The sequence below is a fragment of the Sphaeramia orbicularis genome, unplaced genomic scaffold (genome assembly GCF_902148855.1).
Source record: "Sphaeramia orbicularis unplaced genomic scaffold, fSphaOr1.1, whole genome shotgun sequence".
Taxonomy (NCBI): Eukaryota; Metazoa; Chordata; class Actinopteri; order Kurtiformes; family Apogonidae; genus Sphaeramia; species Sphaeramia orbicularis.
Window position 1 is genome coordinate 21,683 of NW_021941684.1, and position 72,089 is coordinate 93,771.

The following is a 72,089-nucleotide window of genomic DNA, read 5'->3' on the forward strand; positions in this document are numbered from 1 at the left end:
TGATGTATTTAGTGTTCACATACTCCTAACACAACATTTTCAGTGAGCCTCCAAAGATTAGTGAAAATGACCAAAAAGGCTGGCGCTGGCTACCAACTCACTGGAAAATACTCTGGCGGGGAAAGAGTTAAGTGGCTCACATACCACACCGGCCCTTTCCAACTGTCTATACACTCCTTGGTGAGTTTTCTTGCTGCTCCTCTTGCAACCATTTCATGCACCTGAGCTGTGTAGGCCGCCCGCCACTTGGGATCCCTTCTGACCTATCTTTCTGTCCTCAGAAAGGTAGCTTCCATTGCACTCCTGTTATTAGGAAGAGAAGTCGGGTTTTCAATCCAGAGATATTTTGAGTCCCAATGAGGAGCTTTGCTGTGGGCATCTGCTTTTACATAGGTGAGGCCTTGCTTTATGATTCAAGCTCCCTCTCCTCATTCAACGTCATCTCCTTTGCCCCTGGTTGACAACTACTGCAGCAACATCCACCACACTTTGGGTCACAGGTTGCTCCAATGCTATCCCATCTCCACCATTCCAGAAACTCTCTGCTTGTAACTGCAGTCTCAGCCTGTCTCTTTCCTCTCTTAAGATCTCTTCATATTTCACCGCAGCCGTCCTCATCGAGCAGGCGAAGTGTTTTTCTGATCGATATGTTGTCATTTCCTCTTCCTCAAAGAGATCCGGATGAGCTCCTCCTTCAGTTTTTCCCAGTTGGCCATCCCACAAGACCAGGGGCGTCATGTATAAAGACTTGCGTGGATTTCATACTGAAACCTGGTGTATGCCCAAATCCAGAAAAGTCGGAATGCACAAAAAAATCCAGATGTATAAAACTGAGCGTACGCCCGAATCCAAGTACATTTCCTTTATACATCCCAATCAGCGTGGAATTGAGCGCATATGTTGGAGTACCTGACTCCTCCCTCTCCACGCCCACATTTAAATATGCAAATCAGTATAAACAGGGTCTGCAGGTGGGATTCCCTCTGGGATTCCCCTGTCTGCAGGATCAGATGATGACGTCAAGGTGGACGCGAAGCTGAGGTTGAAACAGGCAGAAGAAGAACTTAGACGAACTGAGACTGTTTGAGCAGAAAGTTGACGATATTGTGGGTGACACTTTTCTCACAGGGCTGACGCGGATCACCCCCTAGGTAAATACAGATTTAGAATTAGTGTAACTCACACCTTAGTTTATTCTACGGGTCATACAACAGTCTGATCACAGCCAAACTAGATAAAGGTTCATGCGTAATCATGTCAGGAAATCAAAGAGGAAATCAAAGACTTTGACTCCTGTTTAATCACTCAAATTATTATTTTCCAACATTCAGAGAGCAGACGGTCAGACCCAGGATCATCCTCCTGTCACAGAGGCTTCCTGTTGACTCCCCTGCGTTAGCCGGTCCTCCGGTCTGCCACAGCCCACTGCTGATGACCGTCCGACCGGTGTCCAGAACACCGGCATGGGTCCGTGCTGACCCGAGTCACAAGAGGACATCGTGAGGACATTCGGCGGAGTCAATGAGCGACTGGGCCGACTAATAAATGTTCTCACAAACATGAAGACTACATTAAATGCATTTATGAACCAATGAATTTGGTGTCCTTGTCTCTTTATATGGTTGTTGCTTAATGTCCTCCCGGGCAGGAATGGCACTGATGGATACAGGGTCTGGTTGGTTCTGGTTCTGGTGGTGGATGTGCTGCTCTGACAGCAGGATGACGTGTCGGTGTGTTCATTGTTCTTCTGTGTATCTCCGATGTGCCCATCAATCGGAGGAATGACCTTTTTCACATTAGTAACAGTTTCCCAGTGTCTCCTCTAAGTGTCTCCAATGGTTCCAAAGCACTAGAAATGTGCGTACGCCAGCTATGGACTTGGCGTGAAGGACCGCACATTTCCATGGTCACTTCATTCTTTATACATCTGAACGTGAGCGTGGAAAAGGGCGTACGCCAGGTTTTTGTGCGCACGCACGCTTTATACATGAGGCCCCAGGTCCCCAATGATCTTCACTTTTTGTGGGGCAAGTCTACCTTCACGGTGGCTAATAAGCAGTTCAATGCTCTCTGGTCTCTTCAAGTCCTCCAGCTCAACTTCTGGGAAGAATTTCTTCAACTGTTCAGGTTTGACGGCTCTGTGGACTTTGGCTATTTCATCTAGCCCATAGCAGATGAGTCTGTGGGCTCGTAATGTCCTTCTAGGTGTCTTGACTAGGGATGGGGATCGTTAAGAATTTAACGATTCAGATTCCATTATCGATATTGCTTATCGATCCGATTCCTTATCGATTCTCTTATCAATTTTCATTGGGTGAGGGAATAAAAGAGTACAAACGAGTGTGTTTGCATTAACTGTCTTTTATATTTCCATCTCTGCACAGAAAATATAACATATACAGTATGTACAAATAATAACAGATGACGCTGGGCCGGTTCGGGGGGACGTACAGTGAAAGTTAAACTATAGACGTTTTGCTAATTCCTCTATTGCTGCATTTCTACTACGTGGAACCGGTTTGAGTCAGCTCAGCTTGTCTCCTGTTGTTGTGCACCTCATTTCCTTTCCCTTCTTACCTTCGGAAACTTGTATTTGAGGAGTTACGACGTTTGCTGCCCACACCAGAACGGCCCGGCATTCACTCTGCTGCTACATTCACAAACACCGCTAAGTAGAGTATCAAATACGTGACATTCCTGTAAATGAATCACATGCTTTTGAAGACATGGAAGCTTTGCAAGTGTTCCAAGTAAGTGGACCTGGTGTCATCTTTTTAGACCGTTTCTGCCTCAACGCCATGTTGGCCATGTTCTGACCAAAACAATGCAGCGTACATATGACGTCATCGTGCATGCAAACGAAGGCGGAATCAATAAGCAGAATCGTTAAGCAGGCAGGCAAATGAGTTCAAGGAATCGAGCTTCTGGGAACCGGTTCTCAAAAAGAACCGGTCTCGATTCCCATCCCTAGTCTTGACCCTCACCCTGAGTAGATATTGCATGATGGTGACCTTCATAGCCATTCCTCCTACTCCCTGGACAACTAAAGTAACTTTCTCACTCCTCAACTTAAGTCTTTCAGTGTCTCTGTGAGTGATGTAATTGGTGTCCGATGCTAAGTCGATCAGGGTTCCAACTTTCTGACCTGCATTAGCAGTGACTTCTAGCAGCATCATAATAACTGGTAGCTCTTCCAATCCATTTTCCGCCACCAGTCCCAGCTGTTCCTTCTTTGCAGTTTGTTGTTGCAGTCATGTTAGTAAAAGTCTGTATGCATTTTTCTGCCATTTCTGGAGAGAGTTCGGCCATAGATTTTTCCTGTTCCTCCATAAACTTAGGCTTTTTCCTGCTTTCTTTTCCACTTTTGTCTTCCTCTCCTCTTCTGGATTCCCCCTTGGACAGAGAAAGTAATGGTGATTTGAAGAGCTCCCCTTTCTACAGTCTATTTCTGCACAGGTAGGTTCTGATACATTCATCCTCCTCTCCATAACATCCCAAGCACTTTTTACATGCTCCCAGCTTCCTCACAGCACTTAATTTCTCCGCTAGTTTCAATTCCTTGAACCGCTTACAGAAGAAAACTTTCTCTCTATGCCTATCATCTCCACAGACAACACATCCTTCTTTCCATGTGAAACATGTGAAAGCAGGTTTTCTTTCGAATTTCCTCTCTTGCTTCTCGGGCTTCTCAGTTACTCCAAGCTGTTCCAATTTCTCCAGAATTTCCTCTTGTGTTTTTAGGAAGTTGAGGAGGCTATCGAAATGATTGTCTCTTGTGACATTATTGTGGGGGTTTACCATAAATACAAGCCAGTCTTTTTTTACAACATCTGGTAACTTGCTTTCAATTGACTTGGTCGCCAGTGGATTCTTGATGGCGGCTCCTGTATCCCCGAGCTCGGTGAGGTCTGCCAGAGCTTTCTCAACAGTTTGGACTAAATCAATTACCTTCCTTGGCTGGTTTGCTCTTAGAGGAGGAATTTTCTCAAGTTCTTTGATTATTTCCAGGTCAATTGTAGATTTATTTCCAAACCTGTTTTCCAATACATGGAACATGTCTTGAGCAGTGTTGTAAGTCGACAGGTGGAGGTCTTTGGAGATTTTTTCATCCACGCTGCCCAAAAGTTGCATTTTTTTCACTTCCACTGAACTGGTGGGTTCTCCCTGCTTTTGCAGGCTCTCCCAGTCTCTTTTCCATCGGTGAAACTCCCTTTTGCAACCATAAAATTTGGGCAGACTAGTTGGCTTTATCCTCACAATGGGTGCTGTGTATGGAACTGGCATGGCAGGCGAGGCTGGTGTGGCTATTCTTTGTGCTCCAGCAAACTCTGCCCTTCTTGTTTCAAGCTTGTTCTTGGTCAATTTACGGTCCTTCACTTTGGCCTCCAGACCAGATCTCTCCTGGGCTGGAATCCACAGCTCCCAAGCCACTAGGCTTTTAGTAGCTTCTTGGACCAGCCATGTCAAGAAGGTCATCTGTACTTCATAGCCATCTTGGTTTACAGCAGTGATTGGCATTGCAGCAGCATCATCACAACTTTTCTCTGCCTCCCGGATTGATGTTTCCAGCTCATCCTGCCCATAGCATGACCATAAGTTGGACTGAACCAGTTTTCTGACTTCATCCAATTTTGATTGACAGTCATGAATTGTTTTCTCCAGGTCAACCTCCTGTTGCTTGTCCAGCTCTGCCTCTTTACCTGCATCCTCAAGATCTGCCATTAAACCAGCCTTGTAGTCATCATTTGCTTCACAGAGCTTCCTTGCTTCACAGGCAAGCTTTTTGAACTCCTCTTGTAGTTCACTTTTAGCCATGCCTTGTGCTGATCAGGTGAGATAATTAACAGCCTTGGTGAAAGCACTTTTAATCAAGGTTCTTTCCTTCTTCAGTTGGCTCGCTGTCTTCCCAAAAGCTTCCTCCGCCATTTTGTGAAGATTCTCAGCTTATAATGGAGTCCAGTTACTTTCTGTTCTGCGTTGGCAGCCTCCAGATTGTTACTCAGGCCTTTAATCCTTTGTCTTCTGCCATGCAATGGTTTTCCAACTGGTTTTCAACTGTCAAGTTACGCAGTTTCTATATTGTTCAGCTACTGCCCAAACTTGAAAAAGGCCTGGCAAACCATGAAAGATGAAATGGCTCAATTCCTCTTCCTTTAAGTTTTTAAGCGGAAAAATTGGTTGAAAACCTTTAAACAATACAGAAATATACAAACATCACAAATCATCAAATCATTTTTACACAGAACAATGTCACATGCTTTTAAATTGTTTTTAGACATTTCAAAGTCCTTCATTAAACAAATATTTTAACTTTAACTTAACTTTTTTTGAAGTAACATTATTCACATAGTCTCATTATAACTTAACATTTTCAAGTACCTTTTACTCAACCATTTTAACTTAAAGTTTTAAAAGTACCCTATTATTCAAAGTATGTTAACATTAATTTACCCTTTTAAGGTGCAGAACTGTCAAACACACATTCTTCATTAACATGATTTAAACAAAAATACTGTTACAACCCAAAGGGTGGAACATATTTACAAATGACACCGGGAGTCAAAGAGTATAATTCAAAAAAAAAAAACTTTATTTATTTGCATTTAGTTGTTTGTTCTTCTGCTATTCACTTCAGTTGTTTTTAATTATGCAGAATCCAAAAACCCCTTTTTAAAACCCCCGTGCCCAAAGTAACAAAGAAAAAGACCAGAGTGGACCGGCAAACTAAACATAAGGACGGTGCGCTGGACAGGCCAACCCTGTACAGGGCCGTAGGAGCTGCCAGCGCACCGCTACCCTATCAAATAAAGCAAACTTCAAAAATAAGCCCTAACGAAAGGAAAAGCGAAAACAGGACGTCCGGATCCACCTGGTCAAACAAAAGGATAAGCTAACAAAAAGCTAACAAAAACCCCACTGGCGTGGAGCAACCTGCGTGGAGGAGTGGAGCGGGTGCGCGCCTCAATGTGCGCGCTCCGGACGCCGGCATCATTGGAGGAGGTGGAGAGAGCAGGAGGGGAGAGAGAGCGAGAGCCCAGCACTGGTCCAATTTATAATCTCAGCCGGCGGGAAAACCAATTGGCCATCTATTAAAGAAACTTACTAAATACATAATATTTTCAAAAATGTTATCAAGGCAAAAAAAAATAACAGAGAGCAATATTCACCCAAAAGTCAAGTAAGAATTATAACAAAAAACCCACAAAAGACAAAAGGGGAAAAATAGCAGTGCATCAGAACATAACAAATACTGCAGTCCATTCCTACCAGTAGTCTTTCATGGTTTGTCCAAGCTGAACAGTCAGCTGTTTCTCCTTCAGTGTCTGTGGCCAGACTGAAGCAATGTCCTCTTCCTCACACTCTGCAGCAGGTGTTTTCAATCCAGCTCATCAGCTGGAGTCAGACTAGAGAGGAAGCTCACTGCTTCTCTCCTCCTATAGGTGGCAGGTTTTGGCTGATGCTGAATAACTGACAGATCTTGACTCAACACGCACATCTCCTTAAAATGTCCAAAAATATTATTTTACTACCACTACTTTGTGGTGCCATAACATGAGGTATGGGTGTTCATGAGAAATTCAGATGTGTCCTTATTTTCTACCACTTACCAGTTGGTACAATTACCAGTTGAAGCGCATGTTCTGGAATCAGAACATCCGCTTCAACTGGTAGCAACAATGTCAGGTGGCTGTGAGTTTTTACTCAAATTTTGCTTTTTTTCATTGTATGTCTATGTTATTTTTATACTGTGTGTGAGTGTGTATTTTTGTGTATGTGTGTGTTTTATCAACCAAGCTCTACAGTTGGTACAGCTGTCTTCACATCCAATATAACATCAGCTCTCTTAGTATTCCAGAAAGTTTTTACAGTGTCAACACAGTTGTTGTCTTGGATGTCTGCAAAGTAGTTTTCATTGATCATCCTCATATTCATAAATCTGAAAAGCAGTTTGACTTTGGTGTAGTTGTTCCCAGAGAGCAATATGTTTGACGCCATTAGGAAGTCACCCAACTGACTCCCAAATTTCAAAGTTGGTTGTGAAGACCACCGCCAAACAACATGACCTTGAGAACAGTACTGAAAAAGGTACAGGACAGACAACATATGGAATATTTAAATATGAGAGATAAGAAAGACCAATTACCCAATCAAAAAAATATTTCCATGTGTTGACAAAACAAGACTTACCCATTCAGTAATGTCAGCTGTGACACAGGATTTCACACAAATGTCAAAAGGGCCTCGTGCCTCACACTGTTTGTTGACGCTGCGGTCCTTTGCTTTACACATGTCAACTGGTACTGTGACATGATCACAAAGCTGTTTCAGACAGTGATGGTAGGCTATAGAAGCAGGCCTGCCAATAATATCCTCCTCAACTTCAACTCTCATGTCATATTTGTGTAGGTGACTTTTTTTCTTTTTTTGTGGAGGGGGTGGTGACTCTTCCACCTGCTCTGGCTCACAGTAATCTTCCTCAAATTGTTCCTGATCGGTGTCATCTCCTGCATCATGGACAGTGTCTTCCTGTGTAAATAGAATTAATTATGAGATTTATTATTATCATTATTTATTGAACTAATATATAATAACTATTTTGACATGTTGTTGCAAAGAATGGATAATTAACATACCGCACACAAATACGAGGTAGGTAATGAGGATCGTCACTATCATCATACTCTGACTCCTCCTCTACAGTCTCATCCTCTTCAAATGACAATACTAATTGTGTCTCCATTTGTGTTTGCCAGGTGGGGTCGTTTTCCTCCTCGTCATAATCGATGCTGGTGAAAAATGCAGAAAAACAGATGGAGTGTCATGAAATCACTTAACTTCACTCAGATATTGTTCTGTAAAACAAGAAAGTAGTCACAACCCTAACATTCCTATTAGTAAAAAGCTAGAATACAACACTTACAGAAGTATAGCCTATTAAGCTCCTCAATGACTGGACATTGGGCACATTGCATTTGCTTCATTACAAACTCTGCATTCAGGACCCATCATTGCAAACTTTGTGTCCTGTTATCATGGCCTTTCACAGCCATAATCAATGTAAGTTCAAGAACTCTATTTAAGAAAAAACTTACATGGAGTTTGTAATATCATTGAAGTTGTCCTCTGTGATGCCAAACAATGTTGGATCTTTTGAGGTAACGCTGAATTCACAAAGAAATTAAAACACTGATTTTGACATCAGCATTTTGACAAGTGAATAAAGAGCTTAATTTCTTTAAAAATATTGCTACTTTTAAAACATTGTAAATTCTAAATTATGTGCCACTGTACCTTGCATGTAGTGGGAGAACAGAGGTCTCCTCAGGAGAACAACTGGATAACTCTTCTTAATAAATGGACATTTCTGACTACATAAAACTAAAATCTAAAACAGAGTTGTCCAATCCTGGTCCTCGAGAGTTACTATCCTCCATCCATCCATTATCCACCGCTTATCCGGGGCCGGGTCGTGGGGGCAACAGTCTAAGCAGGGATGCCCAGACTCCCCTCTCCCCAGACTCCTCCTCCAGCTCTTCCGGGGGGACCCCGAGGCGTTCCCAGGCCAGCCGAGAGACATAGTCTCTCCAACGTGTCCTGGGTCTTCCCCAAGGTCTCCTCCCGGTGGGACATGCCTGGAACACCTCCCCAGGGAGGCGTCCAGGAGGCATCCGAAACAGATGCCCGAGCCACCTCAGCTGGCCCCTCTCGACGCGGAGGAGCAGCAGCTCTACTCCGAGCTCCTCCCTGGTGACTGAGTTCCTCACCCTATCCCTAAGGGTGCTCCCAGCCACCCTGCGGAGGAAACTCATTTCAACTGCTTGTATCCGGGATCTTGTCCTTTCGGTCATGACCCAAAGCTCATGACCATAGGTGAGGGTAGGAACGTAGATTGACCGGTAAATCAAGAGCTTCACCTCTTGGCTCAGCTCCTTCTTCACCACAACCGACCGGTACAGCGACTGCATCACTGCAGACGCTGCACCGATCCGTCTGTCAATCTCACGCGCCATCCTTCCCTCACTCGTGAACAAGACCCCAAGATACTTAAACTCCTCCACTTGGGGCAAAGACTCCCCACCGACCCGGAGAGGGCAGACCACCTTTTTCCGGTCGAGAACCATGGCCTCGGATTTGGAGGTGCTGATCTTCATCCCGCTCACTTCACACTCGGCTGCAAACCGCTCCAGGGCACGTTGAAGGTCCAGGTTCGATGAAGCCAACCGGACAATGTCATCTGCAAAAAGCAGAGACGAAATCCTGTGGTCCCCAAACCGGACCCCCTCCGGCCCCTGGCTGTGCCTAGAAATTCTGTCCATAAAAATAATGAACAGAACCAGTGACAAAGGGCAGCCCTGCCGGAGTCCCACATGCACCTGGAACAGGTCTGACTTACTACCGGCAATGCGAACCAGGCTCCTGCTTCGGTCATACAAGGACCGGACTGCCCTTAGCAAAGGGCCCCGGACCCCATACTCCCGAAGTACCCCCCACAGGATACCATGAGGGACACGGTCAAACGCCTTCTCCAGATCCACAAAGCACATGTGGACTGGTTGGGCGAACTCCCACGAACCCTCGAGTACCCGATGGAGAGTATAGAGCTGGTCCAGCGTTCCGCGACCGGGACGAAAACCGCATTGTTCCTCCTGGATCCGAGGTTCGACTATCGGTCCTCTTCCAGCACACCTGACAGTCATTATCAGACTTCTGCAGAGCTTTGATGATAGGCTTATCATTGGAATCAGATGTGTTGGAAGAGGGATACATCTAAAACATGCAGGATAGTAGCTCTAAAGGACCAGGGTTGGACATCTCTGATATTAAACAAGTGTCCACACAGCATGTATGATTAAAGGTCATTTTTTGTGTTCTAAAAACAATTTTATATTTAAATTTTCTGATGAGGGGCAGGGGAAGGTGTAACTAGAACCTGATTAAAATTTTCCACTGTAATTTCAAATGAAAAAACGTATGATAAATGTTGATGAGCATCAACAATAACAAAAGAAAATTGTGTTTTTCTACTGTTATATATAAAGGTGTGCTGACCGTTCAGAGAGTCTGCAATGGTTGACAATGATGGTGGAGGAGGCTTTGTAAATCCAGGTCTTACTGGAGTAGAAAATGTTTTCTCATAGCTGTAAATCACACACACACACACACACACATACACACACACACACACACGCACACACACACACACAGATTACAAGGACGGATTATCACAATGTAAAGTGCATTACTGGTAAACAACACTACTTCCCAAGGATGATAAAAAGACACAAGCATAAACAGATCAGGTATAATTAACACAGATGTCAGCTAGCCACCATTATCTATTAGCCGGAGAAGTCCTCTAGCAATATGCTGAACTAGCTGTGGTTACTGTTTGACCAACACAGTCACACACAACGCCAGAGTTGCATTTGAAAACAGGGTTAATGACCACTTCATAATAAACACTACTGCTGCTATAAGCACTCACGCTAACACAAACACAGGTAACACTGTCTATAATGCTGCCGCTAAATCTAAAGCTAATGCTACACGCTAGGTTTGTTTACACTAACACTGACGCTAATCTTCATTGCACAAATAACATTACAGAATTATTGTAACTGATAGCATCTGGATGCTGCGTTATCACATGTAATGTTTGTTCTATGATTAGTCCAAAGTAAAGTACCTGTCCAGCAGAAACTCTGTGATCATCTCATCACTTTTCAGCTCCAGATGAGGCTGTTTTAGCCTCCGCCATCGCTCGAAAGCAGACCCGATGTTTATGCGTGTCTTGCCTCTTGCAGCATCGAGAATCCTCTTTTGTGCAGCTTTTTCTGCTTTAGTCTTTTTGAGCATCTTCTTCTCTGTTGTAGGCAGCTACTGCAGCGGAGAATCGCGGCTGGCATTGACCGCAGTGAGCAGCTGGGGGTGGAAGTGACTGGACAACAGAGGTGCGCAAGCAAGCGGTATAAGCAGAAGACAGTTGACGGGGGACACGGCTACAGATGACAGACAGGAAGCTCGGCCAATCATTTTATTCAGTCCGAATTAAATGATTGGTCAGACTTTTATCAGGAGTATTGAGGTTTTGCACAAACGTCACATGATCACGTGGTTTTCTGTTTACGATGCCATATTGGTAGGCAAGCTTTCCTTGGATCATACAATGTGTTAAACGATGGACTTGCTAAACTCCTGTGTGCCGTTTATTACTTAGCTTTCACCAAGTTTAGGTTAGGCATAAAGACTGCTCGGTTCCATTGGTGGCAGCAGTGGTTCTGTTCTGCTGACCGCTGTTTATAGTTATTACCGCGGTTACCGTAGCTTCTCAGTATAGTTAGTCTGTATGCCTGTTGCGCTTAGCAACATGGAAAAAAAGAATTGTCATCATGTGGTACGGTGATGAAGACCCCTTTAAACCCACCAGGAGGGCTTCCCCTGACCTATCACCCTTTAGAGAGAGAGTGATTGTGGATCTACCTGCTCCCTTTGCCGGCGATGGCAGCCAGAGTTTCCTCAGCTGGAAGTGGCAGTCGGAGCTACGGCGGGCGACACCGATGAGTTCAGCGGGGAGCTGGTGACAATACTCCCCCACAGGGCCAGACTGAGACTCATTTTCAGCCCTGGAGTTTCATACCTCAGACCGGCCCACTTTAGATTATGACCAATTATTATTAAAGTCATGTAATTATAACCTTACATGTTAGGTCTACACACTGTTCTGCAAAGCCTGAGACAAACAGAGCAGTAGAGAGACTGATTTTTTTCACAGTAAGTCAGCCACTTGCGGTTTGTTCCAACTTTGCTATTAAAAAACTTTTGGTATAGTGATATTAGGAGTTTGACGAGGATGATAAGAAAAAAATGTCTGTATATCCTGTGACTGAGGGTGAGCAAAGTAATCAAAGCTAACAACAGACTCGTCTTCATCTATCTCATTTTGGACTAGTGGTTCAGGGTTGTGCTGCTGAGCTGCTCCTCTGTCATCAGTAGACTCTGCTCTCCCTTTCACACTTCCTCCAATTTCTCTAGACTCGCCTGCACCTGGATCACAGTAAAAAATAATATCTACAGACATTTTGACTTACTTAACCAATTCAGATATTTACATTGGCAAAATATGCAGGCTTATTTAATATTACTTTATGCTATTGCCTTTCAGTTGTGGGCTTTGTGTATTTACTGTCTCACTTTTAATGATAAAAAATAAAATAGGTCAGGACTATCGTTTGGGTATAGAAAGTGGTTTTACTGGAACTAATGCTTGCTTGTTCACACAGTCTGTTCCAACAGCTCACCTTTTCCTTCCATCCTGACAGGAACAATCCCCTCATCACTACTGGCTCCTGGCTCTGCTTCTGACACTAAATCACATTTTAAAAATGGTCATAATTCTCAGCACAAATCTTCTATTTTCAAAGCCTTGGTGTCAGTTTCATTCATGTAGTGCTGAATCATGGAGCATCTCATAGCACCTTTCATACTGAACAGGCCTACACCACACTCTTCATTGGAGCCTATTTATTCTAATAATATTCACTCTATGAGCAGTCCTACCTGCCCACTCTGGACTTGTGGGCTCATGGCTGGTGCTGGATCTTCTTTCTGACTCTGAGGAGCTACAAGACAAAGTTTCCCAGTTATGTGGTGTCACATCATACTATTATTTAAATTGCATAACATTATGTTACACGCCACAATGCCACACAATTCATTGACTCGATAATTAACTAGCTTTAAAGGTGGTTTACCCGTTTCATCGTCCTCATTAGTTGTTTCCAACCGGGAGGTCGTTTTATACTGTATTTATGCATCATACCAGGTGTTTATTTGGAAACTACCCTGTTGAGCAGAGGGACACTTTGAAGGCTTCTTACGCAATCTTTTATTCTGAAAATACGGACGTCTACGTTTTATTTCTTGCGTATTTCCGTTTCCGCTTACTTCCTGACAGTTGCGAGGATGCCGGAGGTGTGATTAGCAGTAGCTAGATGTGTTAGATTCATATTTATGAAAAGCCATGGAAGACAAGGTACAGATACAAGACGCGATTAAAGTCCAAGGTGAAGTGGTTCGGAAACTGAAGTCAGAGAAGGCGAGCAAGGAGCAGGTCAGTCCCAGTGCTGCTGCAATGTGATCAGAGGGCAGGTTAAGCATGTGCTGAATAGCATGGTGGTGTTTAACACTCGGTTTGCTAACTGAGCAGCCATACGTTTGAAACTTGATTCATACGAATAGGAAAAACCCAGACCACATTGGCTTTTCTGTTTTATGATCAGCCTTTAATATCGATGCATCGTGTCCACAGCTGACTTGGACCGTCTCATTCTGGAGTCTCATCGTTTAGTCACGTATTCACAGTCTATAACTTGAATGGTTGCATATTTTAGTAAAACGCCCAGAATGAAAATGTCTTCTGCTTGTTTAAACACAGATATATTCTAATCACTTGATATTGCGTGACGTACAAGTGACAGTAAAGAGTCAGACAACGTAAGAAGGTACCCAATTTAAGCAATGTTCGGAGAAGTTCTGTAAACGACGTACCGTTTTAGTCCGTGCGTGTCATTCACTGTAAATCCTTCTATTACCTCAGCCACCGGTGAGTCAGGACTCAGGAAGAAGGAAATGTTTTTCCCTATCGTCAATTTCATATTAGAGCTTCACTGGCTAAAATGCTAATACACCTTTAGTGCCGTCCGCTAACGGTACACGACCGAGCCCGTTAGCTAACACTAACGTAAGCTAGCTTGTGACAGTGGGTTGACAGAAAAGTTGTCCAACGCATTAAAACCAACCTACATGTTTCATATGTAAAACGACCATTTGGACAACTGACACAATGCTTGTTGAGTTTTGTCTTTGTCTTGCTATAATGTGCAAGACAGCTGACGCAATAGTTGGTCTGGTTAACGCAGACGGGCGTTCGTGGGCATTTAGTGTGGACTGTCTTTATTAGTCTGTTCTTTTTCCAATTGGATGTCTGCTTTATTGTACTCCTTGTTAGATCACAAATACTAATGGGGATTTAACCAGATATTTCAGGGTTATCCACAGATTTGTAAAATGATGGATTACACTATTGATTGATTGATTGTCACTGAAGTCCACATTCACATATAAATCGAACCGGAAGCCTGTTGGACAAACACACTCATTACATCCAGTGGAAAAAAACAAAACAAAAAACAGAATCTTTTATCTGCAGCACATGGAAAATGTGTGCTCTTTTGTGCGTTTTGAATATGATCATTCAGTATGACCCCTTATATACTGCCTGTTGAGCTAATGATTTGAGCAGAAGTGCAGTGTCTGTCTACACTCCTGGCAAACAAATGAGGTAACCTCTTTTTATCATATTTTGGGCATGGGGCTGGGCAATGTGCCTGAAAGTCTGACAGTCTTCATATCAGTCAATATTTATAATTTTTTCAATGTAAAGGGTGATATTTAGTCCTGAGTGAAAGCTAATGGTTATATCGGAACATAAACACTTACCAACCAGTGGAAAATTAAAAAAGTCTGAGGTAGAGTATGCAGAACCAGAATGCTTCAGAATAGTCATTTCAGTCCATCGTGTCTCTTAACATCTCTCTTTTCTTTTAGTATGTAAGCCTAATGTGAAAACGGGACTAGGCAGTGTGTCAGATCAGTCGCAAATCAGATTTTTATGAATTAGGTTATCATATCAAATAGTTTATTCCAGCTCAAAGGCTGATCTTTGGTCCTGAATGAATAAGCCAGATGGTTACTTATGGTGTTAAAACATTTGTAAAATATGTAACAACTGATAAGAATATACAAGTCACAAAGATGTTTTGACTTTAGATGAGCACTGATTATGTGATTTACTGCTCATCTTTTCATTTTCTGTTTTTGGTGTACCCAAATGTGAAAACTGGGAAGTTCATATTCACCAAGACAAATGACATAAAGGGAAGTTAATTGTGATTTAAGCTCCAGTTTTATGGTTGGAACCTGACAATGATTACCAAACAGCTGAACATTTCACAAATGTACATTCAAAGCTAATGATGAGATGTTTGTTCAACAATAATCAATATAAATCAATACATACACAAGTAATTGGGTTTGTTTTAACTGAGAACAAATGAAAGGTGTATACTGTGATAAATATATTATTACCAGATAAAAATATATCATAATTATATTTCACCTCCCAGCCGTATATGAAACAAAGTTTCAAACATGCTTGCAAAGATGCATAACCTGCATTTTTGTGTTTTATTGTCACATATTTAGCCTCTGTTCAGTCAAAGACCAGTCCCACAAAACATGATGAATAAAGGTTACATAATTGCATCCAGGATTGTGTCTGTGTTGATGTGTGTGTGGGCTGTGATAGGTGGGCTGCTTTGATTGACTTGATACATCTCATGTTCTATCCTCCATGCTGTGATGATGATGATGATTCGTCATGCCCCGCCCACCAGTAGTGCTAGGGTTGCTTACCACTTTTCTCCTGTTCTTCCTGCCTGACCCTGAATGACCTCCACCTGCCTCAATCTTCATCGCCTTCATCTACCTCACTCGGCCTGCTTGGATTCTACTATACCACTCCTCTTCACCTCCTTGTTCAACATCTACTGACACTGGGATTGGCTGATAATGCTGACCTGGGACAATGCTTATGGATCATCCTGAACTTTATGGATTTTCCTTTTGATTTTAACCTGTCGTCTGTGATTGTGGATAAACATGCTGGCCATGATTTGTGTCCGGTCTTGTGCTGCGGTGATGGGCTGTCGGGCTGCAACATGTGTCCGATCTGTACATTCTTTTTCTGGGATCACTGTTGCTCAGGTAAGGCTGTGGTTTGAGTGATTGTTTGATTGGTTGTTAGGATTGTTGCTCATGTCTAAAGCTGCAGACTCATACCATGGGGTTGGTGTATCTGTTGCAGATCGATGAGGAGGTAGCCAAACTACTGGAGCTCAAGGCTCGGCTAGGAGGAGATGATGGCAAACACCAATTTGTCCTCAAGACAGCAAAGGTAAGATCGCACACAGCATTGTCACTGCAGGACAAGCAGTGACAATACACTACTCATTTTACAACAAAATGTGAATACGTGTAACTAGAATTGTGTGTTTGTACAAAGATTAAGGTTTATTAAGTATCCTTAAATGCGCCACAGATGTGATGTTCAGTGTAACCACTGTAGCTTAAAGCCAAAACTAACTAAAGAAATAACAGTTTCAAATCATGGAGCCAATAATGTGATTGTTTTTCTGTCAGGGAACGAGAGACTACAATCCCAAACAGATGGCCATCAGAGAGAAAGTCTTCAACACCATCATCAGCTGCTTCAAACGCCACGGAGCAGAGACCATTGACACACCTGTGTTTGAACTGAAGGTCCATTTTTACTTATGTATTTTTTGTGCATAAACGTTTCCATGCTCTCAGAGTCAAACTGAAATATCTAATTTCTTCACATAATGTCTATGTTGGTACACAGGAAACGTTGACAGGGAAGTACGGAGAGGATTCAAAACTCATCTACGACCTCAAAGACCAAGGAGGAGAGCTGCTGTCCCTCAGATATGACCTTACTGTATCCTTAAAACACAAGACCAGAACAGAGCTACAGAACAAAAGTCCACATAGCCCTTCACCTGTCACCTAACTGGGATAAATTTGGGCACATGTCACAGCTGTATAGCTCATAAATCTTGCTGTCATATTATTCAATTGGGATTAGGGAAAACTGTCAGTTTTCTAAACACTGTTATTTCTATGCAAGTTTTTTGTTTATATAACAAGACCTAAATCAGACCATTACCTGTTCATGCAGTTATGGCCAGAAATCTGGATATTGAGGTCGACCTTAACCTTTGATTTTTGAGAACCAAAATCAAATCTGTTCATCATGACATGAGGTCATAGGTCATTTGGCCAAGTATCACATTTTGTCAAACAATAACGTGACATAGTGACAGAATGTGTTTTAAAAATGAGGTTAGGTCGGCTGTTACTTTTCCAAATGCAGAGTTAGAGACTCCTCAGGTCAGTATTGATCAGATTTTGGCTTATGACCAAATACCTGCAAAGACCAAGCATAATATCCCATCAGCCCCAACTGTTATTTGAAGCAGTACTAATATGGGTGTGTCAAATGTACATATATTGGCCATTGAGGTTGAAATTGAACTCTGTCCCTCCCTGCAGAGAACAGCTCTAGTCCTTAATTTGTCCTTTCTCAGGTCCCCTTTGCTCGCTATCTGGCCATGAACAAGATCACCAACATCAAGCGTTACCACATTGCTAAGGTCTATCGCCGCGACAACCCAGCCATGACTCGTGGACGTTACAGAGAATTTTACCAGTGTGTGAGTGTCCATGTGGAATCCATTTGCGGAGCCCGTAACATGAAGTGTATCTGGGACATGGTCTCTTGCTGCTGAATAACTGAATGCATGTGTCCTTTCAGGATTTTGACATAGCAGGGCAGTATGATGCTATGATTCCTGATGCTGAGTGCTTGAAGATCGTCTATGAAATCCTCCATGAGCTGGACTTAGGAGACTTCCGCATCAAGGTGAAGCAGTTCACTTAGGTTTACTGAAGACTTGGATCTATGTGTGTCACTTCTATAACCTTGTTGTCAATCTCCAGGTCAATGACAGACGCATCCTTGATGGGATGTTTGCTGTCTGTGGTGTTCCAGACGACAAGTTCCGCACCATCTGTTCAACAGTGGACAAACTGGACAAGGTGTGATGACGTTTTACTGCAGAGTGCAGTCTCTATCTTCATTTCCACATTCAGTCCTATAAATGTTCTTCTTTGGTTTTTCATTGCAGATGTCCTGGGAGGATGTGAAGAAGGAGATGGTGAATGAGAAGGGCCTGTCGGAGCAGGCAGCTGACCAGATTGGGGAGTATGTCAGTATGCAGGGTGAGGCCACATATGTGAATACTGGATCACAGCTTAACCTGGCCTCAGCCTCCCTTGTAAAACAAAACAAAAAAAAAAACAAAACTATTTCCTTGTGGAGGAGTAGAGTGATGGAGTCTGTGTAACTAAAGGTCTCGTTCATGAATGAATGAATGTTCCTGCTCTCACCTATGGTAGTACCTGGTGGGTAATTGTCAAACAATGGAGAATGCAGATGCAAGTGGTAGAAATTTTTGTTTTGTATTGCTACATCTGATTTGACAAAATTTTGAGTTGATTACAGCCCCATGGTTAATGCTTTCCAAGTCATATTGTGCCTTTTATTTAATATTAGAAAGACAGGAAAGAAGGCCAGAGAAATTAGTTGAAACAAGTGGAAAAAGTAAACAGAGCTTGCTAATACCCCTGCCCGGTCGCACCATACTTTGCCCCTCCTTCTCACTGATACCTTGTCTACCCAGGGATTAATTTTGAGTCTGAACTTTCAATCTTTTCAAAAAGTAAAAAAAAAAATGAAAAAAAAAAAAAAAAAAAAAAAAAATGGAGAGAAAGGCACATGTAAAGAATGTGTGTGAAATTTGAAAAGAATTGGTTGAGTAATGTCTGAGAAATCAGTTGGACAAAAATTGTAAGTTGAAAGGTTAAAAAATGTGTAAAAAATTCATAAATTGAAATTCAGCCATCAAACAGGGTACTGCATCTCTTGTAGTGATAAAGAATATGTGTGTGGGGCGGGCAGCGGGTGTAATAAAAACCTTTATTACTAGGATTTGAGCCTTGGTCATTGTGACTAGGGGCCGTTTACATGGCGTCGGATTCAGTCGACTCCGGGAAGATTTCATCGCGGATTAGCCTTCTGTTAACATGGAAACGGTGCCTAGAGTGCCTGAATCCGGAAACTTTTGATACCAGGGTCCAGGGTGGAACGTTGTCGATACGCTCCGCATTTCAGCTCCGTGTTAATGCGAGTCGGAGCGTTCCGGGGTAAAATATGACGTCACCGCATGCGCGCGCAGCCAAGAACCACCAGTTAACCCACTCCAGGCCAGTTGGTGGCGGTAATGCGCCTCCAAGCTGGTTTGCCAGCCTGTATGACACAATAAAGCTGCAGAAAAAGAAGGAACAACCACAACAACAATGGCCGGTTTCAGAACAACATACGTGCTGCTAACTGTGCTCAGCTCGTCTGTTCAGACAAAGAAGTCCTGCGTCTTTGTACGACCACTCCCCATTGTTGTTGTAAATAGTGTTGTCCGCCTCTTCTTCTTCTCCTCATTTAAAGGCTGTCTAAACCGGAAATCGTTTGTGCGCAGGCGCATGTTTTACCGCCACTGTTTCACTACAGCTCTACATCGCCAGCTACTGGTCTGACATGGCCACTACAGCGTATTCAGCCGTCCTCGCGGACTCATGTTAACGCAGATCGTTATCATAGCGGCTTCGTCTTAACGCGGAATGATTTTATAACGCAAAGGAGGAATCTTTGCGGAGTGTTGCCGTGTAAACGTACCCTAATGATTAACGTCCTTGAAGGCTTCACCACCAGGTCACTCCATGTAAACTCTAAGCACCCAGTGGTGGTCCTCTGCTCTGTTTAGCTTATATGAGAACTCTTAACAGCTAAGGTGTTTTAGTAAAGAGCCAAACAGCTAAAAGAAGACTGAATACTGGAGTTTGAGAAAGAAAGAAAGAAAGAAAGTTTTTCCTCACCACTAATGCCAAGTGTTTGCTCCTGGACGATTCTGTTAATTGTCTGAGAATTGGCCTATCAAGAGTCTGGTTTTGACCAGCTCCAAATGTAAGGTGTCATGAGATAACTATTATGATTTGTTTATGAGTACATGAACAGTAAACAGTTATGTGTGTGGTAGGTGGGATGGACCTGGCAGAGCACCTCCTTCAGGATCAGAAGATGTCTCAGAGTAAGCAGGCATGTGCAGGTCTGTCAGATATCAAGCTGCTCTTCAGTTACCTGCAGCTCTTCCAGGTCACAGACAAGGTGAGACATGTGACTGTGCATCATTATTCATTATGTAGAGCTGAAATGATTTATTGACACAAATTGATTTTAAAAACATATTCAATTACATCCAATTACAATTTTCCTTCATTTCCTAAATTTCGCTGCCTATAAACATAGCTTTGCTGTTGTTTCACACGGACTCTTATTTTGATGGACATGATGCCAGGATCACCACAAACAACAGAAGAGAGGAGGACAAAAAGGCAGAAAATGTCTATATGCTCACTTTTCCACATTGGAGCCATCACTTAACTCCTTTAAACTCTTTAACCTTTTATGTTTGCCTATTTCTTCAGTTGTATTTTAGTTCCATCTTAAGTTGTTATTAAGTTGGATACAAATGTTTTGAAGACTGCTGTGCACATTTGTCGATTTTATATTTTATATATATATATATGTATATATATATATGTGTATATATATATATATATATATATATATATATATATATATATATATATATATATACATATATAAAATTTATATTATACATAGATTTTGTATATATATATATATATACACACACACACACACACACACACACACACACACAGGGTGGGGAAGCAAAATTTACAATATTTTGAGGCAGGGATTGAAATACAGTGTATGACCAATTAGTTTATTGAAAGTCATGAGAATTTATTTGCCACAAGAAAATTTACATAATAGAAAATGTTTTTATTCTATGTGTCCTCCTTCTTTCTCAATAACTGCCTTCACACGCTTCCTGAAACTTGTGCAAGTGTTCCTCAAATATTCGGGTGGCAACTTCTCCCATTCTTCTTTAATAGTATCTTCCAGACTTTGTCGTAATAGTTTTGCTCATAGTCATTCTCTTCTTTCCATTATAAACAGTCTTTATGGACACTCCAACTATTTTTGAAATCTCCTTTGGTGTGACGAGTGCATTCAGCAAATCACACACTCTTTGACGTTTGCTTTCCTGATTACTCATATGGGCAAAAGTTTCTGAAAAGGTATGGATAATAGTGTTAGGTATGATTATGACATCAATATATGTTTGGTTTCAAAACAATTGGCGTAGTGCCTGCTGAGAAAAAAAAACTAAATGTTCATTGTAAATTTTGCTTCCCCGCCCTGTATATATGTGTGTGTGTGTGTGTGTGTGTGTATATATGTATATATATGTATATATATATATATATATATATATATATATATATATATATAGAGAGAGAGAGAGAGAGAGAGAGAGAGAGAGAGAGAGAGAGAGAGATACTGTTGTTGTTTCAGCTGATTCAGGAAAAAAGGACATGTAGTCAATTTCAGACATGTCTTTTTCACATTTTTACTATATTTTTTTTCACTTATTCAAATAATTGTGTAATGGAATGTAAAACATTATTGGTAGATTAACCAGTTAATAAAATAATTGATAGGTGTAGCTCTATCATTGTGTTTGCGCTTCTCTAACACATTACTGCCCTCACTGTTGCTGTGTGTCACAGGTGGTGTTTGACCTGAGTCTGGCCCGTGGTCTGGATTATTACACGGGAGTCATTTATGAGGCAGTGCTGACCCAGGCAGGTGTGGCCTCAGTCACCACCGAAGCCCAGAATGGGGCCCCAGGGTCCACAGAGGAGAGCGTGAGCGTGGGCAGTGTGGCCGGTGGGGGGCGCTACGACGGCCTGGTGGGCATGTTTGACCCCAAGGGCAGAAAGGTGCCCTGTGTGGGAGTGAGCATTGGCATCGAGCGAATCTTCTCTATCATGGAGCAGAAGGCCGAGGTGAACACAGCTGCCTCCCCTCACTCCACACATTCCATGTCTGTCAGTGTTGTATTTGGTCCAGGTAGTTTTAGTTTCACAATTTTGGGAGCAGACTTTACAAACATGGCATGACTATGTCTAATAGTGAAGACGAGCATTTCTACACACACCATGTGAAGAGGTCCGTCTTCCCTTTGTTTTTCCTTTCTATTTTATTTATCGGTGACAATAGCCTTGTGTAAGCCACCTTCCTCTTAAGTCCAAACGATCTAAAACTTTTCACACTGTTTATCAACTGGATCATTGTTGACCTTGATCTGCCCTGAGACCATTTCTCTTATTTGGAACAAAGACCAGCTGGTGGGTGCAGACTGTGATGTGGGAGAGGTTTCATACCATGATTCATGATCAAACCTAATAATCTACATGAAATACAATAAAGGTTTAAAGGTGTGTAACATCAATAGGTCACCAGTACTCAGACTAATATTGGCTGGGTTCTGCTCAGGTTTCAGCAGAGAAGGTCCGGACCACAGAGGTGCAGGTGATGGTGGCGTCTGCTCAGAAGAACCTACTGGAGGAGAGACTCAAACTCACTGCAGAGCTGTGGAATGCTGGCATTAAGGTATGTTTTATATTCACTACATTCATACTCAGAAAGGTGAACATGAAATGACAAGATGTGGGATTTTTTTTGGTTACTGAATCAGACCCCATTTATTCCCAGTATTAAAATGTGATCTGTATGTGGATCAGGAAAAGGTGTAATGTGTTGTGATTGGATTTCCATCAAATCTACCTGAAAACATCTGGTGATAGTCTGGCTCACAATGTGGACAGTCAGTGTAAACACTAACTATACAGCATGCTACCATTATTGTATCATTACATATTAATTGTTCTATAAATACGAGGGCATATCAAAACTTTTTGAGCCTCACACAGAAAGAGCAAGATATTTGGATTTATACTGCTTTATTATTCAGCATAGTCCCCTTCCAACTCCACTCACTTGTTGCATCTAGTTTGCCACTCACTGATACCCAATCAGTAGAACTCAACATCTTGGTCCCCTAACCAGGCCTCCGCAGCAGCAGTCAGCTCATCATCATCCTCAAATCTCTGGCCCTGAAGGTGTTTTTTCAGCCTGGGAAAGAGTTGGAAGTCGCTGGGGGCTAGGTCTGTAGAATAGGGTAGGTGAGGGAGGAGTTTGTAGCCACAGTGGTGCACAGTTTCCATTGCAACTTGGCTGGTGTGGACATTGTCCTGGTGAAGCAGAATCTCACAACAGATTTTTCCGTGGAGTTTCTCCTTGATGGCTTGGCACACCTGCGTCAGTAGGTTAGTGTAATATTTCCCATTCATTGTGGTTCCATGGGGCAGGCAATCAATGTGGACCACTCCTTTGCTGTCCCAGAAAATGGTCGCCATAGCCTTCTTGGTGGAACTGGTGGCTTTGAACTTCTTTATCTTTGGAGATGTGATGTTTTTCCATTCCAGTTTCCTGTTTGCTGTCTGGATCATAATGATAAAGCCAGGTTTCATTCAGGTTTACATCCCTAAAATGAAAATCATCTGGGTTAGTGTTGTACCAAGTTAGCAAGGCTCTGCTGATGGTGACCCTCAATAGCTTCATGCCACCTAAAAGCATTCTGGGGACCCATCTTCGCACACCTTAGAAATGTGGAGTTTATCATGAAGTATGCTGTGCATGGATCCATATGAAAGGCCTCTTATTTCTTCTAACTCATGGAGAGTGATGTGGTTTGTGCACAGTGTCAGTGTTTAGCGGGCTGGTACTGGTTGATGACCATCCTGACTGATGTCATCTTCTGAACTCTCTCTGCAATGCTGGGTGATGGTTGCAATGCTGGAATTCCTTCACCCGGTGTTTGATGGTTGCAGAGGAAGGAGAAGACTCCCTATAGATGAGTTTCAGTGTTTACTAACAACAGTGATGCGCACGCAACTGGGAGGTAAAAACATGAGTACCAGCTACCAGCTGGCTCACATCAGCCGCGTACACCTCCAGGCTCTCCCTTGGAACTCGTGAACGAGCCGATATGCTAGCTCTAAAATGGTCCATTAACTGTCTCTGTCCAAAAGCTTACCCCATCTTCTGTTTCACGGCCACATAATTTGACTTGACCGCATCGGGAAGGCTGTCCCATAGTAGAAAAGCAGACTTGCATAGACGGGTGGAGAGTACTGTCACCAGCTCCCCGCTGAACTCACCGGTGTCACCTGCCATAGCTCCGACTACCACTTCCAGCTGAGGAAACTCTGGCTGCCATTGCCAGCAAAGGGAGCAGGTAGATCCACAATCGCTCTCTCTCTACAGGGTGATAGGCTAGGGGAAGCCCTCCTGGTGGGTTTAAAGGGGTCTTCATCACCGTACCACATGATGAGAATTCTTTTTTTTTCATGCAGCTAAGTGCAACAGGCATGCAGGCTAACTATACTGAGAAGCTACGCTAACCGCGGTAATAACTATAAACAGCGGCCGGCAGAACAGAACCACTGCTGCCACCAGTGGAACTGAGTGGTCTGTATGCCTAACTTATACTTGGTGAAAGCTAAGTAATAAACGGCACACAGGAGTTTAGCAGGTCCATCGTTTAACACGCTATGAACTCGGCGTTACTTCCGCCTCCAAGACTTAATGTATGCATACGTCACAAGAAACTCATCTAAAAACAGCAGTCAATCACTCTTCAACCATTTGGGGGCTGGCCAAGCGGTAACAGACGGACAGCCTTGCTACATTTTTGTTTGCCCTTTCACGACTATTTATGGTAAAAAGATGAATGATATCTCATTTTGCAGGGAATAATGGGCACTTTTAGATGTGGAATTGGAAGAAAAATGTTTTGACCTAATTTTCTGGCTTAAAAATAGTAAAACCCCCCATGGTAATGGATGGACAGAAAATTAAGATCTGTTTTTGACTACTTTATAAAACCTGCCTTAAAGTGCAGTTCCAATTTTCATAAAACTAAAATCTTTACTGTTGGTCCTCTAGGGGGTCTGTTTTGCAAAATAGTAAACGGTTTGTATTTTTTCAACAGCTAAGGGCATAAAATAGCAAGAGATTTGCTAAGTGTTTCAGTAACGGATGGACAAGGGAGAAGAATTATAAATGTAAATTATTTGTTCAGGATATTTATTAGTATATACATTGCATATATAATATTTACAAAGTGAAATACCTTAAACTAATTTAATATATTTTAACATATATCTATCTCAGTTTATCAGATATTTGTAACCACTGTAAAAAAGAGTAGCAAAAGGTTTTTAAATGGACCTTACAACTTATCATAAGTATAATATAGGTCCAATAGAAGAGGATCGCAGTTATGCTTTGAATTGCACTGATGGACAAAGAATGCAAACATAAATTTATGCTGAATATAATGCCACCTAAGTATTTTTAAAACATTTTTCTAAAAAATAAAATCTCGTGCCTGACACTAGAAGTAATGTACTTTCAAAAATATATGTCTTCAAAGGGTGATTTTAAATGTATTTTTTGATCTAGATGTCAACCTTCCCTTGGCCTGCCCCTTTGGCAAGATTGACCCTTCAGAACTACACTCACAGTCAATGAAAACTTTGAGACCATATTTTTTGACATCATTTTTATTTTGAAACCCTAAACTGGAATTTTTTCATATAAATCATTTGTTCAGGATATTGGGATACAGAAACAAAAATCTAAAGTTTCAAGAATAATTTCAAAACAAAAAACTTAACAAAAGAAAATGGCACCTGCCAAACACAAAGTCACAGCAGTAGCGGTCCTGGTCGGGAGGTGTCACTCTCTCTCGCCCTGGGCACGGTCTATCGTCAACAGAGCCTGTCGTGTTGTGGCATTCAACCAGGTTTCTGATTGTGGGTTGGGAACAGCCCATACGCCTGGCTATATCACTATAGCTCAAACCGGCCTCCACTGTACCCAGTGCCCGGAGACGTTATTCATGTGATAGATGTGGCATGATGCCGTTCACTGGACTAACAATGGTGGCCTTTTTTGGGCCTTTATATAGGCTTTCAAAACCAATCCTCAAATTGTGTAGATACCCACTGAGTATTGCTCAATGTGTATTTGGTCCACTTTTGCGAAGAGACCAACCCATGTGCAATGAACAGAGACAACATGACAACTCATCATTATCTCAAGTACCCGAGCACTAAGTCATCAATAAATCCACAATGAATAATTACAACCCCCCTTACAAGTAGAAATATGCATACATTTCCACCTCAGAGTTTCTGTTGATTGTCAGTATAGAAACTTTATCACTGCTCTATACTTACAGGGTGTCCCATAAGTCTCCATACATAGGAAAAATAAACGTTTCTTGACATAAACCGTTTTTATTTATATAATATGCTCTATATGACTGCCATTTTGTTGGGAACACATTTCAATGCGTGTCCTCCACTGCTGAAGAACTACAGGGTGTCCCGTAAGTCTCCATACATAGGAGACATAATACATTCCATACATATATGGTTCTAACATGTATTTCTTTATATTTCTTCTTTATAGTTCTTCAGCAGTGGAGGACACGCATTGAAATGTGTTCCCGACAAAATGGCAGTCATATAGAGCATACTATATAAATAAAAATGGTTTATGTCAAGAAATGTTTATTTTTCCTATGTATGGAGACTTAAGGGACACCCTGTATAAAGAAGAAATATAAAGAAATACATGTTAGAACCATATATGTATGGAATGTATTATGTCTCCTATGTATGGAGACTTATGGGACACCCTGTAGTTTTGTCCATTTTTCCAACTCACTGGGGGGTATGTCTCTTCCACAGTGTTGTGACTAAGCAATTGCACCCAGCAATACGATCCTGCAGTCTGTAGCTGAGACATTGATGTACATCAGGTGTGGTGCATTGTACTGTCCGACTTGAAAAAATGTGCGAGGCTCAAAACGTTTTGATATTCCATTGTACATCCAGCCCATGCATCTCCAACTGTGGTATCATTCACCTCTGACCCTTGAGTAACACTGATCTCCTGAAAGATTCATGATGTTGGAGCTTGAAGATATGACATGTTGAATAGAAAGTAGCTCATTGTAATGCAAAAGGTAATGAAGAAAGCAGAAAATGAAGACTAATTTGTCCATTTCTGAAGAGCTGGATGTGGCAATATGTTGCAACTACATTAATATTAGTCAGAGCAGAGCCAGACACCAATAGATGACTGTGAGTAATCCTGGTAATGCTAACATTCAAAGGGGCTTTTCTGATAACGGGATAATGTTATCTGGTTATAACATCATGTCATAGATTTCCAACACTTAAAATGACAAATGGACAGATTCTGCTCTGAGGGGCAGAAATCTTATCTCAGTGAGAACGAGAACACACAAAAAAAGAAAATGTTATCTGGATAATGTGTCAGTGTTTTACTTTTGTCCTCTCGTTTCTGAAATTTTCTCTTAAATGAAGAGTTCTGAAACTATGACTCGGAAGTAATCATTCAGATTCAGAGATTTTTAGTGTGTTTAGTGTTGTGTCTAATGATTATTTAGGCATGTATGTGTCATTTACATTCTGCCTATATAGGCATAAAAGGTATAAAGGAACATTTTTTTTTTACACATTAAGAAGACCTTTAGATGAGGGGATACCAGACTTCTACAGTTTCAGGACCCAGAATTACAAAAATTAAACATTAATTGATGTCTAAATTTAAAAAAATGATTAGAACCCTAACAAAACATTACCCATGGCATCGCAGATTAAAAGTCCAGGATAGCAAAAAACTCAGTATCATACGACAATTCTTTTGAGTATATTGCTTGTTATAAAAATCGTGAGTACTTCTGTTCTAAGTGGTGTTCCCCTTTTATTACACTTCTTACTCATTTTACTTATAGAGGACAATTTCAGCATTTTTGAAAATGAAACAACAATATCTATATTAGTTTCTATTTTCTAAATACAAATAAGTTGGTTGGTGAAAACGCTGAAAATCATTGTATTGGCTTGAGTCTTTATTTACCTGAGTAGAGTGCAAATATTTTAGGTAGTTCTCTTAATATAGGCATGTACATAACACATAGACTTTATAAAGTTACAAGCATTTTCACTGTGTTAGGTGTGGTAAGAAAAAGTTACATTAAGAATATGAACATGTTCATGCACATGCATTGTTCCTAGCCCATGAAGTATAAAGAGAGAACAGTCCAGGGCCATCATTCTAGGTAAAGTGCAGTGTAGTCGTTTTAAACCTGTATGCTGTGGCATTTGCAGGCAGAGGTGATGTACAAGAAGAATCCCAAACTGCTGAGCCAGCTGCAGCACTGTGAGGAGTCTGGGATCCCCCTGGTGGCCATACTGGGAGAACAGGAGCTGAAGGATGGAGTGGTCAAACTGCGTGTGGTGGCCACCAGAGAGGAGGTATCACATACAGTGGACATCCATACTGCACCTCACCTCAGGACCATATGAAACACATTGTACACAGGAAGAGCAGAGCATTGTAAATGCTCTGGACTATAGCACTGTTTCCCAAACTTCACAATAACAAACCATTGCAACCTCACCCACAACCAGCCTCATAAGAACCAGATCAGTGTTCATGACCATTTTATTGGATCACATGATAAACTCTTGAATAGGTAGACCAGCTATTCAGACCTCATGGTCCACTTCATATACATTTAACAGTATTGGTGACATGGCAAGATTATTTTGGTTGTCTTCAGAATTTGATCAATTACTGAGGTTGCAACAGAGGACTGCAAAAGGCTTTTAATTTGTAAAACAGTTACAAGAAATGGAGACCACAGACTGTAAATAGTGGACAAACTTATTGGTTTGTGAACCATGATTCTGAACCCTTGACATGCATAATATGGCTGTGACATCAAGAACTGAGCGGCGCTGGAGAAGAGTGAGGAATGAAATTGAAACTTACTGAAAATACAGGTAATATGTAATAACAAATAACCTCAAATACCCTTTATAAGCACCTTTATGAAAAATTCCACTACATTTTAAAAGATTTCTAATCCTTTCTTGTCCCTGCATGAGATCATTCATGCCGCAAGCCAAAAGGAAACTAGTTGCTTTAAATCATGTTACACTGTCTTCCATTAGAGAATTCAGCTTATCTGTTACAGAAATCTTGACCAAAGCCTTAAAGTGATGATGTCCAGAGGTCCGCAATTGTTACTACTCTGTTCTTTCCCAAAAGAGCACAAACATTGCCATGGCTGAAGTCACATCAGACACAAGTACAGTGTCATAAACAAACGTAAATAGTTTCACCTCCTTAATAAATGCTAGCATGTGCAGATGCATTTGAAAACAGTAATGTGAAAGTCGTGATGTGCAAACATACTAATAACAGCTAAATTGCACTTTTGCTGAATGAATACATCAGCTAATGGAACTAAGTTACACTGTTCAAGTATCAGTTAACCTCATAAAAGAATCCTCTGATGGTCTTGCAGGTAAGTCATTTAACACAACTACAGCTAAGCTGCTAGTCAGGGACAAAAAGAAGTAGGATTCAATAAATAAGAGGTCTGAATGTCAAAGTTAGTAGCTGAGATGATGCAAAATTCCTCCCTGTACCATTGTGACAGATGATAAAACAAGTTATAGAAACCAAAACCATTTTTTGCACCCGCTGTAAACATTTTTAATCCTGCTGTAAAGTTTGACAATTTAACATCTATGGAGATAGATTTGCTTTCAGATTTTGGATTTGTTTTTAGCTTTAGACTGTATCGTGTAGGTTTTTTAAAAAAAAACTCAACACTACTACATTGTGGCCATTTGTGTTCGACTTTAAACTGTTTTACTTGTACACTGGCCTCAGTTTGGAGCCAAGGTCTGTGGTTCAATTTCATGACTGCTACAAATTCTATGGTCAGTCACCTGTGGACATTTCTGTGGTCCCCTGCTGGTACCAGTCTCTGAAACAGGATGAATTACAGCTGGTTCTGTCTTTTCACATGCTGACTGTTTTGACTCCATGTTTAACCCTGCTGCTCCAACTTTGTGTTCACAGGCTGACATTTCCAGAGCTGACCTTATAGATGAGATTAGGAGGAGGACCTCTGACCCCTAATGACTCTGCATCATGCATCTATACAACAGCAACAGAACATGTGCTCTGCTCACACCTGTACAGAATCCTGCACCTATACGAGCATGTTTGATATGGGTGCAGCCCTGAAAACAAACTCACACATCCATACTTGTACCGTCATAGCTGCCACAGAGACCGGTGTTTATGGAGGATGTTGCACACAGTATCAGATGAGGGAGCCAATAACAGTAGATATGTTGAAGATTTGTTCTTAAAGGGAATACCATCATTGGAGCTCAGACCTGAATTCAGTGACAGAATATATGAAATGTTAGATTTTTTGGATTTTGTCTGGCAGACTTTGTGTCGATGTAAAGGTGTGCACTAAGGCTTGCTGAGGAAAAAGTTCTAGGGAAACAAAAAATTCTATCAAACTGGAGGTTTATGTAGTGATTGTTTAGGAAAAAAGAAACATTTTGTGCATACTGCTTGTTTCAGCTATTCAGGACCAAGCTGGAAAACTCATGTTTACTTTCTGTTATGACTCATTATTTGCTGCAGTTGAACTCCTTTCTGCTTGTATCATACCTGTTCTGTCTGGTGGCAAAAATAAACATATTCCGGTTATCAGTGTGGGTTTTCACTCTATTTATCCAATTCTTCTACATTTTTTTAATGGGCTGATCCTAATAAGTTATTCTGTGTGTTTATTCTGTCGCCAAATAAATTGTTCCACAGTAAATTTAACAAGACACAAATTACACATCAGAATGGATGGAAAGTTCAAGAATGCCCTTCTATGACTTTCTATTATACCTGCTATTATAATATAGGGGGTACTAGGAATTCTGTCCATCCTGAGATTTTTGTCTGATTTTTTTTTTGTACACTATTCACCCAGTTCTTTTAAAATTTCACATGTTTGCAAGTGCTTTTCTCTCAGTTTTTGCCTTTTTTTTTTTCAAACATTTAAAAGGTTTTCAAAAGATTGAAAGACTCAGAATTACCGTAATCCCTAGGTAGGCAGGGTATCGGTGTGCAGACCAAGCGGGGTATTGGAAAGCTGCAACTGTATTTGAAATAAGTTTTATGGTTTTCCTAATTTTATACGATTTTATGATTCATTATGGATATTGAAAATTTTAAGTGTTACTCAGATTGTTTATAGCCAGTACACATTTCCCAGAAATGAAGCAACATTCGTCCTTCTTTACCCTCACTACAGGGTACTGTCATCAGTTTGTCGTCCGTATGTGCAAAAACTTGGGCGTGGACTGAAGGCTGAGGGTTTTCAAGTGTAGGCACATTATGTTCATATTATGTGACTGACAAAGCCCAGTGACTGAGGCTCAAAGTGACAGGGATTTTATCCAGCTGCTCCATTAAAGCCAAATTAACCTGAGCACACAAAAAAATCACTTTCTAACATCACTGTTTTCTACAGTTTTCACTAAACCTTCACAAATTATTTCTTTTTTGGCTGTATGTTATTCATTTATCAGGGATAGGGCAGTGAAACATAGTGGACATACTGTACATACCGCACTGACCAACTACCATCCTGTAAAATGTTTTTATCAAACTGTAATTTGACTGGATCCTGTTTGTATTATTGTAGAGCACATGGTAACTATGTTTAAAGGTGCTTATGGCAGACAACACCTGTAGCCGGAGTAGAGACAATGGTCCTCTAAAGGAGAGGCGCATGCTGCCCCCCCCCCCCACACACACACACATTTCTGGTGAGGTGGAAAAATGCACGTACAGTTTAACACTACTAAACACAATGCTGTTTAATTAAAATTAGGAACAGACCCAACACTAACACACAATAAAAAGCATGCTTTGGTAAAACAAACCATAGAAATTCAAACAAAATCTACTCTAATAAAAACATGCAGAAAGTAACCACATATAAGATGAAACTTTTTTTTTGATAACATCCTTGATAGAACAAATGCAGCTGGTGAACCAGTGGTGCTGCAGAGGGCTCCTCTCCAGTCAGCTCATCAGTGGGCTCCCTGGTTGTGGTAGAGGGCCTGGAGGACCTGCTGGGCAGTGGCCTGGCTGGCCTCCTCCAGCATGCTGCTGGCACTGGGTCCTGGTAAGATCATGACGAGCCCAGTGAAGGTCTGGCTTATCCCTGGAATACACACCTTATAGGTAAAGTACAGGAATCCATCTGATCCTGCGTGGCTGTAGTGAATCTCCCGGACTGGCCGGCCAAAGCCCTGCATCTCACAAAGCCTGCACAGGAGCATCGTGGGAGATGAGGATGCTGATGCTTTAAGGCCCTGAGAGCAGGAGGAAGAGCAGGAAGGGTGGGGTGACTGGAGGCTGCTGGGCCCGCCCACTGCTCTGCAGAAACCCTGGGGGATGGATGGAGGCTTAAGCAGGTGGGGGGACAGAGTGGGGCCCAAGATGCAGCGCTGGGGCTTTACAGGGGAGGACGCGAGGTTCTTGAAGGGTTGTGGTGGAGGCATTGACTCATCTGGACCTGGCTTCACCGTGGAATGCCACTTGATTGAGACAGACAGGTTGAACCGTTTGTTGAATGCTGATGACAAAATGAAAGAAGTAGAGAAGTGAGACCTACTGTGTATTAAAGATGTTCAGAACAACCGCAGTGAATCAAAGTCTGCCCCTCCAGGTCTAATTTTCAGTCTAATGCCTGCACTGGAACATTCAAAGATGACCACTGCACTGTGTAAAACTGTGGAGTTAGAGGGGCAGACGCCTCATGGATGCTGGCTATTTTTTCTGATCCTGGCCATAAATCTGATGGATGTAGGACTGCAATTGGTCAGTACAGTTGTCAATATCCCATTTTTAATCAAAGAAAGATCAATAACATTAAATAACTTATCAAACTGATCAGATAAATGTGTACTTTGATGTTTTAGTTTGGTCAAAGGCGATTTCGAATTTCCGATGTTGTCCACCATTATATCCTGCCTAGTATGTTATGTGTATGTTAAATGTATTCATTTGGAAGTTTTGCCTAAAGGTGCGGGAGACTTTTGTGACCAGTTTTCATCAAATCTGTCAAACCTCAGTCATATCCTCAGTATCACGAACCTGGAAGTCTGTCATTACTCACCTGAATCTCTTGCATTATGGTGAACAGTTTCTTAGTGCCATCCACCAGAAACAAACTGTGAGTTTACATTCAGAGCCAGTAAGTAACTCGGGCATCTTCGGAATTTTGTTGCAACATGCAGTATGGGAAGCGAAGGCTCATGCAGCGGCCTGACAGCGGCAGCACAAGCATATGATATTATATGGATGAAACACGACGCTGAAATGTGGAAACAGCTGGAGGAATATGCATAGAGGGAAGGGCGCTCCTGCCATTTCCGTGTCGTCTGTAGCGGCTGCTGCTGCCAGACAGCGGCGCGAACCGGTGTTTCCCACAATGCACGTCGTGACAAAATTCCAAAGATGGCCGAGTTACTTACTGGCTCTGAATGTAAACTCATGGTTTGTTTCTGGTGGATGGCACTAAGAAACTGTTCACTGTAATGCAAGAGATTCAGGTGAGTAATGACAGACTTCCAGGTTCATGATACTGAGGATATGACTGAGGTTTGACAGATCTGATGAAAATTGGTCACAAAAGTCTACCGCACCTTTAAGCAAAACTTCCAAATGAATACATTTAACATACACATAACATACTAGGCAGGATATAATGGTGGACAACTTCGGAAATTCGACCTCGCCTTTGACCAAACTAAAACATCAAAGTACACATTTATCTGATCAGTTTGATAAGTTATTTGATGATATTAATCTTTCTTTGATTAAAAACAGGGTATTGACAACTCCACTGACCAACTGCAGTCCTACATCCATCAGATTACAGACAACACGGAAATGGCAGGAGCTCCCTTCCCTCTATGCATATTCCTCCAGCCGTTTCCGCGTTTCAGCATCGTGTTTCATCCATACAATATCATATGCTTGTGCTGCCGCTGTCAGGCAGCAGCATGAGCCTTCGCTTCCCACACTGCACGTCGCAACAAAATTCCGAAGATGCCCAAGTTCCCTCCCGACTCTGTTTGTAAACACACAGGTTTTTTTCTGGTGGCTGGCACTAAGAAACTGTTCACCGTAATGCAAGAGATTCAGGTGAGTAACCACAGAAAGACTTACAGATTCATGATACGGAGGATATGACTGAGGTTTGACAGATTTGATGAAAAATTAGTCACGAAAGTCTCCCGCACCTTTAAGGAAATATTTATGTGAACACTAAAATGTGAACAAAGTTTTGAACTGCTTTTCTGAAAGAATGAGCATAATTTGATATGAGCACCTTTTTTTTTTTGTTTAGAAATATTGGTATAATGATAAAATTTTACTTGTAACTAATCAGCTCACTGATCCCTTGTGTCTTCCCAAGACAATGTTCTACTACTTCTGCAGTCATGACCAACAGGACCACCACCTCCACATGACACAGAACAGTTTGTTCACTACAAGGACTTATTGAAAAATGTGGCCCTTTCTCTATTATTGGCATGTATAACACAAAATGACAAGTTCACTGAGCTATTTTACACAAAACTAAATTGACTTATCGTTACGCTGCAAATAGTGACCCATGTAAAGTAGTGTTTTAAATTGAGAAAGCTATGTGTAAATGATGGTATAATTCAAATGGAACCAGAAATAGGCACATAACATTAAGGAAACTGACCTTGTAGAGCACAGACAGACAGAGACAGATTGACAAATGAACAGCACAAAACAAAACAGCCATCATTCTTTAAACACTGCCATTCCTGTCCTGGATCAAACTGCTTTTCCTCATCCTTACCTGTTTTTAATATATTCCTTTACACTGATTTATGTTTTTACTTTGCTTTAATTCATCTGTTCCATAAATTAACCCCTGTGAAACATCCTTTTTACAGTTATTTTAACATAATGTATTTGTAAATACAGTTTCCCTCTTCGAATCTATCCCCCTTCTCTCTCTGAGAAAAATCTGTATTATTATTTTTTTTTTTTTTAAAGTAAGTCTTGCTTTAAATATTAGTTGTGCTGTTTTAAACTGAGTCAAATCTGGAAATTTTTTTGTTATTTTTTTTTAAGTTTATTTGTATGGTTTCTATATCCTGCATTATTTATCAGTCTAATAACCTTTTTCTGCATTGTATATATTGTTTGTATATTGGTTTTATATGCATTTCCCCACACCTCAACACAGTACCTCAATTACAGTAAAAATTATGTATATAGTCTGTTGTTTTTCCCAAGTCTGCAACACTTCCATACCAACTTCCCTCAAACGTATTTTAAGTGTGATTTCCAGCAGATTTCGCGTCTAAAAATGAATGAATTCAATTTCATTTCCCAATTTATTTATCAATACTTACCTTTCCTTCTGTATTTCTCATATGATTTCCAAGTCAACATAAATTTTGTTTTGTTCAAATTTAAGCTTTAGCTCAGGAGCAAACTAAACTGGAAAGAAATTGTGATTTGACATTTAATGTGATAATGGTCGTGTAAACACTTTTGGCCACATTGCCCAGTTTTGTCTTCTTGTACCACAGCTAACCTCAAAGGCAAGTTCATTTAATTCAGTTTGGCTGATTTCTGTCAAACTCAAATCAGTATGAATTGACTTTCCTAGGTTTAAGAAGAGCTCACCTACCTTCCACCAGTATCTTTTTGGCCATGGAGGCAGTGTGGTGAGAACTGAAGGCCACTATCGCTGCCACCCCCTCTATGCCAGGCCCTGCCTTCAGAGACACTCTCTCCACCCCTTCTGAGAGGCCTTGCAACACCTGACACAAGGATGACAAACACACAGCAGTAACAGCAGCTCACACTGGACAAGGACTCATTTAAGTTTTCTATGCCGCATCAAATCACAATATGACCGAAGTTTAACCGTAACATGTATGTGAAAAATGCATGGAGGAACCACAACGTCACCCATTGGTTTATGAACTGTAGTTCTGAAACCAGTCGTTTGTGATTTTGCTGTCACCATGTTGACTTTTTGGAGCCAGAAGTTACAATATTTGGGGAAAAGGGGCAAAGCTGCAGAAGCATGAGGGGTCAGCGGTCTACAGGGGATCATGGGTGAGCTAATGCTAGCTTATTGTACAGTACATCTCATCAAGCATCGTGCAACAAAGTCTTTTATAATCATATTATTGAAACCTATTAACCACAACTAAAGCCACAGTAAAATCACAAATGACCTCTTTTCTGTGCAGTTTGTGTTGCCAATAGCTGCGTTAAAGATCTATTTGGAGTCCTCCAAACAAGGTAAGAACTGTCACAGTTTATTCTAAACCATGGATTAACAAACAGCAGCAAAAGGAACAACATAGTAGCTTTAAACCTTCATTATAAAAGTGACTGGTGGAGAATAAAAAACCTTTACTTCAGTGGTGTGCCCAGTGGTGAACACAACAGCAGTGATTCTATTTTTAATCACTTTTTTCCACTTTCTTTGACCTTGAAAGTGGTTTCTTATGGTTTTTATTCTTAACTCAGCCTTGGTGTTTTCATGGCCACAGCAAGTCAGGAGACTGACTCGCTACTCCCTTTATAGTCACATATAGGGATGTAATGATTACCGGTGTAATGACAAACCGCGGTAAATTTCCCCACGGTTAGTATTACTGTTTCAAATTCTAATTATCATTAATATAACATGCTGCACATTTTTAATCCCCCTCGGCCAAATATAGTGTAAGATTCTGTTGAAAGTTACAGCCCTATAATTTAGATTAGATTGTCTTTGTGTAAAACTTATTACATACATATTTAGATTTGAAAGTACTTGGCTATTACAACTGCACATGGCCACTGGACCTAGAAAAAGTAGGTCATGGTCACCTATTTTCAATACTCTTCAGCTCCATGCCAAAATGCATCCACAGTATAAATTTGGTGCAGCTATGTCAGTGGGTTCTTCAGATAATATAATTATGCCATGGAATGGACAGATGGACGGACAGACAGAGGTAAAAACTGTGTTTAATTACTGCACTTTGAAAAACTCATGGTGCTACTGCTCATTTCCTGAAGAAGCAGCAGAACTCCAGGCACATGTGCAGTTTGCAATGTTTAGCCTCTGAAAACATGGCGAAAGGCACCTGCATGGACACCGCAGATTTTCCCCCACTAAAAGGTTTAATGTAGATAATGTTTCTGCCACATTGCTTTGTTTACAATTGTAGTGTTGCTTTTATATGCATACTTGATAACTAGTTCAGGTCCGTGAAAGTGTTCTTTCTGTACCAGTTCTTCAATCTGTAAGACTAGATCTGGTCTTGAGCACTAAATGTCAAGTGTTCTTGGTTCTTATTTAAAATTTGCACAAAGTGCAGTTCTCTCTTATGGCTGAAAGGTGCCATCTTTAATTCACATTTGCATGTTTGACGTTTACATGTTAATATTTTAACGTTTCTGCCAACAGAAAGTACATTGTGTGTGTTACTTTATTAGATTTTTTTTTTAAATAACACTTGGTTAAATTATTTCAGTGTGTGAATGAATAATTTTTGAATATTTTGAGCACATTTCTACAACACCACAATAATAATTGTGATATGAAATTTCCATATCATTACAACCCTTGTCACATATATTCAGTTACACAACCAATCTGGCTGTGAATGAATTAATTTCATAACGCTACACTGACACCTCACGACTCTATTCTACACACTAATGATACTTTTAGGTAATTTTTTGGAATATTTTAATGGGAAAATACTGCAAATAACTTCTTTAAGGACAATAAAGACTCCTTCCACCATATGTCTAACTTTCAAGGCCAACCCTTCTACCATCTGATGGGCCACAACTGGTGCAATGACAACACAGTCTAGATCAGGGGTCTCAAACATGCTGCCCAGGGGCCAAATGCGGCCCGCCAAAGGTTCCAATCCGGCCCATGGGATGAATTTACAAAGTGCAAAAATTCCACAGTCAAGGCTGTGGAACTCATTTTAGTTCAGGTTCCACATACAGACCAATATGACCTACAGTCAAATAATAACAGTAGAATAACTGACAAAAAAGAATGACTCCAGATTTTCTTCTCGTTTTGATGTGAAAAAAAAAAAAATTACATTATGCCTATAAATAATGACAACTTCAAATTGTTGTCTTTGTTTCACTGCAAAAAATAACATCATGAAAATATGTACTTTTTCAAACTATCCTGTAACAATAAAATATGAATAACCTGAACAAATATGAACAACCTGAAATGTCTGAAGAAAGCACAATTTTAACTATTTTCTGCCTGTTCCTCAGTGTTTAGTGACTTTGTAGATCTGATCCATAATACACATGTAGAAATGATCATTTGAAGCAGAATACTGTCAAAATTGCACTTATTTTTAGTAAGACATTTCTGTTGTATCAGGTTATTCAAATCTTTTTTGCTTGGATAGTTTATAAAAGTAAGTATTTTCATAATTTCATGGTTTTTTTTTCCACTAAAACACAGACAAAAATTTGTAGTTGTCATTATTTATAGGTTATTCTGTTATTATTTTGCTGGTTCGGCCCACTGGAGATCAAATTGGGCTGAATGTGGAACCTGATAGAAAATGAGTTTGAGAGCCCTGTTCTAGATGGAACTTCCAATCTACCAAACTGTAAAAACTCAGTGACCCACGTTATGCATCAAGTTGTTGACGTGTTGGTTTTTGTGTGCATTGAGGACCCTGTTGGTGTCCTGTGAGCAGAGGGAGCAGTACCTGCAGCAGGTCCTCTGGTCGAGTATCAGCTGGCAGCTCTCCCATGCACAGGTGCCTCTTCTCGGTGCTGCGGCGGACACAGAGGCGGTACCCAGGCTCCAGCATGTGTCCATGCAGAGAGCGGATGGCCTCAGAAACCATGGCTGATGAGCCGTACTTAGCGTAGGCGAAACCACGATTCTGTCCGCTGAAGTTCATCATGAGCCGGAACTCCCACAGGGGCCCCACAGAGCTGAAGAGGGGGATCAGAAGGTCCTCATAGGCATCCCGGGGAATCTGACTGATGAACACCTCACAGCGGGGTCCTGGAGCTGGACCTGCCCATACTGCAGAGACTTGACTTGTAAATGTGACTGGTAAAGCCATCAGTTTTCTTATATTCAAATATGAAGCAAAAATCTCTCAAAAGACAATTTGTTTGCAAAAGAAATAAACTGTAACCTACATTCATGATGACAAAAATGTTTTTTTTTCTCCCTAACAAGTGAACAGGGTGTTTTCTCAGTTCATAGAAAGTGCAGATGTGACTGTGCTGTAGTTTTGTTTTGTTTTTTTCTTTGTGATATGCTATGATCTGTGTTTTGGCAAAATTCTTCTAGACCAGTGGTTCTCAAACTTTTTACAATGGAGTACTCCCTGAAATAGACTTTTTCTTTTAAGCAAAGTACCCCCAACTCTCGCTTCAGCATTTTTGATTGGAAAAAATTTGATCCTGTGCCAAAGATGTGTTTATATTTTCAAAATCTTGTAAACAAACAGCATATATTTAACTGTTTTATATATATATATATATATATATATATATATATATATATATATATATATATATATATATATATATATTAAAAGAAGTAAATTTTGTGTGTAAGTATAAACTGAAAAGTGTCCTCTTTCATTGATAATAAAAATAAATAAGTTGGTCAATTAATAAATGAACCTTTCAACAAAAAATAATTACTTGGCTACTCAAACTCATTTTGAATAATATCAAATAGAAATGTTCTTAAAATGTTACCAAAGCTTAAGTAACATAATTGACAATAAAACTATTATATGAAAGTATTTATTGTGTCTTATTTTTCAGCATTAATTCTCATTATTTATTTTGTATTCAGTATATGATGACTTATTTATTACTGTATTTTTCCCAAAAAATTTCAAGTACCCCCTGGGGTTCTTCCAAGTACCTCTGGGGGTATGCGTACCCCGCTTTGGGAACCCCTGTTCTAGACCAATGTTTAGAAATTAACTCAAACAAATGCAAATCAAAAACGTCACTAACACCTTAAAGTTTACTTTCATTTGGTCTAATTAAGTATTTAACATGTAGACGTTTACAATAAAGCATCCACAAAACTACAAAGTGATTTATACATCAAACTTGTAGGTATTCTAAATGAAGATAATCTAAGAAGGTGGTAAAAATTATTCATTCATGGACAAAAAACTGGTCTGGATCACATGTTTTATACTATAAAGGCAGTATATAAAAACAGTCAAGTGTTTATGTAATACAGATGTTAATGTTTCACTAACAAAAAATAGCAGTGGCTCATGAAATTAAAATGCAGAGGTTGGAAAAAGGCAGGCTGAAGATCAGGGCCAGCTGTTGCTGTTGGAGGTTTCGTGTGGGTAAGAAAACTCCAAATGAATAACGCATCAATAATGGCTGGGTTCCATTTAGCTGCTTCAGTTTCTTCCAATGGCCTGCTTGTCATTTCACATCTGATTGGACACATCAGTTGAGTGGTGCAATCACTGCCATCAGTATCACCTGTGCTTTGTCAAGTCACAGTATGTGAAGCAATTTAAGTTTGCAGTTTGTGGCACTTATCAGTAGAAAGTGAACTGCTAGAACTGCTTAAAAGAGCCACATTCCAATTCTGACATCTATACTGATGACTAATATAAATAATTGTGTTCAATCATTTAATTGTAAAATGTTGCCAATTTTACAGTTCTATTTTTTTTAATTGTATTTATCCAGGAAGGTCCTTTGAGATGCATGAGCTCTGTCCTATGTAAGAGTGGAGCTCACCTACCCTTGCTGATTTCCTCCTGTTCCCTCATAAAACACGACATTAATTCTGTGGAGGCCCTTTGAAGGGCTGGACAGAGCAGGGGAAACAGAACACACCTGCCTTCATTCACTCTCTGCCCAAACAATTATGGACTGACCTGAAGGTGTAGGTTTAACTGTTGTCTACAGATAAATACAAACAGAAACCCTACAACAATTTAGCAATATAAAAAACATTCAAAAGGATTAAAATGTTTAATCAAACCACGCAATACCAACACAGGTAGCAGATGATAAAAAAACCCAAAATGAAATGGCTATAGATACGGAACCGTAAGCAAATACCAGAAGACTACGAGTACAAAAACCCAAGACTATGGCAGAAGTGATTAACAGCTCTCTGCAGCTATGAGTAGTCTAACAGGGTTAGGGCAATTCTGCATTTTTAGAAAACGCATAACCAATCAGAAGCATGCCATATTACTAGTCTTTTCGTACTTTTGTACGGTTCCGTATCTGTAATCAGTGTCCCCCACCCCACCCCACGCCCACACACACACACACACACACACACACAAAATACAGGCCCAGAACTACTGAAATTAGTTTATGATAACTTTATGGAATAGGACAATGTGTTCCTCTCTGCTACTACTGTGTATTGTTTGTTCTGGTTTGGTGATATTTGGGGGCCACTCTGGTACCAAAGCTTTATTTTACTGTATCCAAACTGTGAATGTATTTTCTTACACCAAATGCAAAACGGCAATTCATTGTGACTAATATGCGACCCTGAAATTTTTCCTGAAGAATAAAAATGGATTGATACAACCATTTATATTTTTGTAGACATAAACCTAAGATGTCATGGGTTCCCTTCAGGACGAGGCCCAAGAGGAAGTCACTGAGAGCAACTTTTAGGCACTTTTGGAACACAGCTAAGAGCTCTTCTTTCAGGGAGTCCTGGTAAAAATGGCAGCAAAAAATGGGATTACAGAAAAGACAAAAAAAAACATAAAACACACCAAATGCATAAAACAAACTTCAGAATGATAGTAAAATGGAAGAAAAACAGGTAAACAAAGTATCAAAGACACAAATACAAGTAATATCTGTAACTCACACCCTCCTTCTACAGAGGTTAAATGAAGCAGCACCTACTGTTTCTTTCATAACAGTAGGTAAACTATCATTTAACATATTTACAATGAGAATTTCAGGTTAAATTTTAAGAATGATAGTAATGATAATAATAATAATAATAATAATAATAATAATAATAATAATAGATTGGATTTCTATAGTGCTTTTCAAGGCACCCATAGCGCTTTACATTATTGTAGAGTGCTATATTATTCATGATTGATCCATTATTCATTCACTCTCACGTTAACACTCTGGTGATGGTAAACAGAAGCATGCCAGAAGCATGGTTGACAATTCCTGCCAAACAGCCTCTCTGACCACCACCAAACATACGCATCCATACACAGTGAGTGACACTGGAGGCAAGTAGGGTGAAATGTCTTGGATGGCACATGACTAGGACACAGCGGGATTTGAACCGCCAACCCTTCGGTTATTGGACGACCCCCTCTACCTCCTGAGCCACTTATACTTCTGTATGTGGACAAAACCAGACAAACAGTGAACATTAAGCCAAACAACTGCGGAATATTAAGTGCATCTCAAGGTCTTGCCTTCAGGCGGTCCTCCGTACTTCCTCTGGCCATTGACTTGAGTCAGCGTGATGTTGGTGGTTTTCAGCCAACTGTCTAGAGCCTTCACCCGCTCAAGGTTGAGCACCTGAAGAGAACACAGAGGAAATAGCTCCTTAGAGACCCACTACAGCTGCAACCATTAGTATTTCCACTATTTCATTAGCTGACTGAATCACCAATTATTCTGGGGTGAATGGTTTTTTTTAATAATAATGCCAACTTTGTGAAAGCTTACAAATTAATACTGAATATCTGTTTTAATTTAACAAAATCATTAATAATGGTACATAATTCATTCATGAGTAAAGGAAATACAAACTGTCATGGTTGTTTTACCTCAATACTGACATATTATCAACACAGAATTAATTGATCCAAGGCCACAAGACCAAAAGTATTTTTAATAGTTCACACATATTGATAGGTATTTTTTCATCTTGAATTGCTTGTCTATATTTTTTACTGACACTCTTTTATGTTTTGCTTTGTCTTTAATGTTGCTTTTTAACTCTGAGTCTTACTGTATCAGTGGTGCATTTTTAATTGAATAAAATGAAAAACCATTACTTGTCTGTTATTTGTTGTTGGTAACTAATTTAACTAAAACAAATGTTAAATTATTACATTTCACTGTTAAAGTTTTCATAATTTTGCACAGAAACAGTAACAGACAGCTGTAGAGCATCCCTGATACCATGCCAATCATATCTGACTTCTGAAAACTCCAAATGTTGGTATTGTTTGGACTTCTCTCACTGAACTAGGTTGATTTAGCTGTGGTTCTCATGGTTTCAGACGCTGCTGGTTCAGGGTCTGCTTTGGTTGTATGTTTTGCACACAGGTGCGCATGCACAAGTGTGCCTATTGTGAAATGTAATCCATCGTAAAATTCATTTACATCAACATTACATTACAGCAACATGGCTAAGTACGGCTCTACTCACTCCCATATTTCTACTTCAGTTTGAGACCTTGGTGAAGCAAAATTGACAACGGTGAGGCACCAGTCTGTATCACTAGTCTTTTAGATCTTGTTGCATTTTGTTGGTTTTGTAATGTTAAGATAATTTTCATCCTGTTTTGATTTTTCTATTGTTTTTGTCTGTTCACATCTTTCACCACTTTCCTGCATTTCAACCACTGATAAACATTATGAAATTCTTCCAGACAACTTTATCCCACTATATTAAATATTTACATTTATTCATTCGTCCTATTATTCCTTTGTATTTTTGGCTGACATTTGACAACAGGTCGAGAGAACATTCTCTTGATAAAACTAGAGGTAGATGACCTAAAACCGTTCAGTTTTACAAAGCAGAGCTACATAAACACTTGTTCGAGGCTATGGTTCACTTCGGGATGTGGCCGAGTAAAGCTGTTCGTTGTTGACACTGGATGGTCTAATAATGGAATGAAAAACACACAAACTGGATAAAAAACGTAAAGAAGTAACAAAACCAAGACACAATCCACCGACAGGACTCCATCACACGCAGTCGGACAGGCGCTAGTGTTCGAACATTCCTTTATGACAAATGACACAAAATAACCAGTTAAACCGGAGCAGAGCTGCGCCTTCAGGTCCAATCAGCACCCGAACGGGCCGAGTGTGACAGCGTGAACCCACATAGGACGGACCCGGACCACACCGACCCGGTCCCGTGGGTTAGTGGACTCACCTCGCTCCGTTTGCTCTCCATCTTCTCCACAGAGTACGTGTTTGCGCGCGCAGTGACGCCACAAAGTAGCCAGGGGTCGCACCTGGTGGTTGGTCCAGGTCAGCCCATCACATCCAGTCCACCTGATTGGCTGCACTCACTTCCAATTAGTCATGTGTCGAACTCCAAAGATGTGGCCGATGTTTAATAGTGAATCAGATGAATCTGCTCTCCACTCCTCTGTCCTTTCACTGTGGCTCATCTCCGCCCACGGTAGAACTTATTGGGCCTCTTATCCTGAGGAACCCCTCATCCACCCAGCAGTAGAGACACTTTGGTGCCAGGCCGAAACCTCAGTCTTCTCATACCTGATGACGGTGATGGAGGGGATTGTTCTGGAAACATCTGTTCCTTCTGAGAGCAGTCGCTGTCTACATGTTCAAACTAGAAGCACTCGGAGAGCGCAGACCTCCGCCAAGGCTGATCAGTGCCCCCCCGTGGGCCCCCCCACCCCCGATCACCACCAAAATTTAATCATTTCTTCCTTATCCCATTTCCAACAAACCCTGAAAATTTCATCAAAATCTGTCCATAACTTTTTGAGTTATGTTGCACACTAACGGACAGACAAACAAACAGACAGACAGACAGACAGACAAACAAACCCTGGCAAAAACATAACCTCCTTGGCGGAGGTAATTAAAGACTTCAATCAATCAATCAATCAATCAATCAAGAATCTTCTAGAAAACAGGGGAGATGTTCACAGATAGAAGGAATGGCATCAGCCCATCCAAGCTGAGACACCAACCTGCACTGAGGACATTCAGATTGTTTGGATACTGAGTTTGGTTCTGTTTCAATTTCTCTTCTGGTCCTGTTCTGTTCTGTGGATTTGTTTTACAGTGTTTTGTTCATTTTTTTTAGCAATCAAAAGTTTGATTAAAATATTATATATATAATATTATAATATAATATATATAAAACAAAAGTAAGACTGCTTATTTGACAACAAATTCACAAAATGAGGCAATTATAAGGCTTCCGATAAAGACACAGACAGCAAAAGGGTTCATCAACACATAAACCCTTCATATTTTCCCATATAAGTTAAAATATGAGGTTACAAATGATACTAAATTAAGAGCCGTTTTGGAGCTGAAAGAGCCAGCTCTTCTTTGAAAGGTGTATCAAAAGATCCAACTCCCTGAAAAGAGCCAAACTTCCCATCACTAGTTCAAATGTGAACCAAGATGAACAAATCACAAAGAAAAAATGCATTCAACATCAGTGTCAGACAATGGACCATCTGTCTTACAAGAAATACATCACAGAATTAGTTGATCATAGGCCGAGGCCATTAGGCCAAAAATCTATTTCATGGCTCATACACGTTTGTAAGTATTTTTCTGTGTACAAATCCTGATTCAGAATTAGTTTTCTTTATTACTGCTACATTTTTCTTTATTACTGCCTATTTGTGCAATACCAGCAAACAACAATAACATAACAGCACATGGCAAAATGAGTTACTAATCAGTTAATACAAGCAGTCAGACAAACAAATAATCTTGGATAACAAGAAACAAAATGAAAACTACCAACTACTGTCCAACTGAACTACAACCGAATTACAGTTGTCACAATGTAAACACATCTATCTTCTCTTAAACAAACAGAATCTGGGGAAATACTTGAGCTGACTTTAAGTTGACTTCAGGGATAAGGAGATAAAACATTCATTACTGTAATATCAGTTTACATCATGGCGTGATTGGAGATCAACAGCTATGACTGTCCGAATAAAATGTTATATTACAATAATCTGACCATAAAGAGTAGTTTCAAACAACTAATGACCATCTTTTATGTTGTTTTCATCTTGTTCTAGATATACACAGGGACATTTGTCTTGGACTACTACTACAACTTGGACTTTAAAACACAGTAGATACACAAAACAGCACCAGCGGATCACAGCCATACATTACATTTAGCTTTTGAAAATGCACATTGCACCAGTAGTGGCTGGTCCATAGGAGGTGCAAGGGCTCTGTCACATTTTAATCTACATGGAGCAAAAGAGTTGTTTAAAGGTTAAAGGTGAACTCACTTTATCATCCCTGCAGGAAAATTGGGTCTGTGTATATTCCCATCCTAATACACACACAGTCTACCTATAATTAGCAATCATCACATAGCACACACATTAGGAGCAGTGAGCTGTCATTGAAGGCACTGAGGGACTAACTCCAGATCTTCATCACCACCATGGTCAGGGGCAGTAATAGGAGAATGAGTCTGTATGTACCTGCTTTTAGTGGTGGGTAAACTGGAGCACCCAAAGGAAACCCACACAGCATGGAATGAACAGGATTGATTGATTGATTGATTATCATTATTATAATAACAGTCTTGTGTCCTGTAGTTCATGTCATTTATTGAAAGTCTTTTTAACTATACTTACTTAATTTCTGTGTGAAAGGAGAGCTTAAGTCCTGCCCCTTTCAGTGTGTACCCCATAAGACATAACTTTGGAAAGAAATATGAACGGCGGTCAATGGCAAGAGACAAATAGTTTAGTGATCTTGGTTAAATTGTGCCACCATTTACACATATGATGTTTGTCATTTTAAAAGATAATTTCATGAGCCAAGAAAGTCACAGTTAGTGGTACATGTTTTGTGTTTACCATCTCAGCTCAGTACTGCATCTCTCGTGTGATACATGTCATGACACCAAAATGACCTTGGCACATTTGACCTTATTCTTCAAGAGTGAGGTGAAAAAGTATTTCAAAAAGCAAAAACACTACACTCACTACAGTCTGATCATGCTGAATCTGCATAGATAGATTGTGGAGACAGTTTGAATGACTTCTGCAGCTTTCAGAAGTATATTCTTTGTATTTATGTATTTTCACACACTTTCTTGGGTTGTAAAGTTATGTTTTAAATTGATAAAATCTTATATGTACATGATTGAATAACTAAAACAGGTTTAAAAAAAAATTGTCTCTCATGATGAACCGTAATTTTTTTTTTTTCCCAAAATAAGTATCATGGTTTAATCGATGGTCTCAACCATGGGGGACCAGACAAATGAATATGTGGCTCCAAAAACCTTGGAGAACCGGTGACATGAGGCTGTCCTCTCAGTGGAGGTTAATTTTGGAGCGCTATATTTTGTGCCCAGTAGTCAGTCACTATGTCTATCTCACTTGAGTGAGACAGAGATACTTTCCAGACTCCACAATGAACACAAAGTAGATGATGAACCTGCTCCAAATGTCACAGGCAATAAAGTTTTGGTTCCATTACACCTCTGTTTAGTCTCCTCCACCTCTGTGATACAAAGCCTTTAACAGAATATGAGGTCAAACATATGGCTCTTAAAGCTGCGCATGACTTTAGTCACCAATTTGTCATCAGATCTGTAAAACCAGAGTCAGAGCCTAAGTATCACAAATCCGTAAGTTTTTCCATGATTACTCACCTGAATCTCTTCCCTCAGTGAACAATTTCCAAGTGTACTCCACCATGAACAATCCATCTGTTTACAAACAGAGCTGGTAGGTCACTCTGGCATTTTTGGAAATTTGTTGCAATATGCATTGTGGGAAGCGAAGCTCCGCAGAGCTGCAGTAGCAAGAGGCAATGAAGCCGTTTCTGTGTTTGTTGCTGCTGCAGCCATAATACAGCTGCATAAAGCACCATTTCCCACAATGCAGATAGTGACAAATTTCTGAAAATGCCTGAGTGACCCGAGTGGCATGCAAAAAAATGTCAGCAACAATAAGATTTTTAATCTGTCATTAGTGGGCCACTTTAATAGCATAATTTAAGAATACAGTTAGTGTACTTTTGGCTATTATCAGAATTCCAGAGTTCATATGTACAGTACAGTAGGTGTTGTTGTTTTTGGTATAATTTAGCAATTAGATCTATCTATCTATCTATCTATCTATCTATCTATCTATCTATCTATCTATCTATCTATCTATCTATCTATCTATCTATCTATCTATCTATCTGTCTGTCTGTCTGTCTGTCTGTCTGTCTGTCTGTCTGTCTGTCTGTCTGTCTGTCTGTCCAACATCCATACTATACTATTTATGTTGTTTTTGACTTGTTCCATCTTTCAGGTCATTTCTGTGTTGTATCTTTTTGTTCTTTTCATACTTTTGCATATTTTTTCCGTCTTGTCTCATTGGGTCTTTACATACACTTTTTTGTGCATCCATATTCAATCAAATTCTAGCCTTAGCTTTTCAGCCCAAATAGAATGAATAAATAGAGAGTAGTGTAGTTGTGTAATGTGCAAACGTATGTTGTTTTTTCTTTGGTGAGAGAGGAAGCTCTCAAAATAACCTTTTATATTCATAAAATAGAATAACCCTCCTCTTGTCTTTTTCTTCATGTTTGTTTTCTGTTATGCAATTAATATCCCCGTAATTAGTTAGAGCTCAGCTTGAAACTCCATATCAGTGTGGGAAAGAGACAAAAATAGAGTACAAGAGATTTTGCCATCTGTAGCTTGTCTAATCTAGACAGACAGAACAGCTCTTCAATGAATCAGGACCAAACTGGAAAAAAAATGTTTACTCTAAAAATGATAGCGACTAAGTAACATTTGATGTAACTGAGTACATTTTAAGTTCAACAAAGTCTTTACATTTAATGGAAAACAGTTGGCCTTACTAAATAGTTCACATTTACATTAGTGCCTACATATTTCAATTTTAGTTTTATTAAAGCTTTAGGTCACAGTCAGTTATATTTAACAAAAAACTTTTTGTACATTTTCAGCATATTTCTATTCAGTAATGTTAAGTGTGACGTTGTTGCTACAGTTTTCGTCTTACAGTTTTTCTCAGTCGCTTTAGTACATTTCTCAGATCAGAATTGAAATTCTCAAAACCTGCTTGTTCAATCTTCACATCATTATGTCACTTGTACAAATCAAAAAAGCAGTTTCTCATTTCTTTGAACAAGTTCCATGTGCTTTGGTACATCCATGCAAATGATTATGCACAATTCCTTGCTGTTTCCTACATTATCAATTACTTATGTCATGTTGATCAATCTGTATTATAATAGTCTCTGTTGAATAGTCTCACCCCCCACAACATTTAGGCATTAGTTCATTGCATAAGTCTTAACATGCAGAATGGTTGAACAAGTTGTAATAATCTGTCAAGCACATCTCTATACATTTCCATTAGACTTTTTTTTCTAAATCTGTCCTTAATTGGTAAATTGCCCTACTCTCTACTTTCTCTAACGAAGAGAAGATATTCGTTGTGATGCAGATGAGAATTTGTGGCCGAACAGACAGGAACATCACGAGGTGTAGGAAGACTGCACTGGAACTCCTACAGCACTGCATGGACAGTTTTCCCTAAGAAGATTGTCCTATGTTCACATTTCTACTTTTGTTTGTTTATTTTTTCTTTGTGCTATGCAGTGCTGTCTTTTCCTTTCTGTATCACAATGACATAGTCAGCCAACAAATTACAGTACAAATAGTAAGAGTATAAATGTGAATCTTGTCCAGTCTCCTGCAATCAATCTCCCACATACACTAAGATGTAACTTACAATTTACAATAATTGTCATCAAAACTTTAGTCATAGTTTCCATTAGAACATCCCTCCAGAGTACACTGTTATATTGACAACAGGACTTAACAATTGGACTGACTTATGACTTACACAAAGACACAAGGACTTGTCATTCTAATGGCACTGACAGGTTGATTGACACAGATATTTACTTTTGAGAGATGAACTAAGGATTTGGAGCAAGAGACTGGCTTTAGCAGGTAATCCATGGTGTTTTGCTATTTGTACAAATTGTTTTGAGAAATGCACTTACTGTTTTGCAAATGTTGAGGATGATTCGAGATGTACCAAAGCAACTGAGAAAAACTGTATTTACATATTTTATACCATGTTTGTCTTTTCTCTTTTATATCTTTGTCATTTCTTAAAGAAATTACAGTTAATTCAGATAAAATAAAATGTCACTTTGTTACCACAGTTAATTTATTTTCACATTTCAAAATTATCTGTCATAGTTCACAAGATTATACAGATGGTAAATGGACTGAACTTACAAAGTGCATTTTATACACCTTCACGGTGCCCAAAGCGCCTCACATTCACACACCAGTGAGCGGCTTCCACCATGCAAGGCACTGCCAGCCCTACTGGAAGCATTTTAGGGTTCAGTGTCTTTCCCAAGGACACTTTGACATGTGGATAGTCAGAGCCAGGATTCGAACCATTGGACGATACACTCTACCAACTGAGCCAAAGCCGCCTCAGATGTTATAAATAGCTCATAATAGATTTATGCAATGCATGAAAATTTCATACTTATCCGATATTAATTAAAAAATCAAGGTGGGACTGCAGAAATGACTGACAACAGTTATTCAAATTAGTAAAATAAATCCATTTTCTTACTCTAATTATTCATGTTTACGTAATTTTTGTGTGAAATTGTTTAATGTGCAATTGAAAATTAAACATGCTCAATTCAACTTGTATATATGTCAGAATTACTTTCAGGGTGTATTATTAAGTGAAATATGAATATTTATTGACTCTTCAACTAATTCTCTGTTGTTTCAGTGCAGACAGTGATTGCACTGTGATACGATTCAAGCTTTGCTCTGTCCCTCTTATATGGAAATATGCAGGGCCAGATTAACACTTCATTATACCCTGGGCAACAACATTCAAGGGCCCCATCATCACAACCCCAGGATCCCTATAATCTGGCAAAATACAGAATAAATTCCAGGAATATATGTAAATATACCCCATACTTCAATACCTAACTATCATCAAATGCATTTTGATGTACAAATGTGTAAATGCTCGTAGAACTACAAGTGCACCACTATAGTCTCTTGTCAAGGCCACTCACTTGCAAATGATGATATGAAAACAAAACACATTAGCATCAGTATAATCTAAAATTGATCCACTACATTAGAAAGAGAAGGAAGTGTCCCCCATTTTCACAAAAAATAAATAAGAAACCATTTCCAAAGTATCCATTATTTATTTAAAAACACTTTTTGCCAACACAAATGTATTGAATCGTCAGAAAAAGCCCACAGACAAAACACAAACTGTGATAGTGTTGGTACAAACACAGAATCCAAATGCAGAACTCAGACAACAAAAATTAGTTCCAAAAGATTTATTATTCACACACAGGTGACAAAATATTATGAGTGACAGAATCTTGAGGATAATGGTTGGAGATTTCCTCCTCTGATTCGTCCTCCGGATCGAGGGCAGCAGCCCGTCTCCCCGAGCGATGTTAGGAATATTTTCCCCGACTGGGGAAAAGCAAAGGGAGGTCAGGGACGGAAACAGGTCATACACAGGCAGGCTAACAATCGGGCAACAGGACATAAGGACAAGGCAAACTCACGTACCGGTAGTCAGGGCGAGAAGGTCAAAACCAGATCAGATGAGGCAGACAAAAACCGACAGGGATCAGGCAGAAGACGAGAAACCGAGGAATCCAAAACAGGTCAAAAACAGGCAGGCAAACGAACAAACGAGGTCAATAACGCTGGTCTGAACTACTGGAGTTACAAACTGGCGATTGACCAAAGGAAAAGACAGGGTTTAAATACACAAAAGGGAGGGAAGACAACTAGACACAGGTGGAGCGAATCAGGGCGGAGACAGGTAATCAGGACAGAGGTCAGGATGAACGGGGAACAGGAAGTAGAGACGACAGACAAGACACATGAGGGAAAACTTAACAAAATAAAACAGGAAATGACAAACAAAACATAAAAGACAGACAAAACCAGACTAGCGTCTGGCAGCAGGTATGACACAAACATAGTCTGATAGAATCAGATATGAATTTTAAACAGAAATCCCCTTGTCACCTCAGAATTCAACAAGAGAGTTAAAGTAAGTGCAATGTAAACATCTTGAAATCTGCTTTCTCTCAACAATAAACATATCTCAACATTTTCATGGAGCCACCACAAGGAAAAAATAAATATAATGTAGTATAATCTGCTAAAATAAACATTTTGGTCCCAGTTTAACTTTTAAACAGAAAACACATCACAATTCAAAGCATGTCAAGGCAAGGGTTAAACATTTTAATACTAAATATTACATATACTAAATACTATAAACAAATGGAAAACTGACAATTTCAGTAAAGAAATTACCTATTTTAGGTATGTTCTTTAAATTTTCAGCTTTTTTAATGTCCCTCTCCTTTTTTAATTTTTGTTTGGTGCTCCCACGTAGCTGCTTCTCCATGTTTGCAATGTTTTGATTTGCGTACGCTGCATATGTCGCGTAGTTCTTAACGTCTCACATCCCGCTCAGTGCACGCACGTTGATTTGCATCACCGCTGATTCGCTTTTTGGACTGACCAATGAGGAGAGGGTCTCAGCTCACGGTCACAGACAGCAGGAGCAGGGTTTCTGTGCAGTGCAATGGCTCCAGCGGACAGTTTCATTTACAAGCAAAAGATAACCAGATATTTCTGTTATGCCCGAGCTACCCAGGGCGCTTCAGAGGTTGCAGGCCCCTGGGCAGTTGCCCAGTTGCCCATATAGTTAATCCGGGCTTGGAAATATGCATTTTCAAAATATATTAAATGTATTAAAGCTGTCACAACACAAATAAACCTGAAGTTTTTCTGTTCATTTATGAGTATGAAAGACTTTTAAACTCCAATTTATTCCAAGTGATTCCTATCAAATTCCAGCAGGTGTCAGTGCTGCACCACTGAATGGAAACCAAAGACCTGCCAGAAGACCACACAGACTTTTGTCTCCAGCGTCAGGTAATCAACAACAATAATATGGTGTATCACAGTCACCTGGAGATGTAAAGGTCCTCTTTTGACTGATCCCAGGATACAAAAAATTACTTTGTCGAAATTATTCAGTTTATTGCACATTGTTAAAATGACACATTGTCTAACTTCTTCATGGAAATATACAGAAATCCATTTCAGCGCTGGACATATGTTTTATTTACTCTGTAGAAAACATAAACATTGGTGCTTTATGGTAACAATACTGTAAAAGTATTAACTAAAATGTATTTGGAGACATTAAATGCAGCCTAAATATTTAATGTCAATATGTTTTCTACACTCTTGTGATTTAAAAAAAAGAATTGAATTAGATTTACTAAATATTTACCAAAAATCAATTAGATTTACTGAAGCACTAATTAAAAATAAACCTATAAATAATAATACATTAATATTATAGTACATCTCTTGCTCCTAACCATTTTGAATACAACCCTGTCTCAGCCCAACCTTTGATCAGCTTTTCTCATCTTTGAATCCTGTATAAATCGCTCGCCACAGACTGACTGAGACACACAGACTATTACTGCCTTACTGTTGCTGTTACACTCTGTTTCCATTGTGAATAAAACTTCCTTAACCTGCCACAATTTTGGACTGTAAAAGATTTCCTCAGCAATCACCCATTTATTTTCATTCTGCTCATTATCGTGTCTTACTTAGTAGAAATTGCACCTAGTCATGGAAAACACATATTAGGCCAGTGTTTTTCAGAGAAACAACTTCAACAACAATCAAATGACTGACTGAAATTGCTGGCTTGAAAAATTAGTAAAATAAACCCATTTCTTTTCTCTGTCATCACTGGAGTCCACTCATATGTATGATATCAATATATAGTTTCTACTGAATATATTCAAAATGTAATGAATACATATTTTCAAAATGTTTAAATCAACTTTATATTTGCTAAAACTACATTTAGGCAATTTAATCATGAAAATACACATACACATTTATTATTATTATTATTATTATTATTATTATTATTATTATTATTATTTACATGACATTTCCAGGCACAGTGCTTGATAGTTATGAGTGTTCTTTGCCTGTGTCCTCAGACAGTAGAAACAGATGCAGTGTTGCAGATTTTTTCTGATTACAGATGTTTACAGATAGATAAGGGGGTTAAACATGTGATTGACAGCTGTAATTACCAATCACTGGATCAGCTTCCATCAGACATGACCTGGATATGATTTTACTGTTGTGCTCAGGCTCGTCTTTATTCCATAGTTTTCACCTCCTTGACTCCTCATTGTTTAATAGTGACCCAGAATTCGATCTCAGTGTGCCATCATGAATTATGTCTCAATTCCCTAAAATGCACACTGAGGACAGAAGACGGAGAAGGCTGGCTGGAGGAGCCGTGGAGCTATGACCAAGTATACACCTGTGTCCTCAGACATTACTTTGATCATTCTGTTCAGTGATTAGACAGTGGCGTCTAAAGGAAATGTGACACATGCCTGGATAATGCAAGCCACAACAAAGGTAGGACTTGAAGAATGAAAGCTGTACTTTTGTTTTTTTCTTGCTCTTGTCCAGCGTCATAACAGCAGGATGGTGGTCTGGCTGCCTTGTTGCGCTGAACAAATTAGCTTTGCCAAGGGGAACTTCATAAGGTATATAAGGCTCCCCTTGATATTTTTATTGTCTTTTTTTTGGGTTTCGTTGAACCACAAAATGAAGATTGTACTCAATCTGAAGTTGCATTAGTTATCTAAAATCATCTGATCTATAATCAAAGTTGTGTGATTAAAAAAAAAAACCAAAAAACAAAACATCATCCCTACATCACTTACTGACTCAAGTTTAAGCGTAAGTTCATGAGCACCTGTTTGTCAGAGCTATAATACAGGGGTACAATACAAATAATGCAGAGATCAATTGCTTTTCATTCATTCATTCATTTTCTGAACCTGCTTTATCCTCACTAGGGTCACGGGGGTCGCTTGGAGCCTATCCCAGCTACATAGGGGCGAAGGCGGGGTACACCCTGGACAAGTCACCAGTTCATCACAGGGCTGACATACAGAGACAAACAATCACTCTCACATTCACACCTATGGGCAATTTAGATTAACCAGTTAACCTATTAGTGCATGTCTTTGGATGGTGGGAGGAAGCCGGAGTACCCGGAGAGAACCCACGCAGACACGGGGAGAACATGCAAACTCCACACAGAAAGGTCCCACCCCCCGTTGACTGGTGTTGGTCAATTGCTTTTGTTATTTATTAATCAATCAATTATTTTCTTTGATTCAATTTGATTAAATGATTATTTGAATAAGTAAAAAAAAAAAAAAAACGATAAAAGGTGAAAAAGACATCTGAAAATGACAAACAACTTTATTCCAGAACCAGTTGAAACAACAACCACAAAAAGTACAAAAGTAAAGGGATACATAAAAAATCTATAGAAACAACAACAATAATAACAATATAAAAGTATATATAAAAATGTCTATAAACAACAACAAACAAGTCGACAATCGACAAACAGTATGTGGACTGCAGTCTTCAACACATTTGGATCCAACTTAATACCTTCTAACAACTTAAAATGGAACTAAAATACAACTGAAAAAATAAAGACAAATATTTTTTATGTTTGTGTGAAATCTTCAAAGTTTAAAACAGTATGTGATGGTTCCATGACGTATGGGGGAATGGTAAAAGAAACTGCACTACACCTCCAGTCCAGTAGGTGGTGGTAAGAAGAAGAGGAAGCTGAAGGCCCAAAAAGCATGATGGTGCTATTGAGGTTTTGCACAAACATCACATGATCACATGGTTTTCTGTTTACGACGCCATATTGGTAGGCAAGCTTTCCTTGGACCGTACAAGGTGTTAAACGATGGACCTGCTAAACTCCTGTGTGCCATTTATTACTTAGCTTTCACCAAGTATAAGTTAGGCATACAGACCACTCAGTTCCATTGGTGGCAGCAGTGGTTCTGTTCTGCCAACTGCTGTTTATAGTTATTACTGCGGTTAGCATAGCTTCCCAGTATTGTTAGCCTGTGTGCGTGTTGCGCTTAGTGGCATGGAAAAAAAGAATTCTCATCATGTGGTACAGTGATGAAGACCCCTTTAAAACCTACCAGGAGGGCTTCCCCTGGCCTATCACCCTATAGAGAGAGAGTGATTGTGGATCTACCTGCTCCCTTTGCCAGCGATGGCAGTCAGAGTTTCCTCAGCTGGAAGTGGTAGTCGGAGCTACGGCGGGCGACACCGGTGAGTTCAGCGGGGAGCTGGTGACAGTACTCCCCCACCTGTTTGTGCAAGTCTGCTTTTCTACTATAGGACAGCCTTCCCGATGCGGTCAAGTCAAATTATGCGGCTGTGAAAGAGAAGATGGGATCGGCTTTTGGACAGAGACAGTTAATGGACCATTTTAGAGCTAACATATTGGCTTGTTCACGAGTTCCGGGGCAGAGCCTGGAGGTGTACGCGGCTGATGTGAGCCAGCTGGTAGCTGGTACTCGTGTTTTTGCCTCCGAGTTGTGCACGCATCACTGTTGTTAGTAAACATTGAAACTATCTATGGTGCCTTTATCACAAGCAGACATACTCGCAAACATGAGTCCAAAGAAAACCACGATATAGAGCAAAAGTTCTGACTTTCTGGATCCAGATAGCATGCCTACCAATATGGCAGTGTAAACAACAATCACATGACCAGTGACGTCAGCTGCAAGTCCTCAATAAACAGCGACTGACAAGCACACATCATTGTTTGTGCGACACAATACCCCAGGATGGAGGATGCCCAAGTTGTTCTGTTGTTCCTCATGTTTTACTACATTGCAAATAAAACCATGCAATCTGAATGGGAAAGATGACAGAGGAGAAAATCTGAGCGGTAAAACGTCGAGTTGCACAAGGACTTTTGATTATGATTTTTGTAAATTTACTGTAAATACTTGTTTGCATGTTTGTAACCATGACCCCTTTTTGAAAATAAATGTTGACATCTTCAATGTTATTCTTTCTCGGTTACTGAATCAGTTAATATATATTTTTAATATATATACTGTATATACACACACATACACACATACCGGAGAAAAAAAAATTATCAGCTAAGTTTCAGCCCCATAAACTTGTCACAGTTGCAGTATTCAAACACATTTTAGCTAAACATGTACTGATACAGTTCATGTACATTCAGAAGCTAAGCTCTAGCACCATAAATTTACACAGTACTTCAAGTGGGTGGTTTTGGTTTAACGTTTTGGTGGTTGTTGAATCACTTAATCCATCTGGAATACATTTTAGGTGAAGTTATAAAGTCATACAGATTTATTCAAATGCCTGCATTTAATACTACTTGCATATTACTTAAATAAGTATTTATACTCTAGTTATATTTTGATGCCTTGTAAATGAACAGGCAATATTAGGTTAGATTTTTTTTTGTAATAAAAAACTGAAACGCAAAACAAAAGGTGTAAAAAACAAGGTGCCTTGAGATTAAAAAGGAAATTAACATCTGCAAAAGGTCAGGGCTTCTGGTCAAGTGTCTGGACAAGCTTGTTCAGGACAGTCAGAAAGCCAGCCTGGAACACCCTCTTGTGCTGTCTTGTGTTGTGCGCATCCTCTCGGACACTGTTATGGTCCTTTCGTTTCTTATAATCCTGCTTAAGTTTCTTCAGCTTTCTTGTATTTGTATAGATGTGTGTCTTATATTTAGCACCACCAGCTTGTTGGCTAATTTTACATAAACTCGACCAATCCGTGTTGTCAGTTCAAAGTCCCTCTGAATTTCCTCCTCCACAAATCCGCTCAAAAGAGCCTGGACCTCATCATCCGTTCACTTGTTGTAACTTCTCTGTGGGTCCATTTTCCAAACCATCAAAAGACAAAGCTTGTGGAAATGATATAAACCAAAGTCTGCTGCTGCACAGTTTCTTAGTGGCGGGTGAACGGAATGCGGAATGCTGCAAGTGTAGTCCACCAATCCTGGTCCTGGCTGGTCTGGTCCCTGGGCTGTGGCTGTGTGATTGGGGGGCTGGAGGTCGCATGAGAAGGTGATGGTGTCCTCCCCTCCTTGGGCTGTGTGTGTTTGGTTCCACCCCTCATAGCCATATTAATTTAAATTACTTGACATAAACTCTGATTGATATGTATTGATATAAATTATTTTAAATACTGAATTATTTAGCCCATTTTTACTGTTATCGTGCCTCTGCTGCTGCTACAGTAATAACAAATAAGACTATTAGTATTATTACTATATATTATATTATCATTATCATTATTATAATAATCCTTTGCACTCTCACCCCCCCTTTCTCACTTTCATTCACGCTCCCCCTCTCCCATCCCTATCACCCCTAATCAACCCATACTGTGGACTTTGAGAATGAGGCCTGAGATCATGCAGATAGTGAAAAAATCTTGTGTCACCTGGAAGACCTGTTCACTTTCAAGTATCCTGCAATGCAGAAAACAGGGAGAAGTGGGAGGACGTCCAGCTTGCCATGTTTAATGCAAACAGGACATTTCCACAGCAAAGCCAACCCCAACTGGGCGGAACGGGTGGCAGGAGGGTGGACCAGACAGAGAGAAGATCCAATTGTGTGTCACTGTTGTGGGGGGTGTGAGCATTGGCAGGCAGAGTGTCCCGAGTGATTGAGGAAGTCAGCCTTCCCAAAATCTGATTGAGGGGAGAAGGGGATTCCAGAGGAGCAGACTCCAGACAGGGGCTGGCATTCTTCAGAACCACAAGTATCGCACCTGACATTTACTTGATCAGATTTGTTCACCATGAATTCCAGTAGTGAGGGTTATAAGACATTTCCAAAATTAACTCTTATGGAGTCAAAATACTCAAGTAAAGTTTTTAGTAGATTCAGGTGCAACTAATTTAGTTTTACGAATAGATGCCTTACCACAGCACCCAAAGAAAAGTGGGAGGACGTGTGACAATTGGGTCTAGTGGTGTTCCAACAACAGAAAGTTGCTCAGTTCCTTTAAGATGTGAACTAAACAAACAAGTGATAAAACATTCCTTTTTAGTGTCATGAAATTGTCCAATAAATTTGATGGGAGGAGCTTAGGGCCAGATAGAGAATATGAGAAGGCATGGTACACTGAGATAGAATCAGAGGAGCTGAGGATGAAACATTTATTGGAAGGACAAGGTGGCTGCTGTAAGTGTTTCTCTTTCTCCATCTCAAGGAAAAGGTTTTCCCCACATATCATTGGCTAAGCCAGCAGATTTCAATGGCGTGAGCTGACCCTGGATCTGCAGAACTGTTTCTGCCTCACAGACTTTGGACCGGCTGCAAGAGGATCATAAGATAGAGTTCAGCGCTGAGGGTAATGTGTATCGATCGAAGTTGGACAACACATTGTTGGTCCAGAGGTCAGTAGAGCTCGTGACAAGCATTAATCTGTTTACATTGGCAGAAACAGATAACATTCCAGAGTTGACTGAAGTCCGCTTCATTATGGACTACACATGAAAATGGTGTAGGACTTATAGAAGACGTTGAGCCTCTGATAGATGCACCTCAAATTTGAGTATAGACCATGGTTGAAACCGCACCCCTTAATGGGAAGCTTGTTAATTGGACAGTAGTGCTACTCAAAACTTTGGTAGATAATAGACACAAAGTCAGTAAACAGAAGCTTCAGTTCCCAAACGAGTTGCTAGCAATACAGAAGTTTCCCAGGCCTGTGACCAAAAAAGCAATTGCTGAGCTTTAATTATCCATGGAAAATTTAAGTGCACATGATAATTATCTAAAATTCCTAATGCAGATAAAGCACTTGGGGATCTCTATCTCCACCCTGGGGCCTGCCCTGACCACTGATCAGTATGGAGGCAGCATGCTAGGGTATTATGCTAACCTGTCGGTAGCTTTTTCTTATGTCCATTCTCAAGTGAAAGCTGTACCTCCGATGCCAGCCACTGCACTCCAACATTGTCTGAAGCCAGGAGACTGGGTGCTCAGTAAGGACCACAGACAAAAGCATTGGAGGCAGCGGCGTTACATCGGGCCATTCTAGGTCCTTTTGGTCACTGAGACAGCAGTAAAAGTGGACGGATGGGTACCTTGGATTCACGCCAGTCATTGCAAACGGATTCCGGAACCAGAGGGATCTATCTCGTCTATCTCCAGCAGTAGTGTGCCAAGCTCCAACGATGAAATGCATCAAACAGGACAACTCCTTTAAGAGACTGAGGTCGACCCTAAAGGAAGGCCTAGGGTTATTTCTGGTGTTGACTATGATGGTTGAGTTTCTTTTTATTGTTTTGATATTACAGCATGCTGAGGAAAGCTCTCTTCCCATCCCAAGAGGGAATAGTGGGAAGGTTCCCTTACATTCAACTGTCCTGCAACACATTGTCCTAAGGGTCACCTATGTTGATGCCAGTTCCGTTCATGGGAGCAGATTGGGCTGTATCAGGATGGTTAGTTTTCCTGATGCGATTTGCCAGTGATGATGAAAACTGTTATACTCCAGCTTCACACATCATGCCAGATGAAACATCCATGACTCAATACCAAAGTGACAAAGGAGAAGTTATTTGGTTTGCAGTAAGAACTTTTAACTATAAACATAAGCCTAGCAATCTTGGCTGGATGTCTCTATTCAGATTGACATATTACAAGAAATATGTTCAACAAGGACTGAGATAAAATGCAAATGACTGTGGCTGAAAGTAATTGTACAACAGAAAAGGAATGGCTGACATCAGGTTGTTCTCTTATTCCAAATACAGTATCAATACGACTTGATATAGGTGTTACGCATATTCCTTGGACAAACAGGTGGATAAAAACACACTTAACCTGGGTGAAACATAATTACACGACACCTCTTATCCCTGTGAGACCAAAAGATAGGAATTGTACTAGGACAATTCCACTGATTCCTGTTCACCCTCTAACAAATGTTCATCGTTGTCTCCAATTTAATGCTGACGATGGATATTTCTTAGGTGAGAGTAACTGTTCAGGTAATGTGGTTGATCTTTTTGGTGAAACGAGAGATTTTCCACTTCCAGAGCAAGTTTATTTAGTTTGTGATAATATAGCTTACGGATGTGTCCCTAAAATAGGTGCGATACATGGAAAACCATTTTCTGGTAGGTGTTATTTAGCTTATCTTATACCTTTCGTTCGACTTGCAGAGGTGAACGAAGTAGTTCCTTTTCATGTACGTTCCAGATGCACTATCTCTTTAGGTTCAAGGATTTTAAGTATTCTTATACCATCATATGGTTCATACATATCGCAGAACAAAATTTGTGTGCTTTCATCGGTGCTTGAGAGACATATGAATAAACTACAGTTGCTCTTTCTGCAATCCATGGTGAATTAAATGACATGAGACATTTAGTGATACAAAATAGGATGGCACTAGATTTGATTCTAGCCTCACAAGGTGGCATCTGTAAAATTGTTGGATCAGAATGTTGTACTTATATATCAGATTCTTCCTCTGCAGTACATGACGTAGTAGCAGACACTGAATTGGGACTTAAGAAAGCTTCATAAAATCATCAATGGAGTCCCTTTGGAAACATGAATGTAATGGTAGGGTCATGGGGGTCATCTTGTATCTCTGGGTTGGTTTGGGTAGCAGGAGGAATATTCATTGTTATACTACTGTTAATGCTGATTAAAACCACTATCAAAGTATGTGTTGCAAGGTCTACAGCGATGTTGCTGACCATGGACTGCCAAGACACACCTGAGCTGTATCCCATTCCTGACTGGATCTCTCCATATCCTGAGAGCCTTGATACTGCTAACAACAATGAAGGGAGTGCTTAAAGATTTTGTTGATGTTCTTGTAGAGCACATGATGTGATGTATTGAAATCTTTCTGAATTTACATTGCTGATGGTTTGCTCTCCATTTCTTTTGTTACAGTGAATAATTTGATGAATCAGTCCTGGTGCCATCTATAGCCTGTCCATTCATGGGAGTGGATCTCTCCTTCACTGTGTTTCTCCTTGAGGTTTCTCCTTTCCCACTGGGTTTCGGAGTTTTTCCTCGCCAAGAAGGAGGGTCTAAGGACGGGGATGCCCAGAAATACTGATACATCATTGAAAATTTTGTAATCTGTTGTTACTGAAGTTTGTTGTTGTTTATTTTGTGCAAGCAAATGCAATTATAGTGAATTGATCAGTATGGTTGTCAATATGACAAACAGGAGGGCTTGTGGAGGAAAAAAAGATTTTTTGCTGATTCATTCTGTCTAAGCAGTTTGTCTAAACTTTGTACTTGTCATTCTGACGATGTTAGACTTTACTGGCTATACTGAGCAAATCAATAGAATCTAATCAAAACCAGACACTGTAGGGACATGTGATGGAGCTGAGGTAAACATGTTTACATGACCTGTGAGACTTTATCTCTGAATCTGTGTTGATCATTGCTGCTCATTTTTGGTTGTTCACTTCAATTTGAAACATTATTTTGTAATAAAATTTAAAACTCTACAGGGTTATTGTGCTTCTTTCTCACTGTGAGGTTTAGGCCCTGACAGCAACCTCTTACCTCTTAGTTTAGTCTCAGTTACTTATCTATGGTAGCTTAGCAGTTAATATGGCTACTCTTTCTCCCTTCCATTCTCCTCTTCTGTCTTGCTCAGTTTCAGATGTTTAGTTTTCACCTGCTTCCTTTAGTGAAAATGGTACCTGGAACAAATGTAGTATATTTGCACCCATGGAAGTGAGGCTTTGCCAATTGGAGGTACAGGTCTGCTCCATGAATGAAATGATAGCTGCAACAGCTAGCCGGGTATCTTTAGCTTGAGCGGACCCATGAGCTCGGGTAAGCTCTCCCCCAGCAGCTTCTGAGCAGCCGGGAGAACAGGAGCAGAGGGTGACTGTTCAAAGGCAGCACGGTGGCAGGGGGAAAGCCTTGGGTACACCACCAACCACTTCATGTTTCCAATAAGTTTTCCCCTCTCAGCGACACACATGCTGTAAATGAAACTCTGGTCATTGGCAGCTCTATTGTATGGAATGTGAAGTGAGAGACACCAGCGAAGATAGTTAAATGCATTTCAGGGACCAGAGCGGGCAACATTGAATCATATTTAAAACTGCTGGCTAAAGATAAACGTAAATACTGTGAGACAGTAATTAATTTCAGTGGTAATGATTCCCGATTACGCTGATTATGAGGTCATCAAAATTAATATTGAATCAGTGTGTACTTATGTAAAAGTATGTTGGACTCCGTAGTTTTCTCTGGTCCCCTACCTGATCTGACCAGTGATGACATGTTTAGTCACATGTCTTTGTTCAGTCGCTGACTGTCTAGGTGGTGTCCTGTCATTGACACACAGTTTGAGGACAATTCTTGGACATTTTGAGAGACGGCATACAACATGGCACATGGATGGTCCTACTTTCATTAGTAAAAACCAGGCCAAGTTTATCACTGACCCAAAACCCTGACCCAGAGTTGATACCAGTGGCAATTTCTCATAGACTGCAAGGGAGGCCCGGCTTCCCTAAAATTGCGATAATTAAATGGTTAAATATGTACGGTTGTGTTGACATTTATTGACTACAAATGCGTTAGAACACGTTCATCTCAAAGATGAGTTCGTTCAGAATCAGCTTTATCACAAATCAATGGACTCGATGTTGTTCACTTCTCATACATCCGTTGCGCTGTTTTCTCATACGATCTCTGCTCAGTGCATTTGCCCGTAGACTGCGGGCGTCTCTGGGCTTCATGGGACTGAGTGGAACAGTTTTTTTCATTGCCTCAAAACTGGACGGTAATTGGATAAATGCCACGATGTTGTCCCGCCCCTGGATACCGGGCGTCTCTGGGGGTGAATGGAGTTGTGGGCGGAGCTCGGATGGGCTGGACGCCAGAATCCACATGCTGATTGGAGGATCAGTCAAAAGGCTGAATCCCATTTGATTGACAGCTATTTTGAGATCTACTCCTTCAGTGACACAGTTCAGTTTAATACTGCCGTGCAATCCGCTGTGAAATCAAGAGAGAATCACTATGAAATTACTCGTCATTTCTTGCACTGTAAATAAAACACACTTATTGTACTTCCTTGTTTCAATTTAACATAATTTCAGCGTTTTCTTGTTTCAGTTCCATAATTTAATCATTTCTTGTTCGTGTTTAATATCATTTTGTAGATAGTTAAATCAATCAAACTGTTAGCTAGGTCGGAGTGAAAGGAGCTTCTCTTGTTTAAAAGGCTGAAGTCTTACACCCACAACACAATGGGCCAAGGCAATCTAAGCTGCCTAGCTCTGCTGGACATTGAGAGGACACTGGTCCAGTCCCTGGAAATGACGCCTACTTGGTACGATAAGGTCACTGACCATTTTCTTAAAAAGGAACGGAGGACCAAATTTATGTTTAAATAACTTGACAATTTTTTTTTATGTAAGCCGACAATGAGCTTCCCCAGTCTGAAAGACGAGCAGCCGCCACTGGTTGATACTGGGATGCAGAGTCAGTCTTACAGACTTCTCTGCACTTCCAGAGCAGCTACCCACTTTAAACCCTGTAGAGACTGTGTCTGTCCCCCAAATATGTAAAGAGAAAAACAGCTGTACATCAAAACTAGGGATGCACCGCTACCGATACAAGTATCGGCATTGGCTCTGATACTCAGTGTGTCTACTCGTACTTGTAGTCATAAAAGATATCCGATACAAATGCACCGATAACCACTTACGGCTGTTTGACATTCACAGTTCAGTGCAGCAGGTACACAGCGGTGGAGTAATGTGTGGGAGTGTGAAGAGTGTGGAGATTTATTAAAATAAATGACCGTGATTAAAGTAACACTGGCTGCAAGTAACATTACAGACACAGACAGATACGGACGCAGCATTCTGTCCGTCCGTCTGCGTACATTCCATCCGTTACCAGTTGCTGGTGGATGCGTAAACAGAATGAGAATACCAGCGGGTGTACAGAGTGGTACGGACCACCGCCAACAGAAGTGAAAATGAGACTATCGCTCATTTCTCTTTTCTCTACCTGCCGAAGTTTCGCTTTTAAACCTTACTAGTGAAAATGCTGCAACATTAGTATCACATTAGTGTTACCTCTGTCGTCTCCATGTTTGTTATTACTGACTTTCAGATTCAGATTCAGATTCAAGTTTATTGTCATTTCAGCATATAAAAATACACAGAAATGAAATATTGTACTCAGGTTGTGACAACCTGGAAGTTGCCCCAAACACACACACACACCCTGTAACCTGCATGTTGGCATCCAGATCACGCCGGAAATTGTCACCACAGCATCGACACCTGATTCGCCCGAAGTTGGCGGCAGTTTTTAAATACCCCCCCCATATCCGCATTCGAGAGTGCGGCGGTGCGTTCGAGTCGGCATGACACGGAAGCGTCAGAGCAACAGCTCGTTAGTAGAGACAAAAAAGTACGGCAGTTAATCCCGTTTACAACTTTGTTCATCTCCGTCCGTTTTCTCCCTCTGGTGCATCACATCCATCCATCTCACTGCAGCAAGACAGTCTCCCTCACATACCAGCAAACCAGCAGCAATAACCCGGAATGGATTACAAACTGACTGGACTGGACTGACTGACGGACTGACTGACTGCGACCATTGGAGTGTTGTAAGTTTTTATTCTGCTTTCTCGTTTTTTTTAAAAAAGGCCTTGAACTGAACTGTGCGCTTGTTTTTTTTTTCAAACGAACTGAAATGAACTGAATTTTTTTTTTTTTCTCTCTTTGGAAAAACAGGAAAACCCGGAATGGAATTTTTTGTTTAAATGGACTGAACTGTTTTTTTTTTTTGTTACTTTCTTCTTTCAAAAGACTGTTTAAATTGTGGAAGATTTAAGTTTGAATTTTTGCTTGGTTGGTGATTTTGTTGAGTTTGGACTTGGGTTTTCTGTGGGTTGGGTTTTCAACTGTGGGTTTGAATTTGTGTGAATTTTTTTTATAATCATTGTTTAATACATGATTTTGAATTTACATGGTTTGAATGTGTGTTCTTTCTGTTGTCATTTAATGTGTGGGGTGTGAGTTTAATTAAAACTCACATCCTTTGTGTAGTTTGAGACTCAAGCTAAAGACTGACTTACACTGACTACCGACATCTATATGTCAGGAGAGAGACCTGGCTTGGCACCCCTGAAAAATCAATATAATAAAATAATATAAAATAAATAAATTAAGCATCAAACTCAAACTGTCACATAAAAAAGTGGCAACCCAGATGGGACTTCTCTAAAAAACACATTGAATGATTAAAGGACTCACAAGAACCACAACTGTGTTGGAGGGAAAATCTTTATTTCTGGAACAAAGAACAACAGAATAAAATGGCCGCCCACTCATTCCTGAGTAAAATGGAGGGACTGGAAACTCTGCTACCAAATCCACTGCAGGAACCATCTCCCATAACATATCCTCTGCTGGGACCTGGAATTGGCTGGAGATTTTCAGTTTGTACACCCTTTAACCCCTGAAATGTGACCAGTCCAAACAGACCACAAGATGGAGGACCCAGTGCCACACTACAGGACAATGTCTCTGTTCATGGAATTCACCAACAGCTTCAGGAGATTTTGCATGCGCAGACCTGTCACAAAAAAGAGATAAATGGTCAAATGGAACAATTTTCAAACACAATCATATCCCAAATCAAGCAAATGAACAATACATTAATGGATTTAAATTCAAGAACAGCAAAAGAAATGATTAATACATGGACACACAACTTGAATATTTGAGGACACAAATCAACGCATCATTTGGATGGAGGCTACAGCATCATCATGCAGAGATATTAAAGGAACTTCATCCTGTGCTCACACCATGACTGAGGCTGTAACTGTCCTTCAGGAGGAACGATCCCACTGCAGAAACTCCATAAACACCCCGTCACCAGAAAATCACCACTAAACCTGCAACAGTTTCTCTTGGTCATGCAAGTGAGCAAACTCAGAATCCAAGTCTACCAGAAACACTCACCTCAAAGCCTGGTTCACCTGAGTCTGCTGCTCTGCCCCCTAACAGAAACCTCCTATCCATCCAAACCAACCTGTCCATAACCGGCCACCACCCCAAGTATTCTGTTGGCGCTGCAAGGGAAACCATGCACCAGTTCTCTGTCCTCAGTGGATCTTCAACCAAGTTAATAGACCTTCATCTCACAGACCTCCTCACCACAGACTGCCAAACCTTTCCAAACTCAGGAGGGTCATGCAACACTGGGTTCCCTCCTCATTCGGGGTACCCAGAGGCAGCAACCTCACCACCCAAGCTGGCTCTCTCTCTGCAATCCCTCCGAGCATGGACCCACCGCCTCCATGTCTTGATCCTCAGGTCCAACCTGCCATTGATGCTGCTGTCTTACAGTCCAACAAGACATTCACAAAAACCTACACATCACGAATGCAGACATTGGAAAGCACAGCAGGAGGACTTCCAATACAGGATCTGTATAGAAAAATAATGGAAACAGGAGAGGTCATAGAAAATCCAACCACAAAGTTCACCATTCTGGAAGACAAAGTGTACAGAGTGGTACAGCTGCCCCACAAAACCCACTACCAAATATATTTACCAACCACCCTCCGTCAACAGTTCTCCACCATTATATTGAACCTCTATCCGGCCATCTGGAAGGTATAAAACCTTTAAACGCTTACAAGCCCTGGTGTACTGGCCGAAGATGAGTCTGGATGTGAGGGAATATGTTCGTTGTTGCCAGGTCTGCCAGCATCAAAAATCTGAGACCAGAAAGCCTCCAGCTAAACTCCACCAACATGCAATACATGCACCCCGGGAGATGCTTGGAGTAGCTCAGTTTCAGAAACTGGTGAAAGGGAACCTGGAAAAAGCAAGAAAAAGGCAGAAACAAAATTATGATAAAGGGAGACGAGACGGAAATTTCACTGATAATGATCGTGTCTGGCTACATACTCACCCTTATTCCAAAGCTGAACAGTTGTTTTCAGCAAAACTAGCTCCACGGTGGAAAGGTCCGTATAGAGTGACCAGAAGAATTGACTCTTAACTTGGAGGTCATCCTGGAGGACACAGGACAGGACCTCCATGTTGTAAATGTGGCCCAGCTTGAGCCATGCTACCCACCTCGGCAGAGCTGGACCGGAAACAAATGGGATCCTCGAACTCTTTCAGGAAGATGATGAAGAGGACTTCCCTGGGTTCTTTACCCCAAATACAAAATGGCAGGGTGTGAAAGGAGGACCGTGAGCACCTTAAAGCCCTCCGTACTATCACCCCGTACGTCAGGCTTCTCTCAGGGGGGAGGGAGTGTGACAACCTGGAAGTTGCCCCAAACACACACACACCCTGTAACATGCATGTTGGCATCCAGATCCACGCCGGAAATTGTCACCACAGCATCGACACCTGATTCGCCCGAAGTTGGCGGCAGTTTTTAAATACCCCCCCATATCCGCATTCGGAGAGTGCGGCGGTGCGTTCGAGTCGGCATGACACGGAAGCGTCAGAGCAACAGCTCGTTAGTAGAGACAAAAAAGTACGGCAGTTAATCCCGTTTACAACTTGTTCATCTCCGTCCGTTTTCTCCCTCTGGTGCATCACATCCATCCATCTCACTGCAGCAAGACAGTCTCCCTCACATACCAGCAAACCAGCAGCAATAACCCGGAATGGATTACAAACTGACTGGACTGGACTGACTGACGGACTGACTGACTGCGACCATTGGAGTTGTGAGTAAGTTTTTTTCTGCTTTCTCGTTTTTTTTAAAAAAGGCCTTGAACTGAACTGTGCGCTTGTTTTTTTTTTCAAACGAACTGAAATGAACTGAATTTTTTTTTTTTTTCTTTGGAAAAACAGGAAAACCCGGAATGGAATTTTTTGTTTAAATGGACTGAATTGTTTTTTTTTTGTTATTTTCTTCTTTCAAAAGACTGTTTAAATTGTGGAAGATTTAAGTTTGAATTTTTGCTTGGTTGGTGGATTTTGTTGAGTTTGGACTTTGGGTTTTCTGTGGGTTGGGTTTTCAACTGTGGGTTTGAATTTGTGTGAATTTTTTTTATAATCATTGTTTAATACATGATTTTGAATTTTACATGGTTTGAATGTGTGTTCTTTTCTTGTCATTTAATGTGTGGGGTGTGAGTTTAATTAAAACTCACATCCTTTGTGTAGTTTGAGACTCAAGCTAAAGACTGACTTACACTGACTAACCGAACATCTTATATGTCAGGAGAGAGACCTGGCTGGCACCCCTGAAAAATCAATATAATAAAATAATATAAAATAAATAAATTAAAGCATCAAACTCAAACTGTCACAAGGTCCCCGACTGTCAGCAGCATTTAGTAAAAATAATATAAGTTACTGCTAAAATAATAAAAGTAATAAAATACTGATATAAAAAGATAGCAATAACAATAACACCCCCCCCAAAAAAATTACTTATAAAACTAAAAAGATAGTATTACGAATAAAGTGCACAGCAGTAAAGTGCCAATTTAAAAGTGCATTCTGAGCTCAAAGTTCAGCAGGAGTTCATCATTCTCACTGCCTCTGGATAAAAACTGTTTTGGAGTCTGGTGGTCCGGGCTTGGATGTGCCGTAGTCTCCTGCTTGACGGGAGAAGGGTAAAAAATCCACGTACAGGGTGGGTGGCATCATCCATGATGCTTTGGGCTTTTTTCCTGCACCTGCTGGTGTACAGGTCTTGGATGCAGGGCAGACAGCAGTCACAGATGTGCGCTGCAGCTCTCACCACTCGCTGCAGTGCTTTTTTCTCAGCCACTGTGCAGCTGTTGAACCACACAGTGACGTTGGAGGTGAGGATGCTCTCCACTGCACATCTATAAAAAGCAGTCAGGACAGAGGGGCTCAAACCTGCTTTCTTAAGTCGCCTAAGAAAAATAGGCGTTGGTAGGCTTTTTTCAGCAGACTGCTAATGTTGTTTGTCCATTTAAGATTATTTGAGATGTGAACTCCCAGGTATTTAAAACAGGAGACTATTTCAACCGGATCCCAATTGATGTGAAGAGGAGTAGAGGCACAGGTTTTCCTTTGAAAATCCACAATCATCTCCTTTGTTTTCTTCGCGTTGATGCACAGATTGTTAGTTTTGCACCAAGCCTCCAGTTGGCTCACCTCCCTCCTGTAAGCAGACTCATCGCTGTTGGTGATGAGTCCTACCACTGCAGTGTCTTCTGCAAATTTCACTATAAGATTTGATGCAAAGCGAGCAACACAGTCATGAGTGAGCAGGGTGTACAAGAGGGGGCTTAACACACAACCCTGGGGGGAACCAGTGTTGAGGCAGATGGAGGAAGATGTGGTGTTGTGGATCTTCACTGTTTGTGGCCTGTTGGTGAGGAAATCCAAAATCCAGTTGCACAGTGTTCTGCTTAAACCAAGAAGAGTAAGTTTGTCTATTAGTGTCTGCAGGATTATTGTATTGAAGGCGGAGCTAAAATCCAGGAACAGGAGACGGACGTAAGAATCCTTTTTTTCTAAATGGATGAGGGCCATGTTGACCAATATGGATATGGCATCAGCAGTGGAGTGGTTTTTCCAATAGGCATACTGATGGATATCCACAGCCATATCTATATACTTCTTTATTTCTGTCATTACCAGTCTTTCGAAGCACTTCATGATGGTTGAAGTAAGAGCCACAGGGCGATAGTCATTCAGGCACAATACTGTAGAACACTTTGGGACAGGTATGATAGTAGCAGTCTTGAAGCATCTTGGCACCACCTGCTGACTTAATGACATGTTGAATATGTCTGTGAATACCACAGACAGTTAGTGGGCACAGGCTCTGAGGGTTCTCCCTGGTACCTGGTCTGGGCCTGCAGCCTTCCGGGGGTTCACCTTCTGGAGGACTCTCCTCACCTCTGTTGCTGTAACTCTGAGTGTGGGGTCGCTGGATGTTGTGGTGAGCCTGGAAGGAGAGGAGGTGTTAAGAGTCTCAAATCTTGCATAAAAGTTGTTAAGGGCATCAGGAAGAGAAGGATCCAGGGGGCATTCTGTATCCCTCTAGTTGTAGTCTGTTATTTCCCTGATTCCTGCCCACATTCTCCGAGGGTCGTTGGTTGAAAAATGACCCTGGATTTTTGGAGCATAGTTCTTTTTTGCCCTTTTTATGCCAGCTGTTAATTTCTGCCTTACAGCTCTGAGTGCTGTTACATCTCCAGACCTGAATGCAGAGTTCCGGTCCCTCAGCAGAGCGCGCACCTCAGCATTCAGCCATGGTTTGTGGTTAGGATGGATAGTGATTGTCTTTGAAACCATGACATCCTCCACACATTTACTGATGTACCCTGTGACAGATGTAGTGTAGTCCTCCAAATCCACATGTCCATCTGTAGTAGCTGCCTCTCTAAACATCTGCCAGTCCGTACATTGAAAGCAGTCCTGCAGCATGTCATCCACCCCAGGAAGCCACACCCTGATGTTTTTTTTTGTGTTGGCTGCTTGTGCTTTATTATGCTGTTATAGGCAGGAACAAGCATGATGGAGATGTGATCGGAGAGCCCGAGGTGAGGGGGGGGGAGCGTCTTGTATGCTCCCTTCCTGTTTGTGTAAACATGGTCCAGTGTTAGCACCCGAGTAGCAATATTGACGTGCTGATAGAGGTTTGGCAGTACATAAGTGAGCCTAGTGTGGTTGAAGTCACCTGCAATTACAAACAGGGCCTCCGGGTGTTTGTTTTGGAGATGGCTGATGTTTTTGTACAGTGCTTTCAGTGCCTCTCTTGCTACAGCACTAGGTAGTATGTATACAGCCACGATAAACACAACCGTAAACTCGCGCAGTAGATAGTATGGTCGGCACTTTACAATTGAAAATTCTACTGCTTCAGAACAGTCACTGGCAATCAATGTACAGTTTGTGCACCAACCTTTGTTTATGTAAGTACACAGTCCACCTCCTTTAGTTTTCCCAGATCATTGGTTCCTGTCAGCCCAGTAGAGTAATAGTCCATCCAGCTGAAATGCTGAGTCTGGCATGGTGTCATTTAGCCATGTCTCAGTAAGGACAAATGCACAGCAGTTCCTCGTTTCTCGGTATTGCAGCCTCAGTCTCAACAAATCCATTTTTTTATCCAGAGCCCGAACATTGGCCAGAAACAGTGAGGGTATCTCTTGCTGGTTAGTATTAGCTTGTGTCCGTGTTAGTCTGCCCGTCCGGCTTCCCCGTTTACGGCTCTGCATGCACCACTTCCTTTTGCCTCCACGCGGCCTGAGCCTGTTCTTCCACGCGGACGCTCTGAGAAGCTTTAGCCTGCCAAGTGCCACTCTCAGTCTAGCAGGGAGCAGTGCAATAGCCCCATGGTTCTTAAA

At 40.6% G+C, this 72,089-nt stretch overlaps 2 protein-coding genes across 4 annotated transcripts; one reads left to right on the plus strand and one right to left on the minus strand.

Moving 5' to 3' along the window:
- Nucleotides 1-12,928: 12,928 nt before the first annotated feature.
- On the plus strand, nucleotides 12,929-30,379 carry LOC115416803 (histidine--tRNA ligase, cytoplasmic). Of its 3 annotated transcripts, none has more exons than XM_030130681.1 (14): nucleotides 12,973-13,111; nucleotides 15,456-15,825; nucleotides 15,926-16,015; nucleotides 16,261-16,380; nucleotides 16,484-16,579; nucleotides 17,229-17,354; nucleotides 17,456-17,563; nucleotides 17,641-17,739; nucleotides 17,829-17,922; nucleotides 19,794-19,921; nucleotides 21,415-21,693; nucleotides 22,184-22,300; nucleotides 27,961-28,107; nucleotides 29,729-30,379. In XM_030130681.1, exons 2-14 carry the CDS (start codon nucleotides 15,721-15,723, stop codon nucleotides 29,786-29,788), a joined length of 1,569 nt encoding a protein of 522 aa, XP_029986541.1. In that variant the 5' UTR covers nucleotides 12,973-13,111; nucleotides 15,456-15,720; the 3' UTR covers nucleotides 29,789-30,379. The 3 variants fall into 3 exon arrangements, with proteins under 3 accessions (XP_029986543.1, XP_029986541.1, XP_029986542.1); XM_030130682.1 differs by having other exon boundaries at nucleotides 12,997-13,111; nucleotides 15,459-15,825; XM_030130683.1 differs by lacking the exon at nucleotides 15,456-15,825 and having other exon boundaries at nucleotides 12,929-13,111.
- A 1,249-nt stretch (nucleotides 30,380-31,628) lies between these two features.
- On the minus strand, nucleotides 31,629-43,937 carry LOC115416804 (dead end protein 1-like). The gene is made up of 5 exons (XM_030130684.1): nucleotides 43,914-43,937; nucleotides 42,211-42,316; nucleotides 38,491-38,816; nucleotides 35,415-35,547; nucleotides 31,629-32,306 (listed from the first exon to the last, which is right to left on the minus strand). Exons 1-5 carry the CDS (start codon nucleotides 43,932-43,934, stop codon nucleotides 31,759-31,761), a joined length of 1,134 nt encoding a protein of 377 aa, XP_029986544.1. The 5' UTR covers nucleotides 43,935-43,937; the 3' UTR covers nucleotides 31,629-31,758.
- Nucleotides 43,938-72,089: the final 28,152 nt, after the last annotated feature.

What these genes read in the sequence shown, in the direction of transcription:
- LOC115416803 (XM_030130681.1), top strand. Translation starts at nt 15,721, where the DNA reads ATGCTGGCCATGATTTGTGTCCGGTCTTGTGCTGCGGTGATGGGCTGT. An exon ending in TAGGAGACTTCCGCATCAAG is followed by an intron (nt 17,564 to 17,640) that starts GTGAAGCAGTTC and finishes GTCAATCTCCAG; the next exon opens with GTCAATGACAGACGCATCCT. An exon ending in CAGTGGACAAACTGGACAAG is followed by an intron (nt 17,740 to 17,828) that starts GTGTGATGACGT and finishes TTTTCATTGCAG; the next exon opens with ATGTCCTGGGAGGATGTGAA.
- LOC115416804 (XM_030130684.1), bottom strand. Translation starts at nt 43,934, where the DNA reads ATGGAGAGCAAACGGAGCGAG. An exon ending in TGGAGAGCAAACGGAGCGAG is followed by an intron (nt 42,317 to 43,913) that starts GTGAGTCCACTA and finishes TGTTCTCTTCAG; the next exon opens with GTGCTCAACCTTGAGCGGGT. An exon ending in CAAAAAGATACTGGTGGAAG is followed by an intron (nt 32,307 to 35,414) that starts GTAGGTGAGCTC and finishes TTTTGTCATCAG; the next exon opens with CATTCAACAAACGGTTCAAC.